The 63,330-nt window shown below is 35.4% G+C and overlaps 4 protein-coding genes and 1 pseudogene across 4 annotated transcripts; 2 read left to right on the top strand and 3 right to left on the bottom strand.

Annotated features, from left to right (window-relative positions):
• Positions 1-2,985: 2,985 nt before the first annotated feature.
• Positions 2,986-5,586, bottom strand: LOC122297221. The gene is made up of 2 exons (XM_043107244.1): positions 4,524-5,586; positions 2,986-4,415 (listed from the first exon to the last, which is right to left on the bottom strand). The coding sequence occupies exons 1-2, from the start codon at positions 5,584-5,586 to the stop codon at positions 2,986-2,988; spliced, it is 2,493 nt and encodes an 830-aa protein (XP_042963178.1).
• A 21,184-nt stretch (positions 5,587-26,770) lies between these two features.
• Positions 26,771-28,856, bottom strand: LOC122318026 (annotated as a pseudogene).
• A 1,930-nt stretch (positions 28,857-30,786) lies between these two features.
• On the top strand, positions 30,787-31,488 carry LOC122302629. Its single transcript, XM_043113973.1, has 2 exons — positions 30,787-31,098; positions 31,186-31,488. The coding sequence occupies exons 1-2, from the start codon at positions 30,880-30,882 to the stop codon at positions 31,471-31,473; spliced, it is 507 nt and encodes a 168-aa protein (XP_042969907.1). The 5' UTR covers positions 30,787-30,879; the 3' UTR covers positions 31,474-31,488.
• Positions 31,489-32,917: 1,429 nt separating this feature from the next.
• Positions 32,918-35,125, bottom strand: LOC122297162 (protein FAR1-RELATED SEQUENCE 5-like). The gene has a single exon (XM_043107132.1). The coding sequence runs from the start codon at positions 35,123-35,125 to the stop codon at positions 32,918-32,920; it is 2,208 nt and encodes a 735-aa protein (XP_042963066.1).
• Positions 35,126-60,834: 25,709 nt separating this feature from the next.
• Positions 60,835-62,264, top strand: LOC122297083 (uncharacterized mitochondrial protein AtMg00810-like). The gene is made up of 2 exons (XM_043107009.1): positions 60,835-60,891; positions 61,029-62,264. The coding sequence occupies exons 1-2, from the start codon at positions 60,835-60,837 to the stop codon at positions 62,262-62,264; spliced, it is 1,293 nt and encodes a 430-aa protein (XP_042962943.1).
• The last annotated feature ends 1,066 nt before the right edge of the window (positions 62,265-63,330 follow it).

Raw genomic sequence — 63,330 nt, 5'->3', positions numbered from 1 at the left:
TCATACGAATATATGAAATAAATCACAAAGCCAAACAACAGGAACATTTGAAACTTACAAAAAAAAAAAAAAAAAAAAAGTAGACCCAATAGTTACATCTAAAAAATAATTAGATAAATTCATAATAGAATAGACATATGCATGGCAAAAGAAGCAGAGATTACAGGTAGGAAAAAAAAAAAAAAAAATTAAGCCTAAACAGAGTCACCAAGAACTTCCAATCTCAACATCTCCGAACCCAATATTTACATCTAAAAAATAAATACATGACTTTACAATAAAACGCCTTCAGAAGATTCCAGAGAAAGGAACAAATTGAAAAAAAGAAAAAAGAAAAAAGTAATTGTATTCTAATATGTGCATCAATTTAATATGATTTGTTAAAAAGTAAATTTTATTGAAAACAATATTAATTTAAATTTTGAATATAAAGAAATTAGTATTAGTACGCGACTTTACTTGTACCTAACAAAACTAAAAAAAAAAAATCCTCACATATGAAGAGGAAGATTTGTAACATTCCAAAATTTCTACAAAATCACTAAAACAACATATTGACATACACGAAATTTAAAAAAAAAAAAAGAAAAAAAGAAAAAAGGATAAGATCTAAAGAAGGAAATTTGAAAAAAAAAAACCATATTTCCTGTGAGGCACAACAATGTTCTTAATGGGTAAAGCCGAGAACAATTTCTATATAAGGAAACTTTGCTTTGTCAAAACAGAGGGTAAAATTAGTAGATCTAAACAATTGACTTTTTAAAAAAAAATTACTCATGTACATCGACAGATCTAAAGTAAAACTTCTCAGATTTAAACTAAAACATCTAGATCTGTTGAAGTTTGTAAAGATTACAAAAAAAATCTGTAAAACATGTAAATCTAAATAAGGAAATTTGTAAAAAATTTCAAATTTGCCATGAGGCACACTCGTGTTCTTAATGGCTAAAACCGAGAATAATTTCTACAAAATGAACTTTATTTTGCAAAACAAAAGGTAAAAGTTATAGATATGAACAATAGACTAAAAAAAAAAAAAATTACCCAAGTATATCGGCAGATCTAAAGTAAAACTTCTCAGATCTAAACTAAAACGTCTAAATCTATTGAAGTGTGTAAAGAAAAAAAAAACTTTTACCCATCCACACCGACACCCAATGGATGTCGTCCTCATTGTGTTTGTTCGAGGAAAAAAATCATGGCAGTGAAATAGGGAGCTTCCAAGAGAGAGAGAGAGAGAGAGAGAGAGAGAGATGAAAAGCATGGAGAAGTTGGGTGAAACGAAACATGTTATAATATAGAACTTGTAATGTAAATTTGATAGGCACTTCGAGGGGCCTGGTCCTCCAGATTGCAATATCCAATTATGTAGAAACTGATTAGTGTTCATTAAGTGTAACTGCAGTATTTAAATGCAAAACAGGAAATACAGGAAGACTCGGTCCAACATGACCCACAACCCCACGTGACTCAATAAAACTGATAAGGGCTAACAGACGTGTCCATGACTCTTAACAGATTTAATAAACAACTTAACAGACTCAACTAACCGGCTATAACCATTTAACCCATCAATCTTGGCCCATGACTATCGGCCCAGCCCCTTCACTTCAGACATACCCTAAAGACTAGGGTTATTGTCGGCGCATAACATTGCCCCCTTCTTCAGAAGACCTTGCCCTCAAGGTTCGAGAAGCGCCGTTGAAGCTCCTCGTGGTCCACCCACGTTGCGTCTTCTTCAGCCATTCCTGTCCACTGAACCAGCATCTCAACCCCGGCACGCTGTCCCTTTTTGATCAACCTTCTGCTTAGAATCCGTTCGGGTACCCGTTCTAAGGTTCTGTCCTTCGCGATCGTCGGCAGCTCGGTAAGTGGCCTAATCTGTTCTCCGATTGTCTTTTTGAGGCACGATACCTGAAAAAGGGGATAGATTTGAGATCCCGGTGGTAGATCCAACCGGTATGCGACTTTCCCGATACGTTGTTCCACCGTGAACGGGCCATAAAATTTGGGCGAAAGTTTAAGGTTTCGTCTCATGGCCACGGACATCTGGCGGTAAGGTTTCAGCCTCAGGTATACTCTGTCTCCAACTTGGAATTCCCGTTCGGTACGCTTACGGTCCGCATATAGCTTCATTCTCTCTTGTGCATCTTTCAAATTTTCCTGCACCAATTTATTAATAAATACTCTGCTTTTGAGTTCTTCGTCCACGGCTTGCACCCGAGTGGAACCTGGTTTGTACGGTAGCATTCTTGGCGGAGGCTGGCCATAGATTACCTCATACGGTAGCATTCTTGCATATGTTTTATATACTCCTGTGTGGCCCCCTAATGGACTGCTACGAAACTGCTGCAGGATCTCTTGCTGAAATGGCTCTAAGTTCCCAAGGTGAAGCCTGCCTTTGTAAAAGAGGAGGCCATTGCGAACTTGGTATTGGGTTTGGTCCAAGATTCCCTGATGGTAGTTGCTTATTAGCTCCTGCAACTGGGAATCTTGGGGGTAAGTCTTCTTTAACTCCTCGGTCCATTGGGTTTGAATGGTGCTTATGGCTTGGCATTGTGGTTGGTTGGTTGGGTATGTAAGGTGGATGGGCTGATGGTGATCTGGTTGGCTGGCTGGGTTGTGTTCTGGAATGGTTTTTGGGTTGATTGGGGGTTCTGGTTTTTCTGTATAAGGTAGTCAGGACAGGGCATCAGCTACTTTGTTGGTTTTCCCACTTCTGTATTCTACCGAGAAGTCATACCCTAGCAGTTTTGACACCCACTTCTGCTGAACAGGGGTGCCCACCCGTTGCTCCAGTAGGTATTTCAAGGCCTGTTGATCAGTACGGACCTTGAAATGCTGCCCTACCAAGTAATGTCTCCATTTCCTTATGGCCATCACTAAGGCTAATAATTCCTTCTCATAAGTTGAAAGCATGAGACTTCTACCCTTCAATCCCTGACTTAGATAGGCAATTGGTCTTCCCTCTTGCATTAGAACAGCTCATAATCCTTCTCCTGAGGCATCACATTCCACTACAAAACTCTTAGTGAAATCAGGTAATTTTAAAATTGGAGGACTAACCATAGCTTCTTTATGCCTGTTAAATGCGGCCTGTGCTTTATCAGACCACACGAATGAATTTTTCCTGAGTAGAGTAGTTAGGGGCGCTGCTATGGTGCCACAACCCTGCACAAATTTCCTGTAGTACCCAGTAAGTCCCAAAAATCCTCGTAAGGCCTTCAAACTTTTGGGCAGTGGCCAGCTCTGCATAGCTGAAATTTTGTGAGGGTCAGCTTTTACACCCTCTTTAGAAATTCTGTGACCTAGATACTTCACCTCACTGCAACCAAATACACACTTAGACTGCTTTGCAAATAAATGATGGGACTTTAATGTTTCCAATACAATCCGTAAGTGCTGTAAATGATCCTCAACCGACTTGCTGTAAATCAGTATATCATCAAAGAAAACCAAAACAAACCTTCTTAGATACGGTCTAAATATTTCATTCATCAATCCTTGAAATGTGGAGGGGGCATTGGTAAGCCCAAAAGGCATTACCAAAAACTCATAATGACCCTCATGGGTCCTAAAAGCTGTTTTGGGTATATCTTCTTCTTGCATTCTGATTTGATGGTAACCAGAGCGCAAATCTAATTTTGAAAATATTTCAGCCCCAAAGAGTTCATCCAATAATTCATCAATATTAGGAATAGGGTACTTATCCTTTACCGTGTCTTTGTTGAGGGCATGGTAGTCCACACACATACGCCAACTCCTATCCGCTTTTCTAACCAGCAGCACCGGAGATGAATACGGACTTTGATTCCCTCTTATAATACCACTGCTTAACATTTCTGTCACCAGCTTCTCAATTTCAGCTTTTTGGTAATAGGGATACCTGTAAGGACGAACACACGTTGGTTTTGAGTTCTCTTGCAATACAATTTTATGGTCATGACTCTGGGGTGGAGGTAGACCATCAGGTTCGGAAAACACCACTTCAAAATCTTTCACTATTTTTGACACTGATGGTATGCTGGTGGGTTCTGAGATCTTCACTTTTGCTCCAATTAAATGTAACCAAACTCCTTTAACAACTCCCTTTTTGAATTTGGGGATGTGTTCCCCTTCCTCTAACGATTCACGGGGTGGTTGCAGCACTTGCAATTTACATTCATTGCCCCTGAAATTAAACTGCATAGTTAAGTCAGAAAAATTCCACAAAATGGACCCGAGACCTCTTAGCCAATAAACCCCTAACACCACATCACAACCTCCCAAAGTCAACAAATAAAGGTTAGCTTTAACTCCTAAATTTTGTAGTTGGATAGAAACTGCCCTACAGTAACCTTGGCAAGGAAGGCTATCTCCATTAGCCACTTTGACTGTCAACTGGCTCTCTCCCACTGGCAGTCTCGACCTCCTTGCTACATATAGATCCACAAAACTATGTGTGCTTCATGTGTCAATGAGAATTAAAACCTTTTGGTGATTAATGAAACCTTCAATCCTCATAGTCTTAGGTGCTAGAGAACCTGCCATGGCGTGTAATGAAATGCCTAACAGCTCTCCAATTTCTTTTTCCTCCCTAACAGGATCCTTTGCCTGAATAATGGCTAGATTCCCTTCACTGTTGTCAGCCTCCTCTTCTTCTTCCCTTTCTTCCCCTAATCCTTCCAGCAGAAAAAGCTTGGGTCTGGTACACTTGTGTCCAAAGTGATATTTCTCATCACAATAGTAGCAAAGTCCCTTCTCCCTTCGTTCTTGCATTTGGGTAGGTGTAACTCTTTTTATGGGAATGGTGGGTCTCTTGGTTTGATTGTAGGTGGTTGGAAAGGTTCTGTTTTTAGGTCTTGGTGGTGGAGGTGGTAACCTCATTAGGGGTGTGGGTGCAGGCAGTTTGGGAATATAGGAATTGGTGGGTATATATTGGCTGTGATTTTTGCTTGTCATCCCCTTATTCCTCCTAGTCACTTCCTCTTCCTGCAACTTAGAGAGACCAAACGCAGCAGAAATAGTGTTAGGTTTAACCATAGTTAACATAATTTTCAGGTCATCCCGTAGGCCACTAATAAAGGTGCTAATACGAAAATCCTCCGTAAGCCCACTAATCCTATTAGATAACACCTCAAATTCAGTTTTGTATTCTTCCACCGTAGTGGTTTGCCTAAGTTTGGTGAACGCCCCTACTGGATCCTCATAGGTAGAAGGCCCAAAACACACCTTAAGTGCTGAAATAAATTCATCACATCCACCAATAGGCCCTGAATCCATTAAACAACAATACCAAGACAATGCTTTGCCTTCCATGTGGAAGAAGGCAATTTGCAGTTTCTGATCCTCGGGTGTTTTAAAATAGGCAAAAAATTGTTGAGCTTTGAGAATCCACTCCATGGGTTCTGTCCCATCAAACTTGGGAAAATCCAATCTAAGGGACCTAGCATGAATCCCCCCATTCCCCTCAAACAAAGGGTTTTGATTAAACTGACCTTGTACACGTGAAGACTCCTCTCCTCGTACTTGATTAGTACTTTGTACTGCCAATTGTTCATAACTGGTTGCTAAATTGTTGAGCTGTTGTAGTACTGCCTCCAGCATATTTTTGTTGTGCTCTTGTTCCTCTCACAGGTGCACAGTTTCACCCTTTAACATAGAAACTACTTCTACAAGTTGTGCAAAGCGTGTACCCTCAGCCATGGCGCAGGAACACGGCTCTGATGCCACTGTTATAATACAGAACTTGTAATGTAAATTTGATAGCCTCTTCGAGGGGCCTGGTCCTCCAGATTGTAATATCCAATTATGTAGAGACTGATTAGTGTTCATTAAGTGTAACTGCAGTATTTAAATGCAAAACAGGAAATACAGGAAGACTCGGTCCAACATGACCCACGACCCCACGCGACTCAATAAAACTGATAAGGGCTAATAGATGTGCCCATGACTCTTAACAGATTTAATAAACAACTTAACAGACTCAACTAACTGGCTATAACCATTTCACCCATCAATCTCGGCTCGACTAGGGTTATTGTTGGCGCATAACAAAGCACCGAGATCTTGTTGGTGTTGATGCGGCTGAGAGAAGGAGCAAATTGTGGTGTGTGGTGTGAGTGTGAGATAGAGAATAAGCGAGAGAATTGAGAAATCGAGAAAAATAGGAGAAGAAGCCTCTGAAATATGGTTCTTTGGAGAGAGAGAGAGAGAGAGAGAGAGAGAGAGAGAGAGAGAGAGAGAGAGAGAGAGAGAGAGAGAGAGAGAGAGAGAGGTGAGGATAATGAAAGTGTCGGCGGAGGAAAAGAAACGTAGGAGAGGAAAATAAGTTGGGGTTTCTTGGCCTAGGCAAATGGGCTGTCAGATATCCTTACTTTAATCGCTTTTAATGATATTTTCTCAAAGCTTCTGTCTGTCCAAAAGAAAAGTTGTACCGTCTCCCAAACACGTCTCCCCAAATTCGTGACATGCATGCACTCCACCCATTCAAAATAGATTAAAAATTATTTCTTAAACAAATAATAAAAGGAAAACATTAGAATAAGATGGCTTTACATTGTAGCTATATCATGTGTCTCTCCCCTCCCTCATTTTTTGCACCAATATTTTTTATTATATTATAATTTTAGACAAATTCTACTTAACCCCCGGTTTACTAGCAGACACCACACACCCAAACCCGGTTTGTATACTTCCATCGTTTCTTCCACTAGTCCAGACCCCTTTCTCCCTCAACCCTTATTCTTCTCAGATTCGCACAGGCCTCTCTTCTCCATTTCTTATTCTCTCACAGACCCCTTTCTCCTTCAACCCTTCTTCTTCTTCTCCCTTTCTTCTTCTCTCACTCCATCCTCACCCTCGCCCAAGCCTCTCTTCTCTGTAATCTTCTTATCTCACTCAATCCTCACTCCAGCGCTCTTGCAAATTCCTCCTCAACCTTTTCAATGCATGGCTTTCGTGAGAGCTTGAGAAGAAAACATTGGAGACGAGGTTCATTTTTGTAGTTTGTTTGCTCTTTGACTATGGAAATAGTAAATGTCTATCCCCTTGTGCATATCTTTCATCTCTTTCTCTACTTCGACTTTCCATCGCAAACTTGATTTTCGAGATTGCTCTTTCATGCCCCCAATTCTTAAGGCGAAGTTGCAATAAAACTTGACTGTTAGCACTCGGGTTAGTGCCCTGTCTCTTGCTGTTTTTGAGAGGTCAACCTCACCAATAACGTCTTTCAATAAGGCATGGATTTGGGGCATTTTTACTTGTTTCTAAATTTTATTTTTTGGGTTGTGTTTGTTTGTTGAATTTCTATTGTTGTTGGTTATGTAGATGATTGAATCCCTGATAAATCGGGTGGACTTATCGGAATCTAGAGCTGAAGTTTCGCTGGATTTTTTATTGAATGGTGCCAATGAGGCATTGATCAGTGCTTTTCTTGTGCTACTGAGAGCAAAAGAAGAGACATATGAAGAGGTAAAAGTTCTTCTGATCTATAATACTTGACACATTCTTCTGATGTATAATATTTGATACATTCCGAGTCCACATAGGTTTTCTAACGTTGAATCGCCTATATGCTTTATTAAGAACTTACATCTCTGAAATTTTTCTTTGAAAGTTACAAAGCGTATCCTTAATGTTGAGACTAGTGGAGACTTAGTAAAAGTAAGTAATTCGTGGTTCTTAATGATTAAACAGGTTGTGGGATTGGCAAGGGCCATGCTCAAGCATAGTGTGAAGGTAGAAGGGTTGGTTGATGTAGTCGATATTGGTGGAACAGGTGGTGATGGAGCAAATACAGTGAACATTTCCACAGGGGCTTCAATACTTGCTGTAGCTTGTGGTGCAAAAGTTGCCAAGGTTGACATTTGTCTGTTTTTTCATTTTTGTGATTTTTAATGGAATGGGTTTTTAGTGCATATAAAAATATATGAACCCCCCATTTGTAAATCACTACCATCATAACAAGTATCAATTCCTCAACTAAAACAAAGCATTAACTACAACCAAAACCATAATCTTAGTGGGAAAAAAGTTCTTACACCCTTATTGCTCCTTCATAACCATAACCTGTATGCTTAATCAATGTGCATAAATTGTAACAGCCCGCTAGAAATTCAATTAAGGAATTTCTATTGACTTTAGGAATCTCGTGAAAACTCTGTAAGTTTACACGAATCGACTAATCGCATAAATTTTAGCCTGTCAACATAGTTAGTGTAATCCCTCACTATGGTGCTAGAAATGCGATTTTAATTATTTGAGATAGTTAAAAGTGTCAGAATACATTATAGTCTACTCCACATTTGGAAAATATATTGAGCTGATTTTTATAGATATTATTGGATAGAATATTTTGAGATAATATTTTATAGATATTTTGGGTAGGAGAAAACCACACTCAACTCTCAACTCCAGCCTTATCATCTCCCTTATCTCTTCCATAAGCATCTCCAGCCATCACCCACGAACTTATCTTCATTTACACGTTTGTTTAAAAGAATATCAAACATTCTCTCTCGGACAGCTTTTAGGAGTTCTTTTGCATGCCCATTTCGAAGCTGTTGTAAGTGTTTTATCATAAAGTCTCCTTCATATAAGTTGTTCCTTTTTGAATCTAGTTTACATGGATATCTTATTTGCCCCATTTGAAGATCATTTGGTCAGTAAAATATTGTATAAACTATAGAAAGGTCATTCTGGGAGATAAACTGGAGAATATGTTATAGTTTGGAGTTTTTGACCTAGCTAATGGATAGATATTGGTCTGAAATTTTTATGGAGTATTGTTAACATGTATATATGACTATTGGTTGAGGATTTTTGCATGATTGAAGGTTTTGATGAAATATTTGCTTAGATTTAGAAACTTAGAAACTGGAAGAAGAAAAATAGTTTCTATTTTGAGAAAGTTTAACTCTTTGGTGGTCTAAACCTATTCTAATGACTTTGATAATTTTATTGGAGGATCCTAAGCATCTTATATACATGTTATATTATTATTTTGAAGATATTTGATGTTAGTTTCAAAGATATGAAATTTTATACAAAGAGATATTCAGATAAGCCAAATTGTGGATGTTCTTGGCTAAATTTATGTTTTGGTTAATTTTTAACCATGTGATCTTGAATTAGAAGCTTATATATGTTTTAGGACATCTTTTTAAACCATGTGATGGTTTGGTTTGAAGATCACATATTTATAAGTCATAGATCAAAAGGTTGATCAAAACAAGTTAGAAACAAAAATCAATAGAAATAGCATATGAGAATTTCGGCCCTATGGAGTTTTAATAGTTGTGATTTGTTTTAAATTTTTCTAAATTGATATTTGAGTTGAGGATAAAATTTACATGAGGCATGTAAATTTTGGTGACTTTTGGAGTTAGTATGCAAAATCCTTAAGTTATGGGTAAAACGGTCATTTTCCTACATGTAGGAAGTAAAATGGAAATTTTACTCTTTAAGTTAGTATTTTTCCATATTTCAAATTATTAGTGATTTAGTACTAACTTTTAGAATCACTAATTACAGTTCCTCGTGATCGCGCTTGAGGTTTTATAAGAAACGCGGAGATCGAGGTAAGTTAGCTTTTAACTTACTAGCAGTCTACTGTGTATGTGTGCTAAGTAAAAGAACTATAGTGTATGTATGTGTGTTATCATATATGTCATGCCACGCCAAATTATCACGTAATTGTTTATTATACAGAATTTATTCTGTCATCAATTTTTATCTGTTACATAATATATTCTGTTATGTATTACTGTACATTACAAGTACGTCATGCTAAGTATGCCATCTATTACATGTATGTCAAGTCATGTAATATTCACTGTTGCAAATATGTCATGTTAAATATGTTGTCTATTATATGTTATGCCATGTTACGAAATGTTTCTATCTCAAGTTGGTCATGTATTTCAAGTTATGTTCAAGTCACGTTTCATCATGAGTACATTATGTTTGTGTAGAATACATGGGGCCACAACAACTGTGGAGTATGTATTTTACTACAATTGTGATGCGTAGAATACATGGGGCCACAACAACTGTGGAGTATGTATTTACACGTAGAATACATGGGGCCACAACAACTGTGGAGTATGTATTTTTCATGTTAAGTCAAGTTTGTGTAGAAGACATGGGGCCACAACAACTGTGGAGTATGTATTTACACGTAGAATACATGGAGCCATAACAACCGTGGAGTATGTATTTTTCATGTTGAGTCAAGTTTATGTAGAATACATGGGGCCACAACAACTGTGGAGTATGTATTTTTAATGTTAAGTCAAGTTTGTGTAGAATACATGGGGCCACAACAACTGTGGAGTATGTATTTTTCATGTTAATTCAAGTTTCAGAGCAAGTTCATGCTAAGTCAAGTTTCAGATCAAGTTCATGTCAAGTCAAGTTCAGTTCATGATTCAATTTAAGCTATGTCAATTATGCTATGTTGTACGCTAAGTTATGCTTTAATTACTTATGAATTTGATTATGCATTTATGCTTTTACTGTCATACATGTATCATTAGTCTGTATGGAAGTTTTTTGTTAACTTGCTGAGATTTGTAATCAAATCTCACTTTGGTAGTCCCAACTACCATTCCCCCCGAATGGTAGATCTTGTTACAGGACCTGAAGGAGAATCAGGAGCTGATCAACTAGACACAGTTGACTAAGTGACGGTGCGACATAAATGTTGATATAGTAATTAACGTAAATTACTACTTGTACGATTGAGTTGCATCTCTACTACTTTTTGGATCATAACCATTTTGGACTAGTGTTGTGATCTTAGTTGTTCAATGGATTTTTATGTATGAAGTATGTTTTAAGCATTTGGGATATTTTCAATTTGGTGCATAGTATTGCTAAAGAAAAAATTTATCCGCTGCGAATATTGCATATTGTTAGATGCATGTTAGGAATATTGCATCTTATATGTCATGAACGGGGGCAGGTAACCTTGTGTTGCATGTCTCGACGCTTCAAATGTCCGTCCGATCCCAAACGAAATTTGGGGGCGTCACATAAATGATCAACTAAAACATATTTACAATGTCTCCCATACCGATTCACAACAAAATTTACAATCATTTTGTTTACAATTATTTCCATAATGGCTCTAATAAGTCACAACAAAAATAATATACATACCCCATTCAATCATCTTACAATCATTTTCACACCCCCTCTAGTATGGAAACCACACCTAAAATATTTTCCATACCCCATTCAACTATTTACAAATACCCTTTCTAGTAATTCATCTAAACCAATTGTTGCTCAAAAAACTCGATCAGTTTTTTCCGCTACCTCTCATGGGGTATGCACGGCATTTTTAGTGGCATTGGTTGTGTTAGATTACTACATTGGGTTGAGATAACAATCTCGTCAAGACTACCACCAACTTGTGATTCAGGAAGGTCACTATATTGTGCTTTGTCATCAAAGATTTTCCTACATGTCTAAAGATCAAAAGATTTGTGTTAGAAAGAAACATGCATGCAATCCAAAATTTACAAAAGTACATGAACAAAACATAATACTTATTCCTTGCGGTGACATACTAAAAATAAACTATTTTTTTTGTTCCCAACACGATGGCTTTTAACATTACCTTTTTAGATTTGCATTTATATGTCGACTTCCCAAGCTTTCACCAATTAAAAACATCAGCTAGCTAGCTAGCCTCGTTTATTTCTTTGTGAAAAAAAGGAAAGAATTTGCACTATCAACATGGAAGCCTAGCTAAAATTCTTCACCAACAATCATTTGCTCTATTTTTTGTATTGAACAAAAACTCTAAGCCAAAATGGAGGAAACTTTTCATCACCCAGCCTCTATGATTTTACTCTCTTCCTACACTTTCACTACTATATGAGTACAGTAATGAGAGTCATGGGACCACCCCTAATACCATGGCAAACAAAAACTCCCCACAAAACAGAACAAAGAGCCCCACAAAACCCTACAAAAACACATAAAAAAAATACAAACTCACAAATCCATTAAACACAAAAACACACAAAATGATATAAATGGAGAGAAAACTAAAAGAGAAAAATAAAAATGCTTTCTTTCATTTCTTACATTTGTGGAAGAACAGAACAATATTGTTGGTTTGTGACAATGAGTTGGGTGGTGGGAGAAGGAGGACAATGTACGCCGGCTGGGAAGGACGCGGGACAATGTTTGGGGTGGGAGGGGGGGACGCTGGACAATGTTTTGGGGAGGGGGGGGAGTTTGAAAGATGCGGGACAACGTTATGTATGGGGGGTGGTTTTCCGGGAAAGGTATTCGAAAATGGAAAAGAAAGTACAAAAAGAAAAAAAAAAGAAGAAGAAGAAGCCATGTGGCTGGGTGTGTGGAGGTTGTGTACAGTAGGCAGTTTAGTAGTTTAACTCATAATTCTATTGACATCTAATTATTTCAAATTGTCATATATGTTATATCGAATAGTTTTTTTTTTTTAGAAAAGTTAATTCATAAAAAACTAGATAAAAGAAACTATCCAACATGTAATTTAATTAAAAATAAATTTAATTTTATAAAAATTGACATGTTTTAAAATTTTTAATCTAAATTCAAATAGTAAAAAAAGAAAAATATAATTAAATAGTTAAACAATAAAATAATAAAAAAGTGAAAGTTATCAATACCCTTAAAATATGCCACTATTTAATTAGTGCATACAAAGTTGGCAAATTAAAATAGAAAATTTATATTTATCATTCACACACACCACACACCACACACCACATTTTTTTTTCTCTACCAAATATTTAGTATATGGATAATGAGCAAAACAATTTAATTAGTTTAAAGGCTATGCAAAATAAACTTATCCTTAAAATTGTAATAAGGAAATAAAATCTCAAAAAAACCATTTAGTTTTTTTTAGTAGTTTATTTCCTTTAATTTGTACTTTAATAACTAATCCAATATTAATAACAATATTTGAGGATTCATAAAATATCTAATATATTACAATTTTTTTAAATTAATTTTTTGTCGTAAATAATGAAAATTTAAATTTAAATTATTCGATTAAATTATTTAGCACTTAGTAATGTACTTTCTAGGTTTAAAATTAACAAATTATATATATAATTTAGAAGTAAGAATTATACAATATATGCATTCGAGTATAATTAATAAAATTAACAATAATAGTTTTATTAATATAATTATAAATTTTCATAACATAAGAAGGTATATTTTATTAATGAAGAAGTTCGATATTTTTAAAATCTAATATTAATTACTGAATATCAAATTTTATATTAATAACAAATATGACACTATCAATATTTAATAACAGCATTAATAAAAAAAATTCATCTCCTGCAGTATTGTATTATCTTTAATTTCAGATTTTTTAAATATTCATTTTATTTATTGCATCTGTTATTATTCTTAATATGTTAATATAGTTTTATTTAATAAATATAACACTCTTCCTCATTCCGCTTCTTGTTGATTTCCTCTACTTTCAGTACTGTTCTTCTATTTGTCATCTAGCTACTGGTACGCTTCTCTCTTGCTGATATAAAGAATGCTTATTGTACTCATTTTCTAATATTTATTCTATTTATTCACATCTCATATTTAACAAACATGTGAATTTATGATTACTGATTATAACTATTCGTTATTTATTACGTGTGAATTTAAAATTTTATTTAGAAATCATTTAATGTATATTAGTTAATTTAGTATAATCTCTAAGAATTTTTCTTAATTAAATGTTTCTTTCTTATGCTTTACATATAAATAGTTCTAATATTGTTTTTGTATTATGTTTTCATTTATATATATATACACATATATGATGTATATCTATATGTTTGATACATTGCTATTTATTTTTCAGATTAGCCTCTCAAATTAGTGCGAAATTCCTAATTTTTCATAAAAAAATACTAACTGGTAAGACGATATTATCAGCTAAAAAATTATAATTAAGTATCATAAATATCATATTCATTAACTTTTATCTAACTTTCTATATAAATAAATCTTGAAGAATTTGGAAAAAAAAGTAGTTAAAAGAAATTAATATGCTGCTCAGTCGAATGAGAGAAATGAAGAAATTCGACGAAAGAAAAGAGAAAGATATGTTAAGTTGAAAATATCTTGAAGTAACAAATTCAAACAGAAACAGAATCTAAATATAGCTTCTTTACATGTCTCGCCCAAACTGCAATAAAGCAACTGGATACGAGTACAACAACAAGTTCCTATACTACAATTGCAAGAATATGACTGTCTCACAGCCAAGGTAGACATTTTTTTTCACATTCTCAGTTTATAGATTTTTACATTATGATTAAAACATATTAACTGCTAGTATTAACAAATGATAATCTTCTCATTAATTTTAGATGTCGAGCGTATTTGAAAGTATATGATGATAGTGCATCTACAGCAATTATTACTTTCGGGTCCACAGCAGAACAAATAATGAATTGGACAACCATGGATCTTCTAGAACATGGAGGCAAGGTAAAATCTATATTCATAAATCTGTTTAAAAAAATTGATGCATTGCCTCTTTATATGCTTTTCTCGTTACAAGATCACCTCCTATATTTTGAATTTTTTTTTTTTTTTAGTTAAAGGAAGATTGTCCCTGGTTGATCTCGATCAGCGCTTCTATTACATTACATGTCCTGCGCAAACTATACCAAAGCAACCAAATACGACCATGAAGATTTTCTTTGTTACAGTTGCACAAACATGGCTGTATTGCATCCACGGTAAACGTTTTCTTCCATATTTTTAAATTATAGATTCTTACATCATAATTAGAACATACTAAATGTGAATACTAACAAATAACAAGTTTCTAATTAATTTTAGAAGTCGAGTATATTTTGATGTATATGACGATAGGAATGTACAGTAGTTGCGGCATTAGGAGCCACAACAGAGCTAATCATCAACTACACCATGACAGACCTGTTAGAGCATGAAAACGAGGTAAATTGTATATTTACAAATCTGTTTTGAAAAATTGATGCATTATTTGTTTACACGTTTCCATCGTTACATAATTGTCTGCCATATTTGGAGCATATAACAACCCAAATTTCAACCAAGGAATGGATGGTCCTGTTGGGAATGCAAATGAACGAATATGGGCAATTGCGCCAAAATAAACTCAATGTGGTCTTTGTGAATCCCATTCCAGGAACAGCAAGCTAAATATTTAAAATATCTGTTTTAAAACATCCCCTTTGTCTTTTAAAAATTGTTGCTTTTGTAATATATACTTTAAAAACATTTGTATAGTTGTGACTTGGTTGATGGAAATGATTGTATTATAATTATAAATGTTCTATAGATCGTCTCTATAATATGTGTTGTAAACAGAGAGGAAATGTTAAAAATATAGATGAAACTGTGCCTTTTTATAATAAAAAATTTGTCACATAATAGAAATGATCAACTGGGCACACGTGTCACATGTTCCCTTACTAGTAAAGTGGATAAGTGTTATATAATCGTTTTAAAAAAGAATAAGATATATTATTAAAACATTAAAATTTTTTTCTTATAAATATCATATTTATTCAATTTGAAACTTTGGCTTAGGTAGTTAAAATGCATCTTGTTTAAATAATGAATAGATACAATTATTTTAAGTAAAAAAGTAAGTTGATTTTTTTACAAATTACGTATTGAATTTTTCTAATAAAAACTAGTTAAATTAAAATAAAGTTAGAAGGGGTGGATGTTTAGGGACAACAACTTAAACTCCAAATACAAGCTCTTCCCTCCCTAAGCTTCTTGGCCCTTTCTCTCTAGCAATTTGTTCTCTTCCCAACACCCAACCAGCCATAGCCACTCTGCCCAGGGGGGTTGGAGCTTTGACTCCTCCCTCCCTTCGCCTGTTCAACCACATTTAGCTGTTTTATATGGTTTTTTCCTTTTTTTTTTTTTCCTAATCTTTTGCCCGTAGCACCTTGGTGTTCCGATCTATTGCTTGCCTGATCTATTGCTTGTTGGACATCGAAGACTGCCACACACCCCTCCATTGGACTCCCCATCTACCAATCTGTCGGACAAAAGGAGAAAAATGTCGAACAGGGTAGCGCATGTTTCTCACGTGTGGATGTTAGTGTATGTGAAACCCATGCGCCACAATGCCTGGGCGAGTCCCTTGCCGCCGCACGAGGCACCATTGAGGACAATGACCTTGGATATTTTAGATTCGACTACCTTTTCTCCGACTAGGGTGGTGCGTGTGCCTTATGTGCCACAACAGCCGGTGACGGTCTTTCACCGATGTATCGGCACATCTTCTGGTTGCTATATTTCTACATTCTTGTTTTTCCTAAACAAAGATCAAGATAAAATGGTCGTGAGAATCCCCTTTAGCCAGACCAGATCAACAAAAAGTAGCACACCTTTCTCAACTGCGGCTTTAGGTTGTAGTTTAATAGTCTGTTTATCAAACTATTTTAAAACTGCTTTATGCAGCATCCCCTTAGTGGAATTGGGTGAGAGCCATACTTTTGGCTCTGAAACTCACTTTTTTATTTTTCTTGGTATTGCTTTTGTTTGTTTTGTGATGATTGTTAAGGACTCCCACCCATTTGAAATCTTGTATCTTGTAACCGTATAGTTTTATATATAATATCGCTTGCTTATTAAAAAAAAAAAAAACTTAAACTCCAAATACAGTTCATCTAACAAGTGGATCGATGGGTTACTGAAAGAAAGATGCTACAATCATCTGTTCTGATGATTTTATTGGAGTACTCCATTTATAATTACCTCAATGACTATTTAGAAAAAAGTAGAAATGTAGTGGAGAGAAACTCTATTTAGCAACTGGTTCAAGTTTCCTACACTGCACACCTTACATGATAAACTTGGTCTGCCCCACGTCACGGTTCTTAGCGACCCCTCAAGCCTGACCTTCCTCTTCTCATTCTCCTCTCTCTGAAACCCTTGAGCCCAACGTTCCTCCACTGACACAACCTTCCTCTCCTCGTGCTCCTCTCTCTTTCACTTCCTCCTAGTGCTCCTCTCTCCCATATTTGTGTCACACCTGTAGTTAACCTAGACATGGAAAGCAATAGCATGTGGAGCTCATGAACAGCTTGGATGGCGTGTGAGATTCATGCACTAAGCAACACAGGATTACGCATGGGAAGTGTGATGATCTAACACACTTACAGATTTAATATCTGAAAAGCAATAGATCAAATATTTTCCTACTTAATAAAACTAAGAAAATAATAGAAAAATATTTCGACAATGGAATTGTCTGCAAAGAAGATTAGATAGAAGGTAGGAACAACTCCTTCCTCCTCCCAAACAAAAAGAATGACCAGAAGTCTTGGGTTTTAACGAGGAGGAGAAAAGAACTTTTCAAAAGAGAGGGTTTTTTTTTTTTTTTTTTTCCCTTTCATATTTGTTTAGAATGCATTATTATTTGTGGTGAGATTTAGCACTATTCATCCAAGCCGACTTTTTTTTTTTTTTTTTCCAGTTTGAATTTTATGGTGGATACTCGTCCATCTTTGGGGCAAGTACCAATGTTTTGAATACCGTACCGGATGTCGTATTGGTCAAGGCATTGGAACGAAATATTTCGGTACCGGTACCGTTTCGTGTACCGTTTTGGGATAGTCGATATATAAATAAATTATATATATAAATATATATTAATTATATTTCAAAATAATAATTTATATATACATAAATACATATATCTATATAAATTATAAATAGTTTAGTCTAAATTGGGGGTAAAAAAATAAATTTGTAGTTTGAAAAAATGAAAAAAAAAAAATTCGAGACCGAAATACCGGCCGGTACAGGCCGAAATATCGGCCAGTACGGCCGGTATTTGAACCGGTACGAAATATGTGAATTTCTGTACTGGTCTGGTGGCCGGTACGGAATATACAGGCCGTACCGGTCGGTACGGTACGATTTTAAAAACAATGGCAAGTATGAGTATGAGAGGCAGGTATGAGGTTTAAAACTCATTACCCATGGCCTGAGTTTATTAGAGTTTCTAAGATGGAGGAAATCAATTGATTTTTCATTGATAAATGGCTACGTACAGGTTGCATATATATATATATGAGTAATGCTACATACAGTCATTTTTGCGCACTCCCTGCGCACTCCACTGATATGATTGGTTGGATTAATTTTTTTTAATACACAACCAATCATATCACTGAAGTGCACAAAGGAGTCCGCGAAAATGACTGCACATAGAATTTTCCTATATATATATACAAAGAATCCTAACTAACTCTACCATTAGTACAAGCAGATGGTGTGCTCTGCAAAGCACTACCATTTGCAGTAGAGTGAAATGCTTGGTACAACTAAAATAATACAATTGTGCCACAGAGGACATGTACCAATGCTTAATCTAAGTTATTCCAGAGGACTCTAAAGGTGCATCTGACGTGGTGAGGCAATTGTGGCTTTGAGCTGATGTGGTGGTGCCTTTTGTTGAAGCTATTGAGTTGGTATTGTCTGGTGATGAAGCTGAAGTATTGCTCATTTTGGAATGTAGGGTAGCTGGCTCAATACAACCCTGCAAGCCTAACGGGGTGTCAACCATAGTAAGGCTTGTTCTCAATAAATGAAAACGAGTTGAGACAAGGGGTTAGCGAGGATGTCGGCCAATTGATTCTCTAATGGTAAAAAGGCAACTTGAAGAGCTTTGGCAGTGAAGCTGTCACGCACGAAATGGAAATCAATTTCCATGTGTTTCGTGCGCAAATGTAAAACTGGATTCATGGAGAGATAGGTAACCTCGAGATTGTCGCACCAAAGGAGAGGTGGTTTGGGAAGAAAGATGCATAATTCTTTGAGTAGTGACTGAATCCACAACAATTCAGCAGTGGTGTTGGCAAGAAGGGCCTTATACTCGACTTGAGCACTAGAACGAGCAACTGTATGTTGCTTGCAGGAGCTCCAAAAGACTAGATTTTTGCCAAGAAAAATACAGGAACCACCAGTAGAGTGGCGGTTGTGACGCCCCCAAATTCCGTTTGGGATTAGACGAACATTTGAAGCGTCGAGACATGCAACACAAGGTTACCTGCCCCCGTTTATGACATATAAGATGCAATATTCCTAACATGCATCAACATTATGCAATATTCGCAGCGGATAATTTTTTTTTTCTTTAGCAATACTATGCACTAAACTGAAAATATCCCAAATACTTAAAACATACTTCACATATAAAGATCCATTGAATAACTAAGATCACAACACTAGTCCAAAATAGTTATGATCTAAAAGTACTGGAAATGCAACTCCATCGTACAAGTAGCAATTTAACTACTATATTAACATTAACGACACACCGTCGTTCAGTCGACTGTGTTTAGTTGGTTAGCTCCTGATCCTCCTTCAGGTCCTGTAACAAGATCTACCATTCAGGAGAATGGTAGTTGGGACTACTACAGTGAGATTTGATTACAAATCTCAATAAGTTAACAAAACAAACTTCCACATAGGCTAATGATGCATGGATGACAGTAAAAGCATGAATGCATAATCAAATTCATAAGTAATTGAAGCATATCTTGACGTACAATATAGAATAATTGACATAACTTAAATTGAAACATGAACTGAACTTGACTTGACATGAACTTGATCTGAAACTTGACTTAACCTGAAAAATACATACTCCACAGTTGTTGTGGCCCCATGTATTCTACGTGTAAATACATACTCTACAGTTGTTGTGGCCCCATGTATTCTACACGTCATAATGCAGTTAAGTACATACTTCACAGTTGTTGTGGCCCCATGTATTTTACGTGTCACAATACAGTTAAATACATACTCCACAGTTGTTGTGGCCTCGTGTATTCTATGTGTCACAATTGCTGTGTCTCATGTAGTGTATGCGTCACAATTGCTGTGACCCCATACTTCGTGTGCCACAGTTGTTGTGGACCCCACGAAACTGAATGTAACTCAAAATGAAACATGACTGGAATACGAAAAGACTGAAGCCCTAACGTAATATAACGTGACTTGAACATAACTTGAAAGACATGACCAACTTGAGATAGAAATATTTCGTAATATGACATATAATAGACAACATATTTAATATGACATACTTGCAACAGTGAATATTACATGACTTGACATACATGTAATAGATGACATACTTAACATGACGTACTTGTAATGTATAGCAATACATGACATAATATATTATGTAACAGTTTTCATATACATGACAGAATATATTATATAACAGATAAAAATCGATGACAGAATAAATTCTATATAACAGACAATTATGTTATAACTTGGCATGGCATGACATATATGATAATATACATATATATACACTGTAGTTCATTTACTTAGCACACATACATAGTAGACTGCTGATAAGTTAAAAGCTAACTTACCTCGATCTCCGCGTTTCTTATAAAACCTTAAGCGCGATTACGAGAAACTGTAATTAGTGATTTTAAAAGTTAGCATTAAATCACTAATAAATTGAAATATGAAAAATACTAACTTAAAGAGTAAAATTTCCATTTTACTCTCTGCATGTAGGAAAATGACCGTTTTATCCATAACTTAAGGATTTTGCATACTAACTCCAAAAGTCACCAAAATTTACATGCCTCATGTAAATTTTATCCTCAATTCAAATTTCAATTTATAAAAATTTAAAACTAATCACAGCTATTAAAACTCCATAGGGCTGAAATTCCCATATGCTATTTCTATTGATTTTCGTTTCCAACTTGTTTTGATCAACCTTTTGATCTATGACTTATAAATATGTTATCTTCAAACCAAACCATCACATGGTTTAAAAAGATGTCTTAAAATATATATAAGATTCTAATTCAAGATCACATGGTTAGAAATTAACCAAAATATAAATTTAGCCAAGAACATCCACACTTTGGCTTATCTGAATATCTCTTTGTATAAAATTTCATATATTTGAAACTAACATCAAATATCTTTAAAATAATAATATAACATGTATATAAGATACTTAGGATCCTCCAATAAAATTATCAAAGTCATTGGAATAGGTTTAGACCACCAAAGAGTTAAGCTTTCTCAAAACAGATACTGTTTTTCCTCTTCCAGTTTATAAGTTTTTAAATCTAAGTAAATATTTCATCAAAACCTTTAATCATGCAAAAATCCTCAACCAATAGTCATATATACATGTTAACAATACTCCATAAAAATTTCGGACCAATATCTATCCATTAGACTGGTCAAAAACTCTAAACTATAACATATTCTCCAGTTTATCTTCAAGAATGACCTTTCTATAGTTTACATAATATTTGACTGACCAAATGATTTTCAAATGGGACAAATAAGATATCCACGTAAACTAGACTAAAAAAGGAACAACTTATATGAAGGAGACTTTATGATAAAACACTTACAAAAGTTTTGAAATAGGCGTGCAAAAGAACTCCTAAAAGTTGTCTGAGAGAGAGTGTTTGATATTCTTTTAAAGGAACGTGTAAATGAAGATAAGTTCGTGGGTGGTGGCTGGAGATACTTATGGACGAGATTTGGAAGATGATAAGGCTGGAGTTGAGAGTTGAGTGTAGGTTTTTCCTACCCAAAATATCTATAAAAGATCATCTCAAGATATTTCTATCCAATAATATCTACAAAAATCAACTTAAGATATTTTTATCTAATAATATCTATAAAAATCAACTCAAGATATATTTACCCAATAATATTCACGAAAAGTAGTTCAAGATATATATATATATATATATTTTTATTCAATAATATTCACAAAATCAGCTTATGCTATTTTCCAAAAGTGGAGAGTATACTTGGAAGAGTAAGGTAGCTAAAATCTTTCCATATGTCCTATAAAACTTTCTAACTATCTCTAATAATAAAAAACATGCTTCTGATACCACAGTGAGTAATAACATTAACTATACGATTAATAGATTAGTGAAAACTTATCGGGTCTTTACGAGATTCCTAAAATCAATAGAAATTTTACCGTTAAATTTCTAACGGGCTGTTATAGCGGTCATCAGGGCAGCCTGCCCAATTGGCATCCGAGAAGGCTTGGAGTTGAAGAGAAGGTGATTTGGAGATGAGAAGGCCAAAATTTATCGTTTGCTTGAGATAGTGGTAGCAAGCGCTTCAAAGCTAGCCAATGAGAGTTTTTGGGATTATGCATGAATTGGGAAAGTTTATTAATGGCAAAGGCAAGGTCAGGTTGTGTTAAAGATAGGTATTGGAGGCTACCTACACAATTTCGATAGAGAGTGGGGTCGGTAAATGTTGGTGTATCAGATATGGAAAGCGGAGTAGAAGTTGCCACAGAAGTGACACCCTTGGTAGACAACATATTGGTTCGGGAGAGGAGATCGTGGATATATTTTTGTTGGGAGAGGAGGATGCCATCTAGTAGATAGGAAATCTCAACTCCTAGAAAACAAGACAATTGTCCCAAATCTTTGATGGGAAACATAGAACCAAGGTAGCCAACAAGGTGATCAATTTGGGAAGCATGAGAACTAGTGATAATAATGTCATCTACGTACACAAGAACGTAAATCAAAACTGAATTGGAAGTATAAATAAACAAGGAAGGATCAGCTTTAGATGGGAGAAAGCCATACTCACAAAGTCGAGAATTGAGTTGTGCAAACCATGAACGTGGAGCTTGCTTGAGGCCATAAATGGCCTTATGCAAGCGATAAACATGATGGCGATGCTCAGGGTGCACAAATCCAATCAATTGGGCCATGTAGACAGTCTCATGGAGATCACCGTGAAGGAACGTGTTTTGGATATCAAGCTGACGAAGTGACTAGCCATGGGAGACGGTAAGAGAAAGGATCAGATTGGTCGTAGTGGGCTTGACTACCGGACTAAAGGTCTTGGAGTAGTCAAGTCCTTCCGTCATTCGATAATTTCATTTGCACGGTGCTTGGTTTGGAAGACCCACCTGCAACCAACAACGTTAGATAAAGGGGGAGGGGGTACAAGGGTCCAAGTGCGATTTTCTGGTAGGGCACGGAATTCATTGCGTATGGCATCGCCCCATTTAGTGAACTTGGAAGTAGTTGTGTAAGAGGTGGGTTCTTCTGGTGTTTCAATGGAGGAGATGAGATAGTGCCGTGGTTAGGGGTAGGGGATAAGGCCATCGGAAAGTTATTTTGGACTAGATGAGTTTGTTTTCGATCGGATGATTATGGGTGATCTTGGAGGATTTGTAGGTAAGTGAGAAGTGGAATCGGGAAGAGAGGGGTCCGAAGAGGAGATCAAATTGAGGAGGAACCGGAGGAGGGGGAGGAAGAAGGAGGAAGTGGGCCTTGTGGGGGAAGTGGGCTTTGTGTAGGAGTTGGATTTAAAGCAGAAGATGGGTTGGGCAGTGGGTTGGATGATGGAGAGCCCAAAGTGGAGTAAGGAGAGATTGGTAGGACAGTATGAGTGGCTGAAATGGGCTGGGACAAGGCAGAGGCAGTTTGTGAGAAATGAGTGTAAGGTAAAGAGTTCTCATTAAAAATGACATCTCATGAAATATATAGCCTGTTGGATGGAAGATAGAGACACTTGTAACCTCTGTGATTAGGATTGTATCCAAGGAAAAGGCAAGATGATGAGCGAAAATGAATTTTATGATTATTGTAGGGCCTAAGATTGGGCCAACATTCTGACCCAAAAACCTTTAGAAATGAGTAATCAAGGTTGTTTTTGTGGAGATGAAAATGAGGTGATTTGTTTTAGAGTGATGGAGACGGAATTAAGTTAATGAGAAAAGTTGTGGTTTGAAAAGCATTGGCCCAAAATTGTAGGGTAATGATGCAGTTGCTAAAAGGGCAATGCCCGTTTCAACAATATGCCTATGTTTCTGCTCGACCACACCGGTTTGTTGATGAGTATGTGGACAAGAGAGATGGTGTGAGATGCCTTTAGTATTGAGAACGTGTGTAAGGGGCCGAAACTCACATGTCCAATCACTTTGAACGGTTTTAATTTTAGCATTGAGTAAACGTTCAACATGTGTTTGGAAATGAAGGAAAGTAGAGGTAGCGTCCCCTTTGGAAGCAAGAGGATAAAACCAAGTATATCCACTGTAATCATCAACAAAAGATATATAGTAACTAAAACCGTCTCTTGATAGATAAGGTGAAGGACCCAAACATCAACAAAAACGAAATGCAAAGGTCTTAGAAGACCGATTAACAGAGGACTTAAAAGGCAGCTGTCGACATTTGGCAAGAGGACATGATGAACAAAAAAAATTCGGTTGAGATGGGATAGACGGCAGACACTTGGTGCGCAATATTTGAGAGATGAGCCGAAGTGTTGGATGGCCAAGACGACGGTGCCATTGAGCTAATATGGTCCTCTCACCAATAAGAGCAACAAGATCAGATGGTGTTGACACTGGAGGAGGAAAGATGTAAAGGCCATTACGGGTTGGTCCTTGGAGCAAAAGAGAGCCGTCCGTTTGTCCTTCACAAAGAAAACAGAGTCATGAAAATCAAAGAAAACGGAATTGTCACGACAAAATTGTTGGACAGACACAATGTTCTTTGTTATATGAGGCACATGAAGTAATTTGCGTAGTAAAAAATTAGAAGAAGGAAAAGAAAGCTGAGAGTCACTGATATGGGAGATTGGAAGTGGAGTTCCATCACCAACACGTATTTGTTCAACACCAAAATATGGCTCAGCTGAGATATTCAAATTTTAAAGCTCAGATGTTAGATGATTTGTGGCCGCAGAGTCTGGATACCAAGCCCGATTAGAGACAGAAGGTGACCTGCTGAAATGTGCAGAAAGAGAGTGGGGTGGATCGAACTGGTATGCTTGATCAAAACGGTGATAGCACTGAAGTGCAACGTGACCCACCTTGTTGCAAACTTGACAAGTTGGCTTGTTTGTGTTCGGGGGAGGTTTGGAAGAGGATGATGAGGATCGGCCACCACGATAAGGTTGACGGCCACCACGATAAGGTTGACGACCACCACGATGACCACTGCGATTATCACGAGGGGTATTTGAAGGAGAAAAGTTGGTGGTGACATGGGCAGAAGGTGTTGGAAGCATGCCGTGTTGTAGAGAGTGAAGGGAGAGACGACTTTCAAAGGTTAGGAGGAGATTAAAGAGTTCGGCAGAGCTGATAGGGGTGGGTCGTGTAGTAACGGAGACAACAAAAGACTCGTACCCAAAGGTAAGACCATTTAGGAGATAAGAAACAACTTCAGAGTCGCGTAGAGGCTCTCCAGCAGCCGTCATTGTATCGGAGAGAAGGCGCACTTTGCGATAGTAATCTGAGATGGAGAGGGAACCTTTTTTAAGGTTGGTGAGCTGGTGACGGATTTGGAAGATTTTGGCTTGCGATTGTGAAGTAAACATGGTGTCGAGATTGACCCATAGTTCACGGGAGGTTCGGGAGGCAGTGGTCTGGGCAAGAATAGGTTCGGTTAAGGAGGAAAGGAGTGTACTGAGGAGGAGCTGGTCTGTGCGATGCCATTGGAGATAAAGTGGGTTGGACTGGGGAATGGATGATCTAGATTGGGAGGGAGAAGAGGCAGGGAGCATGGGCGGTGGAGGAGGGTTTGAACCATCAATGAATTGATAGAGTTCTTGGCCATGGAGGTAAGGAATTATTTGGGCACTCCAGAGAAGGTAGTTGTCTGTGCCAAGCTTGACAGAAACAATGTGAGAGAAGCTATTGGGAAGGTGGAAGGGGACGGAGGAGGAGGAATTTTTTTCAGAAGTGTTTTCGCTAGCCATGAGAAGAAGACGTTAGTCGATTCTAGCTCTTGATACCATATTAGAGTTTCTGAGATAAGGAAATCAATTGATTTTTCATTGATAAATGGCTGTGTACAGGTTGCGTATATATACATACAAAGAATCCTAACGATGCCATTAGTACAAGCAGATGGTGTGCTCTGCAGAGCACTACCATTTGTAGCAGAGTGAAATGCTTGGTACATCCAAAATAATACAATCGTGCCACAGAGGACACGTACCAATACTTAATCTAAGTTATTCCAGAGGATTCCAAAGGTGCATCTGACGTGGTGAGGCAATTGTGGCTTTGGGCTGATGTGGTTGTGCCTTTGAGTTGGTATCGTCTGGTGATGAAGCTGAAGTATTACTCATTTTGGAACGCAAGGTAGCTGGCTCAATATAGTTTATTTCTTGAAAAATTAAATTATGCCCAACTTGGATACAACACGGGTACCCGAATTAAAAAAAAAAAATGTAGAATTTATTTTTGCAAAATTTGGTTTATTCGACTACCTAGGTTGCAAAAACTCTGATTCTTCCAGGTACCTACTAGGGTTATAACTCGGATTAATCTGAGCAGGTACTCAGGCTGCATTACACACTAAGTCTGATTCCAAATTAGCTAGGTATCCAATTAAATGAACAATCTTAAATGAGATTGCCTCAAATATAAATATTCTTTTATATTAATTGATGCGATAAGATTGTGGATTAATGATGTAATTATTGTATCAGCATGTTTGCAAACAATTTTTTGATTAGTTTCTTGAATCAACTAGAAATTATGAGCAGAATAATTTCATCACAGAATAATCAAAACGTCAGTAATATTAAAGATGCAAGGCTCAATATCTTTTAATAAGTTGAAGGAAGGTAAATAGTTATCATTTATATCAGGTCTTGGGGGTTTTAATACTCCAATTTTTAAAGAGTTTGGTTTTGAGTTTTTTATGATCCCAAACACTAGGTTGTAAAAGAAACTTCAAGACAAACTGCATTTATCAACATGCTTAGCTGCTCATGTTTTGAGTACTCTGACATTGAATTTCCCAACATTGTATTTGTACATTAACAGGGTCATTGACTACTAGAACTATAACATAAGAAAATCCTTTGATATATGAAAATTCTAACCACCAGTACTTTGATCAACTCTGCTATTGTGAAAGGAACTTCCAGGCGGAAAGAGAACAAATTGGAGTAAGCTTCCACAAAGTAATCAGGCATTTCCCGTTCATATCAAGCGTGAAAGACTTCTCACAACGAAATTTCTTAACCAGCAGACTTGCTTGGTACAAGGACGACGTGCTGAATTCTGTCTCCAACATTCCATATCGAGCAAAAAAAGCTCTCCAAACATCAATCTTTACATTCCTAATCTTCCTTTCCTCTCCCTCTGCTGCCACTATATTCCTGATTCCCTCGCCGAAGAACTTTGATTCTGTGATCATTCTGTTTTGATCATCCCGTTTCATAAAGTTTCTAGGCAATCAAAGTATGCACTGAAGTAGAAGAGAGCTTCAACGAAACGGCTCACAAATGCAGGTGAATTGTGGTTTGCCTCAATTTCAGTGACAAACATAATGCATGGATTGATGCTTCTTACCACTTCCATTATAGATTCCAGCTGATTTGGCCAAGTAATCATGCTCCTCAGTAAGTACTCAAGAGTAAAAGGCAACTGTTTCATCAGCATCTAGCTCGAAAAGATCTTCTCTGAGATCTAGCATGTCTGATACCATAACCACGTTGAAAGAAAAGGGCAAGTTCAAGGACTGCGCAAAACTTGCCAACCTCTTACCTGTTTCCATGAGCAAATGTTTTGAAGTAGTTCCAACGGCAGTAATCTTAAGAAGCTCAAGAGGGCATTCACATCTAGTTGCAAGGGCTTGCATCAAGATCGTCCATTGCACGCCATTACGGATGCCAAGATCAATTATGTGAATCTTCCTCGCCTCCACCGTGTTTTTTATGATGGCTTGAATCCCTGCAAATTGTGTAACCTGGCAAAAGGGAAGTTCTTCATGATTTGCAAGTGTGGGGGGGGCTTGGATTCATTAATTCCTTATCAACATCGATAGATGGGCTTTTTCCCGAGTCTTTTGATGTGTTTCTTCCTGTCTCACGATCAATCTTCTGTCGTAGAGCTTCAGAAAAATAGTAAACTACTCGCTGGACGGGGTTCCCCGTATTGGAAGATAAGTGATCGCACTGGTTGAGAAACTTCCTTGCACGCTCAAACTGTTGGGAACCCGCCTTTTCAGCAGAAGCAAAGAGGGATTCAGCCAGCTCCATATCTCTTCTCTCGTCATCGGAAAGGCCGCAGAAGTCAAGATCAAAAGGATGGATAGGCATGGACGGACCATCGGCTGCCTGGGAAGTGGACTGAATGAACCCTGCGCCAGCTAGCCTCACGATTTCCTCAGTTGACAGTTCGAGTCTTCCACCTTCGTGCATGCGACATCATTACTTGGCTCTGTTACTCTGTCCCCATTTAACCGTTTGAACCTATTTCCATAATGTTTTAGAAGCTCAAGGGAGGCTAAAGAAAATCGTTGCCGCTTCCGGGTTCAACTTCAGGGATTAGAGTTGGGAATTCACCAAGTTTTGCAATTTCCTCTAAACATGTATGAAGCTGTGGAGATACTGCATGGAACTGCAGATCATCAAGAAGCCCATTTTCTGAGAAAGATGCTTCTTGTTGTTGATGTTGGGAGAAATTGAAATCTTCCTCTGATAAATCCTCTTGATAGATACCAGAGTCAGAACCCCATTCTTCTGCTGGTCCATTGAAATGGAAGCATTTCCCAGGCCCCACCTTGTCCATACTCTCCCAAACTTTCTCGGACCAGGTGAAGTTATCTTCAACTGCATCAAAGCCAAACTCTTCTCCAAAAGAAAACACGTTGTTTGCCATCTAAAATTGCTGCAGAAAACCTCACAATCTGGGATCTCAAATGTAGTCGTTTGCTGGTAGATGGTACCCTGTGCTAGTTTATTACAATATATATGCAACGATTTAAACATAAACGAACAGATTACTCTTCAATTTTTTTTTTTCTTTCTAAATTCCATGACTAAGTTAAAGATATGGGTCGCGCTACTGTGCCGCTCCGGTGTTACCGCAGGTTTTGACCGCCTAACGTGGCACGCCACGTGGCATTTAATATTTAAAAAAAAAATGGGGGAAAACGGTGAGAAAGAAGGGCATCGTGAAAATTGGAAATGTGAAAGCACAACTCAAACCCAGACCCAGCAGCAGCCGCTGCAGCCCTAACGTCGCCGTTTCCTCCCAGCCATCCCTGCGCTGGCCCTACGCCGTCACCGTGCCATCCCGTCGCTGAACACTGGTTCAGCGAGATTACTGCATCGATTTTGCATCAGATCCCGTCGCTACCGGTTGGACCCATCATCGTCCCCGACTGCGGCAGACCATCTTTCCTCCTCCAGGAATAAATACCTTGCTGGTTCCCTCTTCATTTCTATTTCTGGTAACCTCCTTCTAGTACTCCCCATTGATGCTAAATGTATTCTCATCACAGGTAGTGTGATAGACGTTTAGTGCAGAATTTTTTTCCCCAAAACACAAGCTGTCAACTTGCTTCTTAGGGGGTTCGGTTTGTTAATTTTTTTTAAGTCTAGAATGAGTTTGATTGACTGTTAGTTTTCCTAGTTGTAGTATTTTGTGTGTGTGAGATTTCTATGTAGTTGGTTTAGAAAATGTATGTTAAATTGGAATGAATAAGGCGACAGGGACTTGGTGCAGAATTTTTTTCCCCAAAAAACAAAGCTGTCAACGTGCTTCTTAGGGGGTTGGGTTGGTTAATTTTTTGTTAGTCTAGACAACTTGAAGGAAGATTACGGTTTATGTGCTTGCTGAAAACAGATTTGATTTGGCATTTTTAGTTCTAATCTTTGGCATGGCATGATCAGTTTATTTGGAACTCTAATATTTAAATATGTGTGGAGTTGAAATGGCCTCTAAATATTGTGTAGACTTTGCTGGTTTGGAGTTCAAATTGCCTCTAAATATTGTGAATACAAATCTGTTTTGGAGTTCAAATTGCCTCTAAATATTGTGAATACAAATCTGTTTTGGAGTTCAAATTGCCTCTAAATATTGTGAATACAAATATTGTGTAGACTTTGCTGGTTTGGAGTTCAAATTGCCTCTAAATATTGTGAATACAAATCTGTTTTGGAGTTCAAATTGCCTCTAAACCTACTATGAATACAAATATTGTGTAGACTTTGCTGGTTTGGAGTTCAAATTGCCTCTAAATATTGTGAATACAAATCTGTTTTGAAGTTCAAATTGCCTCTAAATATTGTGAATACAAATCTGTTTTGGAGTTCAAATTGCCTCTAAATATTGTGAATACAAATATTGTGTAGACTTTGCTGGTTTGGAGTTCAAATTGCCTCTAAATATTGTGAATACAATTCTGTTTTGGAGTTCAAATTGCCTCTAAATATTGTGAATACAAATATTGTGTAGACTTTGCTGGTTTGGAGTTCAAATTGCCTCTAAATATTGTGAATACAATTCTATTTTGGAGTTCAAATTGCCTCTAAATATTGTGAATACAAATATTGTGTAGACTTTGCTGGTTTGGAGTTCAAATTGCCTCTAAACAGAATTGTATTCACAATATTTAGAGGCAAAAAAACTTATTTAAATATGTTTTGGAGTTGAAATGGCCTCTAAATATTGTGTAGACTTTGCTGGTTTGGACTTCAAATTGCCTCTAAATATTGTGAATACAAATCTGTTTTGGAGGTCAAATGGCCTCTACATATTGTGAATACAATTCTGTTTCGGAAATGTCATGGACCATGCGTATATTGTTCAATAAGTTTTTTTTGGAGTTCAAATGGCCTTCATTTTATAGTTATTGCAAACCTTAGGTTTGTAAGATTTATGTTTGTAAGATTTAAATGTTTGTAAGATTTATATTGATAAGTGTCAAGTGGTTTTTATGAAACATAGTTTAAGGAAGTCCAATTTGCACACCTTAGGTTCCCATAAGTTCAAAAAAATAACAAGAATAGTTAGATACCTGGTTTTACTATAAGAATGAGTGGAGTATATTGTGGAAGGGAACAATGTTAATAATTTTTCTGTGTATGTGCTACGACAACTACTTTTATTGTTCTCTTTGTATATGGACAGCAATGCCTGAGTCACGTAGTGAAAATTGCTCAAGCTCAGGAAAGTCAATAGTTGAGTACCCAATTTGTTACTGTGGAATTAAAGCTTGTCAAAGAACTGCGCATACGGAGGAAAATGAGGGGCGGCGATTTTTTGAATGCCAAAACTATATGGTGAGATTTACTCTTCTTGCCCTCACATATCATTATTGTTGATAGTGTTGTTTGAAATCAATTTAAGTGGTAATTGATTTTTTGCAGTCTGGGAAGTCTTGTGGATACTTCTGCTGGTATGACCCTGAAATACCATCATATTGCCAAAAAACTATCAAACGATTACAACACTCAATTGATAAATTAAAACTTGAAGTTGAAAAGATCCAAGCATCAATGGATATCCAAAGCTTGAATCATCGACTACAAATAGAGTCCGAGAAGCGCAAGAGGCAAATGGAGAAGGCTACCTACGTGACACTAATTTCATTGTCGTGGTTTTTTTTTGTTGGGTTGCTGATATCTAGTTGTGGTTGGTTCAAGGGGAAATGTTAATATAGTTGTAGAAGTAAGCAACTACAAAAGTCTATTTGTATGTAGAAGATCTTTGTATTTTGTGGAAGGTGGGAAATCAGCTTGTTGCTGGAAATTTGTTTCTGAGTGCTGGATCTTTGTATCATTGTGGAAAGTGTTTGTATTTTGTGAAAACGACATGTATTTGTTGATAATAATGAAAATGAAGTTTGTATTATTAAGTGGTTTGTTATTAGTCCTGATTCAAGACTCACCTGTGAATTCAAGTGTCCATTTTTAGTTATTAAACCCTGTTATAAACAGCTACTGCAAGTTCAACCAAGCAAAAGGTTGCTTTGAAAATCAAATAAATAACATCAATATCCTGGAGTACTTGTTGGATATGCCCAAAAAAAATGTCATGGACTTTCCTGGAAGTATAAATACAATAGTTTGGAAGTAGTACTCGGTTAGCAAAATGTAAACAACACCATGCCCAAATTTTTAGCAATATAACTCACCCATTTTATTTCAGACCAAGCAAGAAAAATAAAATAGTATATGCTGGAAATCACCACAAATACACCATTAGATTGCAATTCTACAACTCATAGGTACTCAGCTTGTGAAGAAAAAAGGAGTTTTCATATTGAACTTTTTTCTTTCAGACAAAATGGCAGTTGAGGCCATTGTATTTTCGAGAACTTATACATATTTCTGGAACAAAAACTACTAGTAAGTACAGCAACAGCCCCTCCTACTTACAAAAAGGCCCCTCTTTTACAAAAAAGCACATACCATTTACAACAAGCACCATCTTCCCACTGTGCAAAATACAAAAAGCACAAAAGACACCCAACCTTTTTACTATAAATACAGCAACATCAGCCCTCTGTCCAAATTTCACAAATAATCAAAAGACACCCTACCCTGGACAACACCACTATAAATACAACACCATCATGGCTGCCACCATCTAGGCTGTCGTAAATCATCTTGATCCGAGTCATTCATCTGCACAGGTTGCGCTTGCACTGGAGGTGGACGAGCAGTCAAGGGAGTACAAAAAAAATCCGGCCCATGTGTCCAAACTTGGCTTTCTTGATCATGTAGCGAGGATTGCTGGAAAAAATCAGCAAACATTATTTTGGGCTTTCTATACATAAACAAAATAAAAGAACACCATGCAAAAACAGCAATATCAGTTAAGGTTGCTTTTATAAGTACCTGAGTTTGTGGAACCTCATGCTGTGTGCCGCTCATACTGTAATTTCGTCTATCTTCCCTTGATAAGTGACTACTTTTCTATACATATCAACAAATATGGAATACAATTTCTTAATCTCAAGCCTAAGGTGATAATTTTTCCTATCTAATCAATCAAGCTGGAACTAATAATATTGGCAATCTAAGTAAAATCAAGCTTACTGAATTACATTAATTCAACTAGAACTAATACTGAATTATAATAAAAAACTACTAGTATCTAAAAAATGAATTCTACATATGTGTACAAAATAATCAAAGGATTTTGGACCTCAGTTGTGGACAATCTCCTTCTAGTACTCGGTTTCTTGAGAGCCTTCTCAACGGGGTGTGTTCTTCTCTTAGTTGTGGGTCTCCCTTTACTCCGAACAACTAATGGACTAAGAACGTTGTTGGTTGTGCCATCAATGGGAGTAACAAGACCAGCTGTGGAACAAGCACCATATGAATCGTCATCGGGGTACTCCGACTTCAACTGTTCTAGTTGGCTGATCAATTTCACACAGCTTCTCTCGGTCTTTGCGGCATTTGAACATAGTTTATAGAAGCAATTCTGGATCCGATTGAACCTTTGTTTCTCAGGGTTGCTCGTCGCCTCATAACTACTTTTTACATTGACATATTGTCTCTTTATATCCTTCCTCCACCGATCCAAAATGTATTTTGGCGGAACTTCACTCTTGTCTAACTGTGCCAGGATTCGAAGAGCATGTCGACATAATATTCCCCTAAACTCAAATAATTTGCAACTGCATGTAATATCAAGGGAATCTTCTCCACATACGCTAACAAAATAGTTTACGCGTTTAATGAATCCATCACTCACCTTAATCTCATCCCCGACTACGTACGTAAAGTTTGCCCCATCACCACCAAAATACGAAGTAGTCAAATACAAAAACCCTCGAAATTCTTCTTGGACTTCCTTGAACTTGGCAATTGTATATATTTTTTGAAATTGCTTCTCGATAGGATAGTGAGATATGCAAGGAATCTCAGTGTTAAATGAATTAAAGTTAGCAATTGCTTCATTCTCTGCCTTCCTCCTAAGGGCTGAATCGTACTGATCCACAAATTGTTTCAATGTGGTCCGGGAGTGAACGTAGTCATCAAAAAATGTATTCATGCCCTCACTACGTTGTGTGGTTGACATTCCAGCCCAAAATGTATTTTTTACGTACGCCGGCACCCAATAATGCCTATCAGCATAAAGCAATCCCAACCAAGCATTCTCGCGAAGATCATTTGTTTCAAGCAAAGCGCTCCATCGTTCTTCAAACTCATTCTCACTTAATGAGTCATACACACATTTGTGTAGACTATCTTTGATCTCGTCATATCGAGAATGTGACCCAAATTTTTCTGGAAGCTTCTTCATGATATGCCACAAACAGAAGCGATGCCTAGTTGTTGGAAACACCCTGGCAATTGCAAGTTTCATTGCCTTATCTTGTTCTGTAATGATTGCATTTGGTGGTTGGTCATTCATACACTTCAACCATGACTCAAACAACCACTCAAAAGTAATCGCATCCTCATTGGAAATCAATCCACACCCGAATAGGATTGACTGACCATGATGGTTCACGCCCACAAATGGCGCAAATGGCATTTTATAAGCGTTGGTCAAGTATGTGGTATCAAAAGTGATTACATCCCCGAATGATTGATACGCAGCTCTACTTCGGGCGTCTGCCCAAAACACATTCTTTAACCTCATGTCAGGGCCGACATCAATAGCATAAAAAAATTCAACATTTTTTTTTTGCATTTCCTGGAAATAGTTAGTTAGAGCTTCAACGCCTCCAACTCCGAGACGAAGTTGTCGTGCTTTCTCAATATAGTTTTGACATTCCTTTTGCCCAAATGGCACATTCTCATACCCCCCCGCTTCAACAATTACACTCTGGAAAGTTTTTGACGTACGTATTCCAGCTTCATCATTTATTTCAAGCCTCTTAGCCACACGAGCATCTACCTTCTTGAAGCATCTAAAGTGTCTTGCTTTCCCTGGACTGACATAATGTGTGTGATCCAAGATTACACTAGACAAGGTATATCCGCCATCTTCATTCAAAACTGCATTAATTCTTGCTTTACACCCTACCCTCTCTGTTTGTCTTGGCTTGAGTATATTGGAAGCCTGACTCTTTGCTGTGCCTTGCCGCGCACATACCAATGTGAACCATCTAACCCGCCCATCTTCGCTTTGTCTAGAATTCCTTCTACGGACCCCGAACCCTTTTTGTTTAGCATATCTCATATAATAAGACCGGACTTCTTCCTCACTAGAAAAAGTCATTCCAACTATTGGTTCCTCGACACCATCATCTTCCTTAGGTTCTTCGGTACCATCATAATTATCAGGCCCATCATCAACCAATACTTCATCATACTCATCATCCGTCAAGTGTACAAAGGAAGCCATATGAACTCAGCCTTGGAGAACCTACAATTAGTATCGCGAAGGCTACTGAATTAGCATATCATTTTATATGCCCTCATTTTATTGACATGTGAAATTATAAATACCATACAACAAAGAAAAGATCCCTACAAAATAGCATGCAGATGATGCCCATGCAGAAAAATTATTTTAAATATATATGCCCAAAAAATTTCTTCTCTCTAAGCAATATAAATCAAGCTTCTTATTTTTTTTAAAGCAATTTTTTTTAAAGGTATAACTCAAGCAGGATTTTTTTTTCTCCTATAACGTAAATCAAGCTTCTTTGTCTTTATGAGAAATAAGTTCCATGGTTTTAATGTATTTTAACAGTTAAAACATCTTTCAGCAAATATTTTTAACTAAGATGAAATATAGCAATATAGTTGTACATAACTTCAATTAAAAGGTGGCACCTTTACTTACGTTAAGTTTTCACTAGGCGGCCAATGTATTCATGGAAATCTCTCGAATTATATTTTGCATTACAAGACATGTTTATTAAGGAGAGTGACACAAGATAAGAATAAATTTCAAATATAGAAACAAATCTGGAAGTGATTTGCAGCACTCATCAAGCCGAGTATCATGGCCTCTAATTGATGTAGTTGTTTTATTTTTAGTGATTCAAATCTGTAACCGATGTACACAATATCTCCTTAGATGTACAAATCCCTTAGCTAGGTTTGTAAAGCTCTGTATAAATGGTTACAAAACAGATCAATATAGGTGTCTTCATATTTCCATTGTGAGCTTCAGAATACTTATTTTTCTACAATGTTTACATAATACAAGAATCTTGCAATGTAAGGTGTATACACACGTTAAACAAAACCGGCTACTTACAGAATATATAGCCCACAAACAGAGTTTATATACAAACAACTTGACAGAGAATAAATCACGCCCATATTTATGTGGATTCCCTTACATGTATTCATTCACATTTACAATAAATTTTCTGCAAAAGCAAGTGTGCCGGAATGCACATATACCCTTTACCTTCAGCTGTCGTGGCCTGAATGGCCGTGTCCCGGGGGGGGGGGGGCGAATCAGAAACAGATGGGAGGGGGTGGAATACGAATCGGAGGACTCGGTGATCGGAGTTTCTGTCTCGACCCACCTCTCGTCGGCGTTGTATGCTGATCGGCACCGTGACCCACGCAGTAGGTGGATGGGTTTCGGATGTCCCCTGTTTCCGATTCCTAGTTCTCGGTTTTTCTAGCTTCTGTGTGGGGCCTTCACTCACCGGAGATGGGCCGAGTTTGGTGGTGGTCGGCCCTGTGATGTTGGGGGACGGACGGTGAATGGGTTTCAGATTTGCTAAACATCCATCAGAAAGGAAAGACCTTGGAGAAGGCAACCCACGGGAAGGATGAAGGAGAAAGGCATTGTGCGTAATAGGCAGGCGGGAAGTGAGTTTTTCTTTTTTCCTGTTTCAGAAGCCTAGTCAGCACTACAGTAATTTGCCACGTCGAGCGGTCATCCAAAGCGGGCATATGGAAGCGGCAGACTAGCATTATTCTAAAGATATTTCATGTTATAGCATCACGCATGACGCATTTGATAAATGCACACTCCAAAAATCAAGTACAGATACATTGACATTAATGAACTGTGTTGATGTTACCAAGGTTATCAAGCTGCTCTGCAGCACGGCACACGATGATTTGATAATATTAATGCGGTTTGGATGGACATATATCTATGGACATATTAAATCAATATAGATTATTCAAATGTTGTATGAATATATAAGAGAAGTTGCAAATCAGAACAAAGAAACCTAAGAAGTTCAGCCAAGAAAAGACAAGGACTTGAAGAACATTAGAATAGTAATTAAACAGTGATGTAATAGACAACATGGAGTAGATACAACAAGAAGACTTGGTACTCTCGGATAAGCACTCGAAGGAAAACGTACGTACGTGAGGGGGAGCTTACAATGCAGCCCGCATATTTTATATGGTTTATGTGGTCAGGCTTTTTTCCACATTCTTGTCCGCATGTTCCGTTGTTTCTCTGTTCACATCAACCAGGAGTCAGCTAGGAGAAAGCTGGACAGGCAGTATATAGGATATGATATCCACAATCTCATGATCATTCACAGATGACTTTCATATGTATCAGCAATATCGACCATTAGACTAATTTCAAGTCTCCATCCATCCATATTAATAGAGGTTACAAATACATGAAATATTGGACTAACAAATTATTAGCACACAATTAAAGAAACAACAAAACTTAACAGAGTACTGCCCTCAATCCAACCTCATCAGTTTGATATCAATATACATTCAATAACACAAAATTCGTGGTGATACGTTATTTTTTTTAAGATTTTATTAATTGTATATATAATTTTCGATGCAAACCTAATACCTTAAAAGATTTAAGAAATCTTGGAAGCAACGGTCAGGAATGATAAGAGAAAAGGTAGAACAAAAAGTGGAGTCAATCACATACAGCACAAGATTTTCGTGCTTCACCTACGTCTATGGAGTTGTAGATGATAGGCAAATACAGTGTGGCAATACGGCTGCCATACATGAAACAATACATATATATATATATATATATATATATATATATATATATATATATATATATATATATATATATAGTCAACCCTATATAGCGGATTGGATTGAATCAAACCCAAACTTGTCCATGATCAATCTTGTTTGAACTTTTGGTCTAAGCCTCTCCTTCATAGTCTAAGCCTCACTGAAAATTTACAAAAAAAAAAAACGGATCTTTGCTGAATCAAGTCATCAAATCAAGTCATCACAAACACAACTAGGCTTTACAAATAGAAGCCCAACAATAACACACCTGTATGCATGGGAATACTTAAGTCTTGTTGGTTATGCAGGCCATTGAAATAAGATATTTTGAATAGTAGTAAGATTTCTAAGTTGAGATGAGATAGTTTGTAAAAAAGTGTATATTTGAATAGTGAGATAAGATAGTTTTTACTTTTTGGGATTTAATAAAGAGATGGGTCACACTTTTTGGATAGCAACCGTTCACTTACTGTTTTTCATTAGTCACTTACTGTTTTGTACTATTCACTTAATGTTTTACACTGTTCATTTACTACATTTGTCAGTTTTGCACTGTTCATTTAAGGTTTTCTTTCATTTGTACACTGTTTACTTCACTTTTTACTATTAATGCCAGTTGTTAATTTCGAAACCCAGAGATAAAATACAAACAACTCATGTCATTTAGATAGGTAGACTAGATTACAGTACATCTCATATGAGATAATTTGTATCTCATTTAGGCATCCAAACCCAGCCTTAGGTTTATGAGTATGCTGCACAGTTCTTTTAAAGAAATCACTATTATAAGTTCATTAGAAAGAGAATCCTAGTTAATTGTTCTTCTATCAACGCTAACATAAACACGTGTAAAACCATAGAATGCCATATGTCAATTTTTTTTTCTCAAGGAAATTTACTTTTAGGATTAATAAACAATTATTTTTAATAAAAAAATGATTTTATCTTTTAAAAATGATCATTTTTTAAAATAAAAACTGAAGATTACTTGCGATAATTGGCTAGAAGTTGACCACCACAGGCCAGCTGAGATATAACCACCACGAGATGATTGGATTGGGCTATGGCAATAGGAGGTCAATGTGCCACCCTATGGTGGCCAATCTCAGCCACCCCTTGGTGGCAGCATCCATGGGTAGCTTCGACTTTTTCTTTTTTTAATTTGATTTTTAACGTGAGATTAATTAGGGGTGTTCATCCGGGCTGAATTTTTATCCTGCCCAGTCTATCTGGGTTCCGGTTACGGGTTTCGGCCTGGGATAATCTCAGACCGAAACCCGCATTTGTAATAACCGGTACATCTGGTCCGAACCCGGGTATGAAACCCAGGTTCCGTATTTAATACCCGGTACAACCGGGTTTGAGTAAAAGTAAAACTTCCCTCCCCAGTCAACCCAGAGTCCCGGTCTCGAGTCCTGACCCTCTCTCTCTCTCTCTCTCTCTCTCTCTCTCTCTCTCTCTCTCTCTCTCTCTCTCTCTCTCTCTCTCTCTCTCTCGTGAAAGAAGCTACTAAACCCTAACCGCCGCCTTGTCTCACATGGCCCGTCTCCCCCCCTCAAGTCCCGACCACCCCCCTCTCTCTCTCTCTCTCTCTCTCTCTCTCTCTCTCTCTCTCTCTCACACATGAAACCTAGCTTTGGAACCCTAGCCATCGCCGTGTCTCATGGGTTCTTCACTATCTCGTTGATTACTTTTTGAAAAGGAAAGCAGATATGGGAAGAAGATGATCCCTCTATTTTGAGCACCGAATCTCTTGCCATCGCTGTCATCCTCGTGATCCAAAGGTTTGTTCTCTACGATTTGGGTCCTTTTTTTCGATTTGGGTCTGTTTAGCTTTTGTTCATGCCAAATCTGTTGCATCCTTCTTCAGATATTTTAGGGTTTTTTCCTGTTGTTACTTTGTTAATTTGGGTATGTTTTGATGATAATGTTTGAATGTAAAAGATTTAAGGAAATAATTTTGTGGGTCAGAACTGTGCTAGCATATTTATTGTGACTTTCGAGAGATGCACTAGCTTGGCATCTCGTAGTCGTGTTAGACCACCCATCACCATGCACAACCCCACATCTAACAAAGCACAATAGCTCATATTCTGACATGATATGAGGCTCATACAATACTCATAGCACTGGATGAGTAAAATTACTTGTTAGTTTTTTTTCTTGTCACTAATGAAAATTAATTAATTTAAAAGAATGTTTTTAATAATTATATTTTTGACATAATTTTTTTTTTCATCATATAGAGATGATTTTGAATAATGATTTGAATATAGACAGTTGAAGAATGTTTGAGGAGAGGGTTCTCTCTTTGTTGATTTTGGGTTTGTTTTGATGAGATTGTTTGAGGAGTATTTTTATGAGTTAGATCTTAATTGTTTTTATGAGTATGATTATCTAACCTTATAAGTTTCTCTTTAATCACTAATATCTGAATTTTTTATTCTGTTTAACCTTATAAGATCTGTATTGTTTTTCAATTTTTAACTGTGGTAATCACTTTGCTTGCAGCCAGGCCCTTGTATCAAAAGAAATGTGCTGCTCAATCATCTGAAATTTCTCTTAGAGGAAACCATATGATTGGAGGCAAAATAAATTCTCTTTCTACATAAGCACCTGCAATGCTTATGCCAAGCCTAGATCATTCGAGATCAGTCATGAAAGCCATACAAGAAGTAAAAATGGTGCAGGTATCATGAGGCAGACCTGGGTTTCCCCCTGATATTTGTTTTATATTCAGAGCCAACTATTGAACTGTTTAGGTCTAGTGTTAGATATCAAACAATGCTAGATTTTAGCTTCTCTACGAGCGAAATTAAAAAGTTTAATTTTGTACTTTTAATGTGCATTCTTTATTAAAAAAAAAAACTGTTGTCTATTCTTTCTATCCATGAAACCTTTGAGATATCAGTGTATGTCAATTTTTTCTATCTTACACTGCTATTTTTTTTTTTTTTTGGATGAGCTGTTAATTTGTAGTCCAGGTAACATGGTCATGGTACACAAATCTAATCTCTCTTGAAATGTACAATTCTTAAAGCTTCATGAAGCCCGTTAACCATTGAATTGGTGAGAAAATTTTCAATAATAGGTACTCTTCCCTATTCTTATAAAGCCTCACTTTTGGAGAATATAACTTTGACTACCTAGAAATCTAGTCATAGGAAAGGAACACTATTCTTAAATTCATACTATTTGATTGTTTTAGTGGAAGGGAAATTAATAGAAATTTTTTCTCAAGATTTTTGTCTGAACATTGCCATGTTATCTAGATGTAAAAGAATCATCTTGCAAAGGATCTCTTTGATAGTAATACCAGTTATATAAAATTCTAAACTGAACAAGTTGCATTTTGGAAAATACATAATTTTGCATAATTTTGCATAATCTAGTAGTCAGTGGCTCTAGTGGTCATTTTAGTGATAAGTGGGTCATGAACTCAGCTTGTACATTCCATATGTGTCCCAGGAGAGATTGGTTCACTACTTACGAATCAATCAACAATAATTTTGTTTTGATTGAGAATGATATGACTCTTGAGATTGTTAAAATTGGTTCAATCAAAATTAAGATGTATAATGGAATCATTAGAACTTTGTCTAACGTTCAACATATTCCATCTTTGAAGAAAAATCTTACATCTTTAGGCGTTGTTAACTCCTTTGGTTATCGGTATATAGCTGATGGTGGAGTCATTTGAGTCTACAAGGACTCTTCGGTTGTAATGACAGGAAATAAGATCGATGGTCTTTATTTTCTATTTTGTGAGATAGTGATGGTGTAACTGCAAGGTTATCTTTAGACATTCTAGATTCAGATATTACTTGTTTATGGCATATGTGATTGAGCTATATAGGTGAACGAGCGTGGTCATTTGTGAGTAGACAATTTTTTATTTTTGTTTAATCAAAAGATAAGGAAGCTTATTTATTTATTTATTTATTGTGTGTTAGCATTGTATCTTTTTGAAGCAATGCAAAATCAAGTTAATTGCAATTTATTTGTTCTGATCTTTGGGGTACATCTTGTGCAAGATGATGTCCTGTTCTTATTCATGTTGTTTGGTGACCATTTTGAGAAAATGTTGGACTTATTTTTTTGACGCAGTAAGTGACGTGTTTGATGAGTTCAATTAGGAAGGCTTTGAGAATCTAACAGGCAAAAAGATAGAGTGATTTCAGATACTGTACAGTTGGGGTCCACTCCATAGAAATGGGATAGCTGAATGGAATGAATCAAACTCTTGTGTGAGATCCCGTAGTATACTTTTTTGGTAATCCAGGCTTGTCTAAAGTTTGGGTGAAGTGGTCAACACAGTTTACTATTGGGTGAACCTTTCTCATTCCACAGCTTTTGAGTTGCTGTTTCCACAAGAGAGAGTAGGGTTATGGTAAAAAGGTGGTTTTTATGACAATAAGGTGAAGTTGCTGGGAGAGCTTCACAAAAGGAGTGTAGGTAGCACTCTAGATCATGCTATTGAAAAAGGAGGGAGCATGATTATGATTTTGGCATTGGAGCATAGTGAGAGCAAGTCTATAGTTTCTTCTAGTAGATAGAGAAGGCAGTTTGACCACCTTCGAGATATGTTCATGCAGAATTTGTGGTGTATTTGCTTTGGCAGAGAATATTGGTTATTAGCCTTCCGTGCATGTGCATTTAGAATCCGTTATTCAAATAAGCAGTTTGTATAGTGGTATGTTGCTTTTGTGTGAAGAGGTTGAGAGGATGCTAATGAGATGAGATGAGAATTTTGTTAATAATAGAAAGATAGTTTGTGAATAGTAGTGAGATAGTTTGAATTAAGTATTTATTGGATTTTAAAAAATGAGTGAAAAAAATTGAATAAAAAATATTATAAAGTTCAAATATTGTTAGAATATAATTTTTAAATATTATTTTCGTTTTAGTATCTAAAAAAGTTGAATTATTTTTTATTTTTTATTTGAAAGTTTGAAAAAGTTATAATGATTAGTTTGAAAAAATTGTAATGATTAGATAGAAAGTATTTGTATTTGAATGATGTTTGGGAAGAAAATAAAATGGGATTAGAAGATATGGAAACTTTTTCCAAACATTCCCTGAATCTCTTCATTAGAACCAAACTTGTGATTTGATCAAGTTTTCTATGGAGATGAAGACTTTTGGGTGGTAATGGGGTTTTCAAGATATAGGCATTGTGCGTCCTGTTTGGGATTTATGGAGGAGTGATCTTTGGTGGGCATATTTGATATCTTTGTTGTCGAATAGTGAAATTCAATTTGGTGGAATTCATTTTATTCTGGCTTGATGGAATTTAAGCCAAGGTGGAGATTTGTTAAAATGGTGGTTTGATTTCCTATTGAAAACGACATTCTAGAGACATGGCTCAACTATTGCTCGATCCTGGATCAACCTTGGCTCCTTGAGCGAACTTCCGAATGATTGTTCGCTCGACAGTGCGCTTGAGCTATTGTTCAGAAAACCTAGTTCTTGCTCCATTTTATATATAAACATATTTTGTAAAGAGAAAAAGTGTGAGTTAGGCTAGAAAAAGAGAGAACTCCTTTTATGAGATATTGAGAGCTCATTAGGTGTATTAGGGCTTTTGAGATTGAAAAATGATTTGTGATTGTTCTCTTGTACTCCATCCTTGAGATAGTGAATTCCTTGAGATCGATTCTGTCAGTGGATGTAGGCTATTGTTCAACCTGAACCACTTAAATCTTAGTGTTTTTTGTGTGACCGTTGAATTTTTGTTATTTGCTTCTGCTAATATATTTCAAATTCATCTTTAGATATCCAATTAATCCTAAGTCCAAGACTCGTGAGACTTGTGAAATCATCACTTGTCTTAAAAGTTTAAACTGATAGGAATATGTAGATTTTATTATTTATTTTATATCTTAATACAACTCACGTGTGGGCCAGACTCCCCCTCAATGGGTGGCCTAACACGTGGAATATTTGATTAAATAGTATAGAGTGTAGAATCAGGGTTCAAACTTAGGATCTTTACTCTTATATCATGTGAAATCATAACTTGTCCCAAAAGCATAAGTTAATAGGAAGATATATATTTTATTATTTACTTTAGATCTTAACATGACCATGGAAAAGTTTTATCAAAATTTTCATCCTACTCATGGGGTTCTATATTTGTTATTCACATACTAAAGACTCATTACTCAACCAAGGGGTTCCCTCTACCATATAATTTGACTAATGTTTTGATATCCAAGGTTTTTAATCCCTTAAACCATGAGAAAGCATTTGTACATCTTACTATTGATGAGTAGTTTTCCTAAACCTCTATTTGTGTTAGGAGTTGACAAGCTTATGTAAGCATTATCTACTGAGGCCCAAATTGTTTTGCAAGGTCTTTCATTTCAAATTTCTTGCCCAGAACTAACAGTGAAGAGATATTATGAAACTTCACATTCATATATACCATTTATAACTATGATTGATTTAGCTAAGGTTCACAATATTCTAATTTCCTTATCTTGGAATTATATTTAGTATCAGAATTATGATCATCATCACAATATCAGTTGGAAAAATTTAAGTAATATAAATGATCAGAATGCAGTTGTTTCAATTCAGTTGGCAACACTTGTAAAAGCTAGGGGGTTTATTGAATAAGAGATTCAGAAAACATTCTACAAATCTTTTTTCGGGATTTTTCTCATTGAAATTTCCAAGCAGAAAGAGAAAGAATTGGCCTTCATTTCCATCCAACAGTTAGGCATTTCCCATTCCTATCAAGTGTGCAAGAGCTACCCCAAGCAAAATTTTTCACCAACAGTTCTGCATGATGTAAAGATGAGATGCTACGCTCTTGTTCCTCCATACGGTATCATTCAAAATAATTTCTCCAAGCATCAATCTTCATATGCCTAAAAGTTTTGTACTCGCCCTCAGTTGCAACAATATCTCGGATCTCCCTGAAGTAAGTTGCTTCCAATGTCATCCGATTAGAATCATTCTGATCCATACAAAGTTTGAGGCATTCAAAAAAGGCACTGTAGAATAAGAGTGCTTCACTAAACCGGCCTAAGAAAGTTGGTGAGTTATCATCTGCTTCGACTTCGGTGACCACCATGACACATGGATTGAGATCTCTAAGCACTTTGAATAAAGATTCCAAGAGACTAGGCTTCATCAGCATTTTATTCAGCAAAACTGGGGAGTAGATAGCAACAACTTCAATGGCCTTTGACTTGAAGATGACTTCATTGAAATTGTTGAACTTAAGATTTCAAGCTTTATGTAATTATATATCTATACATGGATTTTGATGATAATAAATGAATTCAAAGAATAAAGGAGTCTCAAGTTCAAGTTGTCTACACAATAAAGTCAAGCACATCAGGGAAACAAGCATGGGCAAGAAGGAAATAAGTTTACATTAAAGTCATAGAGTAATGTTGTAAATCTCTTAAAAATTTAAAATTAGGATTAAGGCTCAAAATTAATATTTTATCATAAAGTATTAAAATACATTTTTCACATGTATATGAATATTTTGAAAATTAAATTTGAAAATTTTAAAAGATGATTGATTATCAATTTTTACATGTGCATACCTTGATTAAAGGGTTGAATTTTATAAATATTAAAGATGATTGATTGTCATCTTTCACATATGCATGTTTTATTTGAATATTTTCAAAAGTGATTGATGCTTTTCTTGACTTATGCAAAAGGTAGATGTTTTTATTTGAAATATTTGAAAAATAAAGTGTGCTCCTTTTGTCGTATACAAAAAGTAAAAGATTAGGTTTGAAATGTTTGAAAAGTAAAGTGTGCTCCTTTTGTTATATGCCAAAAGTAAAAGATTAGGTTTGAAGTTTTTGAAAATGAATGATGTTGTCTTTGACAATTGAAAAAGAAGAACCTTTTATTTGAATTTTTTGAAAAAGTGAATGATGTTGTCTTTGACATGTGAATCTTTTTAAATTTGAATATGAAGTCTCATATGCCTATAAATAGATCATTTGAGAGTTTCACATTTACAACACCAAGAGCATACAACATTCATTCAAAACTTTCATTCTCTTCTTTAAGCATTGAGCCTTAATTCTTATTCATTTTGAAAGATATAGTTTATGCTGTATTATTCTTATTCTACTCATTGAGGAGTGTTTTCTGATAATCAACCCACTATCAGCTCTTGTATCAGTAAAAGGGTGTGTATAACTCTTGTGCGTGTAGAAAGTGTTCTACACAGAGAATAGTTGAATTACCACGTGTAAGGTGATTATAAGTGTAGAGGGTCTTCTACACGGATCCTTTGTAGCGGTGTTGTTCAAATGTATAATAGGTTTCTATCTCCACCTGAATGAGGTTGAATAGTGAATTGAGAAATCTTCAAGGGGTAGCTTGAGGCGAGGACGTAAGCAGTGGGGCCGAACCTTGTTAACATACTGAGTTTGCTTCTCTCTTACCGTTACTCTTTATATTTATTGCTATTTCGTATTTTGTTTATATTTTATATTGTATATTTAATTTATAATTGTTATTCTTTTTAATACAACTCAATTCACCCCCCTCTAGTGTTAGTCATCTAGGCAACAATTAATATCAGAGCTAAGAGCTCTATTATAAGATTAACTATCTTTTGAGTTAAGATTTTATGGCTAACATTGCAGCTTCATTTGGTGAAGGTCAATCTAGCAGTCGGCCTCCACTCTTTTGTGGAGACAATTACTCATTCTGGAAAGTTAGAATGAGAATATTCCTTCAGGCTTAAAGTTGAGAAATCTGGAAATGTATTGTAAATGGACCTTATATTCCAACAAAAATAGTTGATGGAATAAAGGTCTAAAAGGAAGAAGAAGAGTTTGATCGTGAAAACGATAGACTTTATACTTTGAATTTAACTGCTATGAATTTATTATTTAATGCTCTTAATAAAAATGAGTTTAATAGAATAATGACTTGTGCTACGGCAAAAGAAATTTGGGATAACTTGGAAGTTACTTATGAAGGAACTTCGCAAGTAAAGAAATCAAAAATTTATATTCTTACTCATGAATATGAAATGTTTAAGATGAATAATGATGAATCTATTCCTAGTATGCACACTCATTCTACTAACATCATAAACTGCTTGACAACTCTTGGCAAAGTTTATTCCAATGTGGAAATAGTAAGAAAAATTCTCAACTCTCTACCAAAACGCTGGGAATCAAAAGTGACAGCAATTCTTGAAGCTAGAGACCTCAAGAAGCTCAAAGTGAATGAACTCATCGGTTCACTTATCACCCATGAGTACACATTGAAAAGAGGAGAAGAAGAAAGAAAGCCAAAGAAGAGCTTGGCACTTAAAGCTGCTCCTCATGAAAGTGAAAGTGATGAAGACAAGGAAAATGAAGACAAAGATGAAGAAGTTGCGATGATAACAAGAAGAATTCAGAAGTTCTTAAAGAAAAATAAAACTCCTCCGAGGAAATCTTTCAAAAATTTTTCCAAGAAAGATTCAGGTAAAAATGACACTTTAATTTGTTATAAATGCAATAAGTCTGATCATATCAATCCAGATTGTCCTCTGCTAAAAAAAGATCGAAATAAGGGTAAGAAAATAATGAAAGCTACATGTGATGATGATTCAAGTAACTCAGATAGTGAAGCAAGTAATGGAGAATTAACAAATATTTGTCTTATGGCTAAAGATGACATTGAGGTAAAAAATCTTGATAATATTGAAGATCCTTCATATGAAGAATTGCAAAATATTTTAGAAGAGTTTAATGAGGAATTTGAAAAATTGGGTATCAAATATACTGCTTTGAAAAAGAAAAATTTTTCTTTAACAAACGGAATTGATATTTTAAGAAAAGAAAGTATCATTTTGAAAGATGAAAATCTTGAGTTGATTAAGAATAAAACTGATTTAGAAAATATTGTTGAAAACTTTACGAATGGAAAAAGAAATTTTGAAAAACTTCTTGGTAGTCAAAGACGTGTTTTTGACAAGGCAGGTTTGGGATATATGCCAAAACAAAAATACAAATCTTATAAAAATTTCTTTGATAATCATTCTACATCAAAGACCAATATTCAAAATTTTTTTCATAAAAATAATTTTGTCAAAAAAAGATATTATTATAATCATTCAAGTTCTTCATATATGTCACATGCTATTTGCAATTTCTGTAATAGAAATTGTCATAATTATCATACTTGTCCTATTAGAAGAAATCATACAATGACTATTAGGGCAATATGGATACCTAAAAATCTTGTTTCTTCTAATACTAATAAATAAATGACCCAAAGAATTTGGGTACCAAGAAAAATCATTTTAATTGTTTTTATAGGTATGCATGAAGTCATCTACAAGCAAAAACAAGTGGTTTTTAGATAGTGGATGTTCAAGACACATGACGGGAGACAAGACTAAGTTCTTTGATTTTAGATCTAAAGAAAAAGAACACGTGACATTTGGAGACAACTCGAAAGAGAAGATCGTGGGAATAGGTAAAATTGGTAATGAATCTTCTCTCATAATTGAAGATGTTCTACTTGTTGAAGGTCTAAAACATAATCTTTTGAGCATAAGTCAATTATGTGATAAAGAATTTACAGTTACTTTCAAAATGGATAAATGCATTATTTTGAATGATCATAATTATAATATTTGTTTTATTACTTTTAGAAATTTATACAATCGATTTTGAAGAAATTACCTCACAAGATGCTATTTATTTTTCAGCTCAAAATGAAACTAGTTGGCTATGACATAGAAGATTAGGTCATGCCAATATGGAACTTATTTCCAAAATTTCAAAAAATGATCTTGTGAAAGGTTTACCAAAAATATTTTTTCTTAAAGATAAAATTTGTGATGCATGCCAATTTGGTAAACAAACAAAAACTTCTTTTAAAATCAAGAAATATATTTCCATTACTAGACCATTGCAACTGATACACATGGATTTTTTTGTACCAAATAGAGTTGTAAGTCTAGGAGGAAAATATTATGCATTTGTTATTGTTGATGGTTTCTCTAGATATACTTGGGTCATCTTTCTTGCTCATAAAGATGAGGCATATAATGCCTTTATCAAGTTATGCAAGAGAATTCAAAATAGAAATAGCTATACTATTTCAAGTATCCGAAGTGATAGGGGAAAAGAGTTTGTTAATAAAAATATTGAAACTTTTTGTGATGAAAATGGTTTTGTGCATAATTTTTCTGCTCCTCGAACTCCTCAACAAAATGAGGATAGTAGAGAGGAAAAATAGATCTCTTCAAGAGATGGCAAGAACAATGCTCAATAAGAACAACTTGCCTAGTTATTTTTGGGCCGAAGTGGTAAGTACTACATGTTATGTTATAAATAGAGTTATGCTAAGGTCTAAATTAGATAAATAGAGTTATGTTAGAATGAGAAAAAGTCCAATATTGGTTACTTTCATGTATTTGGATGCAAATGTTTTATTTTGAATGACAAGGATAATTTAGGCAAGTTTGATACAAAATCTAATGAATGTATCTTTCTCGGGTATTATACTAATAGTAAAGCTTATAAAGTATTCAATAAAAAGACTTTAACTGTACAAGAATCTATGCATGTAATATTTGATGAATCTAATTCTCCACTCTCCAAAAAATCTATTGATGAAGAAACATGAGATATAAATAATATGGAAAGTCTCAATCTTAACAAAGAAAACACAATAGAGGAAGTTCAACATGGAGTTATCAGGAAATATCATCAAAATTTAATACAAGATACAACCAAACAGTGAAATTTGTGAAAGATCATTCAGTGGAACAAATTTTGGGAGAGCCTTTACGATGTGTAAGTACTCGATCGTCTCTTAGAAATATTTGCAATCATACTGCTTTTCTATCTCAGATTGAACCTAAAAATATTGATGAAACACTTCTTGATGAATCTTAGATTCTAGTTATGCAAGAAGAGTTGAATCAATTTGAAAGAAATGATGTTTGAACACTTATTCCTAGACCCAAAAATCATACCATTATTGAAACAAAATGGGTTTTTAGAAACAAGAAAGATGAGTCCGGAATCATTATTAGAAATAAGACTCGACTTGTAGCCCAAGGTTTTAATTAAGCAGAAGGAATCGATTATGATGAGACATATGCACCAGTCGCAAGATTAGAAACTATTCAAATGCTACTTGCATATGCTTGTTATAAAGATTTCAAACTTTTTCAAATGGATGTTAAAAGTGCTTTCTTAAATAGTTTTATAAATGAAGAGGTATATGTTGAGCAACTTCCAAGTTTTGAAAATCATATTTCTCCAAATCATGTTTTCAAACTCACAAAAGCACTATATGGACTCAAACAAGCTCCTAGAGCTTGGTACGAGAGACTCATTGGTTTCTTGATTGAAAAAGGTTTTTCAAGAGGAAAAATTGACACAACTCTTTTCATTAAATATGAAAATGATGATATTCTTTTGATTCAGATTTATGTTAATGATATAATATTCGGTGCTACTAATAAAAATATGTGTTAAGCTTTTGCAAAGACTATGTAGGAAGAATTTGAGATGAGTATGATGGGAGAACTTACATTCTTTCTCGGATTGCAAATTAAGCAAGCAAAAAGTGGGACATTCATCAATCAATCAAAATATATTAAGGAATTACTGAAAAAGTTTGGGATGAAAGGTGCTAAGGAAATTGGAACACCAATGAACCCATCAACTAAACTTGATAAAGAAGAATCCGGTAAGCCAGTTGACTCGAAAATATATCGAGGTATGATTGGTAGCTTATAATATTTGACAGCCAGTAGACCAGATATTATGTTTAGTGTGTGCTTATGTGCACGCTTTCAATCATTTTTAAAAGAATCACATTTAATTGCAGTTAAGCGCATTCTTAGATATCTTAGTGGTACAATTAACCTAGAGTTATGGTACCCTAAGTACACATCTTTCGATCTAATCAGTTACACAGATGCTGATTATGCTGATTGTAAAATAGATCGAAAAAGCACTAGTGGAGCATGCCATTTCTTAGGTCATGCACTAGTTTTCTGGTTTAGTAAAATATAAAATTCTGTTGCATTATCTACTGCTGAGGCAGAATATGTTGCTGCGAGTAGTTGTTGTGCTCAAGTTCTCTACATGAAGTAACAACTTGAAGATTTTAAACTCATGTATAATCACATTCCAATCAAATGTGATAATACAAGTGCTATAAATCTTTCAAAGAACCCAATACAACATTCTAGAACTAAGCATATTGAAATAAGATATCATTTTCTTCGAAATCATGTGTAGAAAGGCAATATAGTACTAGAATTTACAAACACACACGATCAGTTAGCAGATATTTTCACAAAACCTTTACCAGAAGATAAATTATGTATGATCAAAAGAGAAATAGGTATGATGCATGCTATGAATATCTATTAAAAGATAGACCACGGTCAATAAAAATAGAAATAGATTTTTTAAATACTTTTACATAAATTTGAGATTCTTAGCCTCATGTTTGAGACACTCATTCTCTTCATACAATATCATGTCATTCTTATCCATGGGAACCGGCAAGCAGAATGAAGAATCTAATAAAGATTTCAACTGTTTATTCTTCTGCCGAATGATTCATTCCCTTGTGTGAGACTCTTGAACAATTCGTTGAAGTACAACAATTTGTTCTTTGAGTTTTTCAACTTCATAATTTTTGGCTTGTAGCCGCTGGGAAAAAGCAACAATAGAGGAAGAGTAGCGAGTCTCAAGACTCACCAAGTCATAGATAGTATCAGAATCTGACTTATTAGCTAAATTATTATTTTCTTGCTACAACATGGCACCAATGGCAGCTGCAGAAAGGACAGGAGGTTGAGGTGCAGAATGCCTCATGGATGAATCTAGAGAAATGTTAGAAGAATGAGTCATTAAGAAAAGAATAGAAGGCTTAAAGCGAGAATGTTGAAGGAATGCAGATGAGTTATAGAGATGAGAAGAAAACTTGATGCGGATTGGATGAACTTTAGGACTGATTTTATAGAGATAACATAAAGAACAAGACGAGATATCATCTAAGTTAAAGAGCAATGTGATTTTTTTTACCGATTGGTGAAAATGACATTTTTTAGAAAATCGGAGCCTTCAATCTCGTTTGTCAACAACATTAGGCGATTTTTTCAAATCTCCAGCCACACTTGTCGAGTCACGGACGGATTCATTTTTTTTCAACTCTCAATAGTTTCTACTAACGCACCGTTTTCTTCAGTTCATTTACTTGTTGCAGATCCTTTTTAATGATGCCAAAAAGGGAAGAACTGTTAGACTAGAACATTAATGTTGTATTAATTGCTAAACTTGTTATATATGCTTAAAATTATATTCATACTTTTGCTTGAAAAACTAATGCACATTCTCAGGGGGAGCTTAAGTATTAATAAAGGTTTCAGGTTCTATCAAGTATTTGTCATCATCAAAAAATGGGACATTGTTGAACCCAAGGTTTCAAGTTTTGTGTAATTATATATCTACACATAAATTTTGATAATAACAAATGAATCCAAAGAATAAAGGAGTCTCAAGTTCAAGTTGTCTACACAATGGAGTCAAGCACATCAAGGAAACAAGCATAAGCAAGAATGGAATAAATTCACATTAAAGTCATAGAGTAATGTTGTAAATCTCTTAAAAATTTAAAATTAGGATTAAGACTCAAAATTAATATTTTATCATAAAGCATTAAAATACATTTTCCACATGTGCATGAATATTTTGAAAATTAAATTTGAAAATTTTTAAAGATGATTGATTGTCATTTTTCACATATGCATACCTTGATTAAAGGGTTGAATTTTGAAAATATTAAAAATGATTGATTGTCATCTTTCACATGTACATGTTTTATTTGAATATTTTCAAAAGTGATTGATGCTTTTCTTGACTTATGCAAGAGGTAGATGTTTTTGTTTGAAATATTTGAAAAGTAAAGTGTGCTCCTTTTGTCATATACAAAAAGTAAAAAATTAGGTTTGAAATATTTGAAAAGTAAAGTGTGCTCCTTTTGTCATATGCAAAAAGTAAAAGATTAGGTTTGAATTTTTTGAAAAGTAAAGTGTGCTCCTTTTGTCATATGCCAAAAGTAAAAGATTAGGTTTGAAATTTTTGAAAAATGAATGATATTGTCTTTGACAATTGAAAAAGAAGAACCTTTTATTTGAATTTTTTTAAAAAGTGAATGATGTTGTATTTGACATGTGAATCTTTTTATATTTGAATATGAAGTCTCATATACCTATAAATAGATCATTTGAGAGCTTCACATTCACAACACCAAGAGTATACAACATTCATTCAAAACTTTCATTCTCTCTTCTTTAAGCATTGAGCATTAATTTTTGTTCATTTTAAGAGATATAGTTTGTGCTGTATTGTTCTTATTCTACTCATTGAGGAGTGTTTTCTGATAACCAACCCACTATCAGCACTTGAATCAGTAAAAGGGTGTGTATAACTCTTGTGCGTGTAAAAAATGTTCTACACAGGGAAAAGTTGAATCACCACGTGTAAGGTGATTATAAGTGTAGAGAGTGTTCTACACGGATTCTTTGTAGCGATGTTGTTCAAATGTGTAATAGGTTTCTATCTCCACTTGAATGAGGTTGAATATTGAATTGGAGAATCCTCAAATGGTAGCTTGAGGCGAGGACATAGGCAGTGGGGCCGAACCTTGTTAACATACTGAGTTTGCTTCTCTCTTACCATTACTCTTTATATTTATTGCTATTTCGTATTTTGTTTATATTTTATATTGTATATTTAATTTATAAATGTTATTTTTTTTAATACAACTCAATTCACCTCCCCTCTTGTGTTAATCATCTGGGCAACAGAGATCTTTGAAGTCTCTCACCATTACTATTTGGAATAGAAATGGCATGTTCAAAGTCTTAGCAAAATGGGCTAGTCTTTTACTTGTCTTCTTAATTTCCTGTTTTGAAGTTGTTCCAACAGCAGTTACTTTAAGTAGCTCAATTGGGCATTCAAAACGAGTTGCTAGAGCTTGCATTAACACCATACAGCATCCACCACTTCTGATTGCAAGATCAATGTAATGAACCTTTTTTGCAGATAGTGTGCCACACTATCTGCAATTACTTGGATTCCGGAAAAATTAATAATTTGAAAGAAGGGAAGGTGAAGAAAACATACAATAAGAGCAGGATCCACATACATCATTGATTCTTCATTAGATTTCTGTTCTTCACTACTTTTTTAGCCTTCTAATGTCATTCTACTTGTTTCTCTCTCAATCCTCTCTTGAAGAGCTTTGGTAAAATAGTGAACGGTTCTTTGAACTGAACTTCTTGTCTTGGAGGACAAGAAATCACACAGATTTAGCAATTTCCTTCCTTGATCAAATTCTTGCTTGCCAACCTTCTCGGTCGAAGCTAAAAGAAGACAAGCTAGTTCCACATCTTTGGTTTCTTGGCAGGAGAGACCAAATGGAGCACTGCCGAAAACACTACTAAGCATGGAATGATCAACACAGTTTTGGGAAGAGAATTGGATGAACCTTTCTCTCACTACTTTTATGACTTCTTCAATTGATAATCTGCGCACACCAGCCATGATTCAAGTTCTTCTTTCCGTACTTCAACTCACTTCTTCATTGCTAGAAAGTGACGGTTGTCCCCTATTCAGCTCAACATTCTGAATCATGTTAGAGAGTGGCTTCTGATATTTTAGAGAGATGTATCATTACCCAAACAAGGAGTGCTATTCTGCCATTCATGGCTTTTTGAGGGTCAAGAGGGAATGAAGAAGGAAGTGCAACGCCCCCAAATTCCGTTTGGGATCGGACGGACATTTGAAGTGTCGAGACATGCAACACAAGGTTAACCTGCCCCGTTCATGACATATAAGATGCAATATTTCTAACATGCATCTAACATTATGCAATATTCGCAGCGGATAATTTTTTTATTTTTTTAGCAATACTATGCACCAAACTGAAAATATCCCAAATACTTAAAACACACTTTATATATAAAGATCCATTGAATAACTAAGATCACAGCACTAGTCCAAAATAGTTATGATCCAAAAGTACTGGAGATGCAACTCCATCGTACAAGTAGTAATTTAACTACTATATTAACATTAACAACGCACCGTCGTTCAGTCGACTGTGTCTAGTTGGTCAGCTCCTGATCCTCCTTCAGGTCCTGTAATAAGATCTACCATTCGGGGGGAATGGTAGTTGGGACTACCACAGTGAGATTTGATTACAAATCTCAGCAAGTTAACAAAAAAAAACTTCCACACAGGCTAATGATGCATGGATGACAGTAAAAGCATAAATGCATAATCAAATTCATAAGTAATTAAAGCATAACTTAGCGTACAACATAGCATAATTAACATAACTTAAATTGAAACATGAACTAAACTTGACTTGACATGAATTTGATCTGAAACTTGACTTAACATAAACTTGCTCTGAAACTTGAATTAACATGAAAAATACATACTCCACAGTTGTTGTGGCCCCATGTATTCTACGTGAAAATACATATTCCACAGTTGTTGTGGCCCCATGTAATCTACGCAAACTTGACTTAACATGAAAAATACATACTCCACAGTTGTTGTGGCCCCATGTATTCTACGTGTAAATACATACTCCACAGTTGTTGTGGCCCCATGTATTCTACATGTCACAATTGCTGTGTCTCACGTAGTGTATGCATCACAATTGCTATGACCCCATACATAAGTAATCAAGATGAAACGTGACTGGAATACGAAAGGACTGAAACCCTGACGTAACATAACGTGACTTGAACATAACTTGAAATACATGATCAACTTGTAATATTTCGTAACATGCATAATATATAATAGACAACATATTTAACATGACATACTTGTAACAGTGAATATTACATGACTTGACATACATGTAATAGATGGCATACTTAGCATGATGTACTTGTAATGTACAACAATACATGACAGAATATATTATGTAACAGATAAAAACTGATGACAGAATAAATTCTATATAACAAACAATTACGTGATGACTTGGCATGGCATGACATATATTATAACACACATACATACACTGTAGTTCCTTTACTTAACACACATACACAGTAGACTGCTCGTAAGTTAAAAGCTAATTTACCTCAATCTCCGCGTTTCTTATAAAACTTCAAGTGCGATCACGAGGAACTGTAATTAGTAATTCTAAAAGTTAGAACTAAATCACTAATAATTTGAAATATGAAAAATACTAACTTAAAGAGTAAAATTTTCATTTTACTCTCTACATGTGGGAAAATGACCGTTTTACTCATAACTTAAGGATTTTGCATACTAATTCCAAAAGTTTCCAAAATTTACATTCCTCATGTAAATTTTGTCCTAAACTTAAATATCAACTTAGAAAAATTTAAAACAAAACACAACTATGAAAAACACACTATGGCCGAAACATCCATATGTCATTTCCCTTGATTTTTGTTGCAATTCCTTCCAACTTCAAAACTCATGCTTAAACCAAAATTTTGCAACAAACATATTCCAATCCTAAGTTCAAAACCATACTTAAAACATCCATTTAGAAAAAGCTAATAATTAATACCAAACTTTTTTGTAAAAAGATCCAAGCACTTGAATCACAAGTTTTGACCTTAAATCAAAATATCTCCAAGAATTTCAAAAATCAAATCTTACTTCTAACATATTCATAATATCATCCTAACATCAACCATGCTTTAAATCATCAAACTAAAGTCACCAAAATCACAAAATAATATTTAGCGTTTTCGGTTTTACACTTAGTCCAAAAACAGAAACTTTTTCCTCAACTAGTTTTGATAAATCTCTTGATCTATGACTTATAAATATATGATCTTCAAACCAAACCATCACATAGTTTAAAAAGATGTCCTAAAACATATATAAGCTTCTAATTCAAGATCACATGGTTAGAAATTAACCAAAACATAAATTTAGCCAAGAATATCCACACTTTGGCTTATCTGAATATCTCTTTGTATAAAATTTCATATCTTTGAAACTAACATCAAATATCTTCAAAATAATAATATAACATGTATATAAGATGCTTAGGATTCTCCAATAAAATTATTAAAGTCATTAGAATAGGTTTAGACCACCAAAGAGTTAAACTTTCTCAAAACAGAAACTGTTTTTCTTCTTCCAGTTTCTAAGTTTCTAAATCTAAGAAAATCTTTCATCAAAACCTTTAATCATGCAAAAATCCTCAACCAATAGTCACATATACATGTTAACAATACTCCATAAAAACTTCGGACCAATATCTATCCATTAGCTTGGTCAAAAACTTCAAACTATAACATATTCTCCAGTTTATCTCCCAGAATGACCTTTTTATAGTTTATATAATATTTGACTGACCAAATGATCTTCAAATGGGGCAAATAAGATATCCATATAAACTAGATTAAAAAAGGAATAACTTATATAAGGAGATTTTATGATAAAACACTTAAAAAAGCTTCCAAATGGGCGTGCAAAAAAACTCCTAAAAGCTATCCGAGAGAAAGTATTTGATATTCTTTTAAAGGAACGTGTAAATGAAGATAAGTTTGTAGGTGATGGCTGGAGTTACTTATGGACAAGATAAGGAAGATGATAAGGCTGGAGTTGAGAGTTGAGTGTAGTTTTCTCCTACCCAAAATATCTATAAAAGATTATCTTATAATATTCTATCCAATAATATCTATAAAAAATCAATTTAAGATATTTTTATCTAATAATATCTATAAAAATCAACTCAAAATATTTTTACCCAATAATATTCACGAAAATTACCTCAAGATATTTCTTTTTATTTTTATTTTTATCCAATAATATCCACAAAATCAGTTTAGGCTATTTTCCAAAACTGGAGAGTATACTTGGAAGAGTAAGGTGGCTAAAATCTTTCCATGTGTCCTATTAAAACTTTATAACTATCTCAAATAATCAAAAATATACTTCTGATACCATAGTGAGTAATAACATCAACTATACGATTAATAGATTAGTGAAAATTTATCGGGTCTTCACGAGATTCCTAAAACCAATAGAAATTTCGCCGTTAAATTTCTAATGGGCTGTTACAGGAAGCATGGAGCCAACGGAGAGAGATGGGTTTGTCTTGACAAGATATGAATAATTCTTAGAGGCTTATAGCCCTCCATCTTTCCCTCATTTTGGATTCCTCGCAGGTAGAAATTGTCCAAAATCCAGAATAAGACAATGAAGTGAAAATGCTATCAACTTCATTATTGCACAAAAACCTCCATAATTTGTATCGTTCTCTTGAATCACGAGTCATGACAACAAGAATTTGAACTAAAATAGTCATTGAAGACCAAACCCAAAGCAATGATATACATAATTATTTGAGGACATGCGCTAGCCAACAATAAAAATAGAATAGGAACCCATGTAGTAGGCTAGAAGCAACACAATATCACACAGCTATATTTCTTTTCTTAAAGTACCATGTTCTCTTCAATAAAAGGATACCAATCAAACAAAAAATTTTGAATAGCTAAAAGAATTGTTGCATATATGCCATCAACTTAGGAAATTTTACAATTTAAAGATTCCCAAACATGGAGTCAGAACCAAAAACATGAACCGATACATCACACGCAGGATGTTCGATAGTTGTAAGTTTGCGCAATGTTTGTGCTTGTAAGATGTAACTGATTAAGATAAATGAATCCACATACCTTGTTTTTGGCTGCAAGTTTGCAGCTCCACTCTGGATTTTGTTAATTTCTTTAGTTGAAAGCTATTTGGTTAGTAGTTCAGAGATTTTCAATGGCTTGGTCTTCTTCAGATAGAAATCCTTTTTGCGGAGGATTGATTATTCATTGATACTCAAGTTAGGGTGCAATTACAGAGAAGTAGATCCATGATTAGTCTGCCAAGAGTTTCTTTAATTTGGAGAGTAAGTACCGCTGAGTTACATTAATCCACTCTAGATATGAGCAATATAAAGATAAATATGGCGGTTGCGTTTTCACCCATGTTTTAGATATTAAAACCCTCAAAATGGCTTGATCTGAAGATAACAAATCCACAAATTAAAATAGAAACTACATCAAGCATAATAGGCATGTTTGGATTGCCCTCATCACGTACATGCACCTTCAAATTGTACACTTGAAATAGAAAGAACCGAGTTGTCAGCAATGACATGTGAGACGGGATCATCAATTGTTGATGTTTAAAGTTATCACAAAGTATGTCTTGAAAGGGGTTAATAGATGAAAGATTATAATTGCTCTCTTTCTGCTATTGTCAGAGGAACTTCCAAGCAGAAAGAGAACAAATTGGCGTACCCTTCCACCCTATAATCATGCATTTGCCATTCATATTTAGGGGTGTCAAATCATGTTAATGGGTCATTTTATGTCGTGTCAAAGTATATATATTATACTATATAGGTCAACCCTAACCTGACCCGTTAAGCTTATTATGTCAAAATCTCAAACTCTAATACGACCCGTTAATATAACACGTCATGTCGTGTCAACATGTTTTGATCCATTAGTGAATATTACGAAATAGGTTAACATGGCATAACTCAACATAATATGACCCAAATGGAAGTTTAGCTCCTATGTCTCATGTTGGTATCATTCACTTAACCAACTCCATTACTCTTAGAGAAGTCCTTTGTGTACCTTCATTCAATTTTAATTTGATTTCTGTACCTAAATTGACCAAATCTAATGCCTACTGTTTTCTCTTCTTTTCTTCTTATTGTTTTATTCAGGACCTACATTCTTGGACAACGATTGGGAAGGGTGATCTTCGGCATGGTTTGTATCATCTACAGTGTCACAAAGTTTCCCCCTCAGCTCTTACAAATTTTCTTTCCCTTCATTTACATACAAATACCATTACTACACCCTCTGCTTCTGTTGCACAGAACCACACTCAACACAACCTATGGCATTCCCGCCTAGGTCACTTATCTCCCACTAGATTCAAGTTAATTTTCGATCCTCATGTAAAGCCTCATGGCTCTTTGATTAATGAAAACTTTTGCACTTTGTGTCCTTTAGCCAAATTCAACAAATTACCATTTCCACATAGCCGTACTTCTTCCTCTCGAATTTTTGACATTATTCATTGTGATATTTGGGATCCTTCCCCAATTATTGCACATGATGGTTCTAAGTACTTCTTGACTATTGTGGATGATTTCTCACGCTCTACATGGCTATATTTACTTCAAACCAAAGCTGCCACCTACCACTGCATTGAATCTTTTCATCAATTAGTTGCCACAAAATTTGACTTGAAAATTAAAATCTTAAGAAATGATAATGGTGTTGAATTTCAAATGAAAGAATTCTTCGATAAAAATGGAATAATCCACCAAAAAAGTTGTGTGGAAATCTCTCAATAAAATGGTATTGTTGAGAGGAAACACCAACATTTGCTAAATGTCACTAGAGCCCTTTTAATTTAGTCTGGAGTGCCTAAAAAATTCTGGAACTATGCTGTTCTTATAGCAACTTACATTATCAGTAGACTTCTCACACCAATTTTACATAATAAAACCCCTTATGAGCTTCTTTTTAAACAAAAACCAAGTATGCTCATATACAAATTTTTGGCTCTTTATGTTTTGTTGCCACTATTTCACAAGGTAGAAATAAATTTCATCCAAGAGAGTGCAGCTGTGTGTTTATGGGTTATCCTTTTGGTATTAAAGGATACAAACTTTTAGATATTCAAACCAACACCATCTTCATTTCAAGGGATGTTAATTTTCATGAACTTGTGTTTCCTTTTCAAAAACATACTACCAACAACCCATCTTCTTATATTTCACCTTTACCTATTCCACCCCCCCCCCCCCCCCCCACACCACCTTCTCCTACCATTCAAACAGATTTTCTTCCCAACCACTTAACTCCACCACTTGCCTCACCTTCCAATTTTGATCTAGCAAACCACAACTCTAATGCTCCTACCACTTTCCCTAACTCTGACCACAATCCTTCTAATTTACCATCCTCTTCCACTGCTCCTCAACAGACCACTGTTACACCCACACTTAGAAGGTCTTCTCAGGTCCAAATTGCTCCTCAATATCTTTAGGATTTTCATTGTCAACATGTTGCATATCACCCTTCCACATAATCTAGTTCCAAGGATATTCCTGTTTCCAATGGTAAGCCTTTCTCCTTAGTTAATTATTTGTCATATCATCAATTCACACCTGCCTTTCAAGCATTTACCACTTCTTTTTCTCTGCAAACTGAGCCCAGTTCCTATAAACAAGCCATTAAGGATCTTGCTTGGTGTAAGGCTATAGAGGCTGAAATTGAAGTTTTGGAAAATAACCACACTTGGACACTCACTGATTTACCTAAAGGAAAATTTGCCATTGACTGTAAGTATGTGTACAAGGTAAAATTCAATTTAGATGGTACTTTGGAAAGATTGAAAGTTAGGCTAGTAGCCAAAGGCTACACACAAAGAGAAGAGATAGACCATGTTGACACATTTTCACCTGTAGCTAAACTTGTGTTTGTCAGATTTTTGCTTAGCATTGCTGCTATTAAGGGCTGGTTCTTGCATCATTTTGATATCACTAATGCTTTCTTAAATGGTGAACTCAAGGAGGAGATTTACATGAAAAAACCACCTAGCTACAACAAGAGTACCCCTCACCAAGTTTGTAAATTGCTTAAGAGCAGTTATGGCCTTAAGCAAGCATCAAGGCAATGGAATTACAATTTGACCTCTTCTCTTCTTGACTTTGGATTTAAACAATCCAAATCTGATTACACTTTATTCACCAAGCATGAGGCAGATTCCTATATTGCTATTCTAATTTATGTTGATGATATCTTGGTTGCTAGCAATTCAAATAAAGCCATTAGCACTCTTAGAACTTTTCTCAATCTTAAGTTCAAAGTAAGAGACCTTGGCTGCCTAAGATACTTTTTAGGCTTAGAAGTGGCTAGATCTTCAAAATGGATTCATTTGTGTCAAAAAAAATATGTTTTGGACATTCTATCATATTCAGGTATGTTGGGTTGTAAGCCCCTTAAAATTCCTTTGGATCAAAATTTCAATATTAGCAAAGAAGATAGCAATCCCATAACTGATCCTAGCATATTTAGAAGGCTTATTGGTCGATTGTTGTACTTAACAATAACTCGGCCTGACATATGTTTTTCTGTCCAAGTTTTAAGTCAGTTTATGGATTGTCCTAATGATACTCATTTGGCTGCTGCTTATAGAATTTTGAGATATTTAAAAGCTGCCCCTGGTCAAGGAATACTACTCTCATCCTCATCTCAGCTTCAACTCCGCACCTATTGTGACTCTGATTGGGCCTCTTGTCCAGATTCTAGAAGATCCACTATCGGGTATTGTATTTTTCTCGGAGATTCTCTAGTTTCTTGGAAATCCAAGAAACAAACTGTGGTATCTCGGTCTTCAGTTGAAGCCGAGTATAGAGTGATGGTTGCCACATGCTTGGAGTTGACTTGGTTACATTATCTTCTCACAGATCTTGGATTTCATCATCCTTAGGCTGCATTTCTTTATTGTGACAATTAAGCCGCGCTTCACATTGTTGCTAATCCGATTTTCCATGAGAGGACCAAGCACATTGAACTTGATTACCACTTGATACGGGATAAAATCCATGATGAGAGTATCACCACTGCTTATGTTACTTCTCAAACACAATTGGCTGATCTCCTCACCAAAGCCTTGCCATCTCACATCATGAAGACACACTTATCCAAGATAAGAATAGTTAATCTCTATTCTCCATCTTGCGGGGGGTGTTAGAACATAAAGGATGAATACGACATATCATTTTGTATATAGTCTCTGTACAGCATTGTTGTTTACATGTTATATTTATTTTCATTCTTTTATTCACTAATTTACAACTGTATAGGATAAACTAGGAATCTTTCTAGTAGTTTGTTATGCCTTACTTTCGTGCATATAGGCTACGGCCTAGTGCCTTTGTGTACTACAGTGAGAATATTCAGAATTGATTTTGCTCTCCATTGTAGTAATTGAACAAGCAACAAATGTAACATCCCAGACAAATGGATCATGTACAATACATAGATAATAAGAATGATTTTTGTACTTGAAAAGTGCTTGAAGCCTACACTCTTACTTTATGGCTTTCTTTAGAGAGCGACAGGCTTCTGTTTGTGCATGAACCATGTCCCTCTGTTCCATCTTCAACTTGACAAATACATTTCATTAAGAAAATAAAAAAGAACTTGACAAATACATCAAGTTTTGAATGCCAAAAACTTTACAATCCCACTACAAACACCGGCCTGCGCAAGTTGGTGTGCAAATATAATTAATTGTACGTAACATAATTTTTTTTAAGAAAAATCTAGTTACAAGTATAACTGTATATTAATATGTGTATTAATTTAATGTGATTAGTTAAAAAATAAGTTTAATTGAAAATAATATTAATTTAAATTTTAAATATGAAGGAATCAGTATTAGTACGCATATTAGTACGTGACTTTACTTATATGTAACAAAACTCTTTTTTTTTTAAGTTAGCATGCCAGCTTGGAGTTCATCCATCAAAATGACCAAAGATAAAATGTAA

This window comes from Carya illinoinensis, chromosome 1 (genome assembly GCF_018687715.1).
Source record: "Carya illinoinensis cultivar Pawnee chromosome 1, C.illinoinensisPawnee_v1, whole genome shotgun sequence".
NCBI classification, from domain to species: Eukaryota; Viridiplantae; Streptophyta; class Magnoliopsida; order Fagales; family Juglandaceae; genus Carya; species Carya illinoinensis.
This window is presented reverse-complemented; position numbering and strand designations above follow the sequence as displayed.

Bases quoted from the DNA above. Each gene is read 5' to 3' on its own strand.
- LOC122302629 (XM_043113973.1), top strand. From the start codon at position 30,880: ATGTTAATAATTTTTCTGTGTATGTGCTACGACAACTACTTTTATTGT. The intron at 31,099-31,185 runs GTGAGATTTACT...GATTTTTTGCAG, and splicing joins TTGAATGCCAAAACTATATG to TCTGGGAAGTCTTGTGGATA.
- LOC122297221 (XM_043107244.1), bottom strand. From the start codon at position 5,586: ATGCTGGAGGCAGTACTACAACAGCTCAACAATTTAGCAACCAGTTAT. The intron at 4,416-4,523 runs GTTCTCTAGCAC...ATCTATATGTAG, and splicing joins TTCATTACACGCCATGGCAG to CAAGGAGGTCGAGACTGCCA.
- LOC122297083 (XM_043107009.1), top strand. From the start codon at position 60,835: ATGTTGCATATCACCCTTCCACATAATCTAGTTCCAAGGATATTCCTG. The intron at 60,892-61,028 runs GTAAGCCTTTCT...GCTTGGTGTAAG, and splicing joins GGATATTCCTGTTTCCAATG to GCTATAGAGGCTGAAATTGA.
- LOC122297162 (XM_043107132.1), bottom strand. From the start codon at position 35,125: ATGGCTTCCTTTGTACACTTGACGGATGATGAGTATGATGAAGTATTG.